The 69506-nt window shown below is 51.8% G+C and overlaps 4 protein-coding genes across 7 annotated transcripts; all 4 read left to right on the top strand.

The window, feature by feature from the left end:
- Positions 1-3784: 3784 nt before the first annotated feature.
- On the top strand, positions 3785-6082 carry LOC119520485 (translation initiation factor IF-2, mitochondrial-like). Its single transcript, XM_037818383.1, is given in 2 exon segments — positions 3785-5583; positions 5585-6082. Coding segments are annotated over 2 exon segments (1734 nt in total). The 5' UTR covers positions 3785-4347.
- Positions 6083-12840: 6758 nt separating this feature from the next.
- LOC119520506 (olfactory receptor 1361-like) lies at positions 12841-13782 on the top strand. The gene has a single exon (XM_037818411.1). It carries the CDS (start codon positions 12841-12843, stop codon positions 13780-13782), a length of 942 nt encoding a protein of 313 aa, XP_037674339.1.
- Positions 13783-27319: 13537 nt separating this feature from the next.
- Positions 27320-48315, top strand: TPM4 (tropomyosin 4). 4 transcript variants are annotated; one of them, XM_037818241.1, is made up of 9 exons: positions 27320-27486; positions 32380-32505; positions 35873-36006; positions 38080-38197; positions 38732-38802; positions 39610-39685; positions 42708-42770; positions 42853-42922; positions 43899-45868. In XM_037818241.1, the coding sequence occupies exons 1-9, from the start codon at positions 27373-27375 to the stop codon at positions 43979-43981; spliced, it is 855 nt and encodes a 284-aa protein (XP_037674169.1). In that variant the 5' UTR covers positions 27320-27372; the 3' UTR covers positions 43982-45868. The 4 variants fall into 4 exon arrangements, with proteins under 4 accessions (XP_037674169.1, XP_037674167.1, XP_037674170.1 ...); XM_037818239.1 differs by lacking the exon at positions 43899-45868 and adding an exon at positions 46926-48315 and having other exon boundaries at positions 27339-27486; XM_037818242.1 differs by lacking the exons at positions 27320-27486; positions 32380-32505 and adding an exon at positions 32779-33009 and having other exon boundaries at positions 43899-43996.
- A 2896-nt stretch (positions 48316-51211) lies between these two features.
- Positions 51212-67888, top strand: RAB8A (RAB8A, member RAS oncogene family). Its single transcript, XM_037818394.1, has 8 exons — positions 51212-51362; positions 55183-55243; positions 56968-57028; positions 58826-58903; positions 59777-59866; positions 59994-60059; positions 62097-62147; positions 66626-67888. Exons 1-8 carry the CDS (start codon positions 51239-51241, stop codon positions 66713-66715), a joined length of 621 nt encoding a protein of 206 aa, XP_037674322.1. The 5' UTR covers positions 51212-51238; the 3' UTR covers positions 66716-67888.
- Positions 67889-69506: the final 1618 nt, after the last annotated feature.

The following is a 69506-nucleotide window of genomic DNA, read 5'->3' as shown; positions in this document are numbered from 1 at the left end:
TAGGCACAATTACAAGTAGGCTTAGCCTCTCCTTTGCAGCAACAGGCTTCACAAAGCCCCAAGATCGAGGGCTCATCCCACCAAACTGTCAGTCTTCAACATGTGCAAGAACAGATAATGGTGTATAATCTCTTAATGTGCTGTTAGATTCAATTTGCTAGTGTTTTGTGAGGATTTTTGCATGTCTATCCATCAGGTGTATTGGTTCATAATTTTCTTTTCCTGTGATGATTTTATCTGGCTTTAGTATCACAGTAATGCTGGCCTTAAAAAACAAGTTAGGTAGTGTTTCTCTCCCTTCAATTTTTTTGCAAGAGTATAAGCAGTATTGGCATTGATTTTTCTTGCAGTATTTGGTAAAATTCTCCAGTGAAGCCATCTGGTCCTGGACTTTTCTTTGTTGGGAGGTTTTTGATGACTGATTCAATCTCTTTATTTTTTTTTATTTGTCTGTTGATGTTTTCTACTTCTTGAGACAGTTTAAGTAATTTGTGTGTTTCTAGGAATTCTTCAGTTCTATAGGTGATCTAATTAGTTGATGCATAGTTGTTCAAAGTATTCTCTCATAACCCTTTTTATCTGTAATATCTGTAGTAATATCCACCCTCCTAATTTTAGTTATTTGCATCCTTTCTCTTTTTTTTCTTAGGCATGCTAAAGGTTAGTCAAGTTTATAATCTTTTCAAATAACCAACTTTTGGTTTTGTTGATTATCGCTATTATTTTTTTTTAATTATTTATGTCATGTATCAATGTTCTAATCTTTATTACTTGCTATCTTTCTGCTCACTTTGGGTTTAGTTTGCTCTTCTTTTTCTAGTTCCTTAAGGTGTGAAGTTAGATTTTCAATTTGAGATCTTTTCTTTTTTAATGTAAATGTTTACAGCAATAAATCTCCCTCTGGAGCTGAAAAGCACAATAACTGAAATTTAAAATTCACTAGAGGGGTTCAACAGCAGATTTGAACTGACAGAAAAAGAATCTGTGGAATTAAAGATAAGATAGTTGAAGTCCTACAGTAGGTAGCCCTCCCTACCTCAGAATATGAACTTACTGTAAATAGGGTCATTGGGGTTGAACTGGTTAAATTAAGATGAGGTCATTCTGAAGTAGCACAGGCTCCTGGTATTTCTCTTGTCCATATAAGAAGAGGAGAAGAGACAGGCACAGAGAGAAGGAGGCAACACAGTGAGAGAGCCTGAGATTGAAGAGCTGCAGCAGCAAGACAAGGAAAACCAAGGATGACGGCAAACACTGGAAGCTGGAGAAAGCAAGGAAGGATCCTTCCCTACAGATTCCAAAGCGAATGTGGCCCTACTGAGCCCTCGATTTCAGTTTTCTAATCTCCAGAACTGGGATGCAATAAAATTCTGTTGTTTCAGACCATCTAGTTTCTGGTACTTTGTTGCAGCATCTGCAGGAAACTAATACATATTCCAAACTCACACTTATTCATTTTGACAATGGCCCTTTTCCTCCTGCCAGCCCCCTGCTCCCAATCCTGCACTGAACATCATTGGGGTAGCAAAGAAGGCTCAGCTGCCCCCTGCTCTTGAGAAGCTCCAGTCTGGGGGCAGGAGCTCAGAGCTGGACTCAGACACTCCCAGCCTGTGTGTTTAAAGCTGGACTGGAGCAAGGACCCTGGGGCTGGGGGCCATGAAGGGGGAATGTCCTGGAAAAGAGGCTAGGACCTGGAATGGAGAGCAGAGTATGAGGGACATGGGGGCATTCCAAGAAGAGGGACCACATATGCATAGCACCTGAGGCTGGAGAAAGCATGGACTGTTAGCACAATTTTGTGATTAAGTGGGAATGGGAAGTGTTGATAGAGAAGAGTGGTAAGGTCAACTGGAATCTGGCTGTGAGGACTTGAATTCCAGGTAGAAGAGGTTGGACTTCAACCACAGCAAAGGAAGAGAGCCAGCACCAGCTGTTGTCGGAGTAGGGTAGGCAAGATGTGCCAGCGAGAATCAGACAGGGCTGCTAGGAACAGTGGAGCAGGTTGTGTACTGCTATAACTTGAGGGGGCACCATTCATGCAGACTGTGATGAGACTGGGGTGTGCAAACACACACACACCAGGGAATTATTTAATACAGTCAGACTGGCTGTAGGGAGAAAACAAAAGAACTTTCATTCACTTTCATGTTTATCTTACAAGAATTCAACAAATAATAATTTATAAATGAGCAAAAGACTTATCAGACATTTTCCAAATAATCACATAAAAATATGTTCAACATCATGAACCATTAGAAAATGTGAATTAAGGCCATAGGGAGATACCACCACACACCTATTAGAGGGGCTAAAATAAAAAATCCTGACAATACCAAGTGTTGACAAGGGTGCAGAGCAACCAGAATTCTCATCCATTACTGGTGGAATGCAAAATGGCTGCCACTCTGGAAAATTGTTCGGCAGTTTCTTGTGAAGTTAAACTTATTTATGACCCAGTAAACTCATTCCTGGGTATTTACCCTGGAGAAATGAAAACGCACATATATGAACTATTCATAGCCGCCTTCATTTGCAGTACCCAAATACTGGAAATAACCCAAACAACTTTAACTGATGGATGGGTAAACCACTGTTGTCCATCCATATGATGGGAATATAGCAATACAATTGAATTAATTAATGACACACACAACAACTCGGGTGCACCTCAGTGGTATTATGCTGAGTAAAAGAAAACAATTCCATAGGGTGACATACTCTATAATTATATTTACATAGCACACTTCAAGTGGCCAGATTATGGGGATCAAAAACAGTTCAGAGGTTGCAGGGGTTAGGGAAGCAGGGTGAGCATGAGGGAGCTTTTGGGGGTGATGGAACCCATCCATGCAAGTGATAAAATTATTTCAAAATAAAAAGAGTTTTAAAAAGAAAGTGGGTTTTACTAATTACATTTTGTGAGATTGACTCTTTAATCAGTCAAGAACGTGTAATACAGTTTCCATGTGCCAAAATGAGTTGATTTACAGGATATATTATCCAGCTTTATCTTACCACCCATCAAAAATGAACCTATGTGTTAAAAAAAAAAAAACAGACAATAATGAGTGTTGTCAAGGATGTGGAGAGAGAGAAACCTTTGCTCATTGCTAATGGAAATGGAAAATTGTGCAGCCACTATGGAAAAAGGTCTAAACATAGAATTACCGTATGACCCGGCAATCCCTACTTCCAAGTATAAACCCCCAAAATTGAAAACAGGGACTCAAACAGATACTTGTACACACATTTTTCATAGCTATTATATATTCACCATAGCCAAAGTATGGAAATAAACCAAGTGTCCATCAACAGATGAAGGATAAACATAACATGCTAGATCCATGCTATGGGATATTATTCCACTATAAAAAGAAAGGAAATTCTGATACATGCTACAGCATGGGTGAACCTTGAAACCATTAGGCCAGTGAGAGAAGCCAGACACGAAAGGACAAATATTGCATGACTCCACTTATATAAGGTATTTGAAATAAGCAAATTCATGGAGGCAGAAAGTAGATCAGAGGTTACCAGGGGATGGAGTGAGGGGCGATGGGTAGTTATTACTTCATGGGTGGAGCTTCTGTTTGTGGGGATAAAAATGTGCTGGAAAGAGGAAGTTGGGGGAGACTATTAGAGGGATGGACCTGCAGTGCTCCTGGGTCTGGAAGGTGATTGCCCCCCTGCTTCGGACTCCAGACTCTTGGGGCCTTATGTAGGAGCTAAGTGAGTAGGGTTTCTCAGCCAGGGTCGTCTTGGGTGGTGTACATTATTTGTCCTAAAATGGTTTTGGAGAGGGTAAAGAGTTCAGGCTTGAAAGGCATTCCAGGCAGAGGGAACACATGCCACGTTTCAAAAATTAGATGAAAAATCATCGTTGACGGCAGTTTTTTTAAAAATGAGAAACATGAACCAGAAGATACTAAAGTTGGAGAACCTTCTACGATTTCACACTCTTTGTAGACAGCTGCACAGCCTGGGTTAAAGAAGAACATTAGCACACTGGAGGCATGTGTTTTCATCTCCTTACCCAGTGTGGACAGCTCAGTTGTATATCCAGCCCTCGCAAACAGATACACTCATCAGGACTGCTTTTTCTCAATATAGACTTCTAGTAACAAAGAAGGAAGAAAGACCACGGAAATCTCAGGTATCTGTGACAAAATCTAGAAAGGAGGTGGAGGTATGGATTGGAATGACAGTTGAGGAGCTTGCCAGAGCAATGGAAAAAGACATAGATTATGTATATGAAGCTTTATTGAACACTGCTATTGACATAGATTCACTAGAAGCAAACTCATGTTTAGATGATGTCTGATCAAAGAAGTAGTAAAGAAGGCAGGGATGAAGTTAAAATGGAGCAAATTAAAACAGGACAAAATCAAAGAAAATAAAGATGCTGTAAGAAGGCCCCATGCAGATCCAGCTTTATTAACCCCAAGGTCCCCAGTTGTTACTATAATGGGCCATGTTGATCATGGGAAAACGACGTTACTTGACAAACTGCGAAAAACTCAAGTGGCAACAATGGAAGCTGGAGGCATCACTCAGCACATTGGTGCCTTTCTTGTCTCTCTGCCTTCTGGAGAAAAGATAACCTTTCTTGATACTCCAGGCCATGCTGCCTTCTCAGCAATGAGAGCCAGAGGTGCTCAGGTCACTGACATTGTTATATTGGTTGTAGCAGCACATGATGGAGTGATGAAACAAACTGTGGAATCAATTCAGCATGCCAAAGATGCTCAAGTTCCTATTGTCCTTGCCATAAACAAATGTGACAAAGCTGAGGCTGATCCTGAGAAAGTGAAAAAAGAGCTGCTGGCCTATAATGTGGTGTGTGAGGATTATGGAGGTGATGTTCAAGCAGTGCATGTCTCTGCACTTACGGGCGATAATCTGATGGCTTTGGCAGAGGCAACAATTGCTCTAGCAGAAATGTTAGAATTGAAAGCTGATCCCACTGGTCCAGTGGAAGGAACAGTGATTGAGTCTTTCACAGACAAAGGAAAAGGTCCTGTTACTACAGCTATAATTCAAAGAGGAACTTTAAGAAAAGGCTCAGTTTTGGTTGCTGGAAAGAGCTGGGCAAAAGTACGCTTAATGTTTGATGAAAATGGAAAAACAGTCAATGAGGCCTGTCCCAGCATGCCAGTGGGTATTATAGGCCGGAGAGACATTCCTTCTGCTGGAGATGAAATTCTTGAAGTAGAATCTGAGCCAAGGGCACGTGAAGTTGTTAACTGGAGGAAGTACGAACAAGAACAGGAGAAAAACAAAGACGATCTGAAAATACTAGAAGAAAAACGAAGGGAGCACCAAGAAGCACATTGGAAAGCCCATGAGAAGTATGGCAGTTTACACTGGAGGAAGAGATCATTTAAAAAGTACCAAGAAAAAAAAGGACAGAATCTTTTAAAGCCAAAAGAGAAAACAGAAAGAGATTCAAATGTACTTCCTATAATTATTAAAGGAGATGTTGATGGTTCTGTTGAAGCCATTTTGAACATTATGGATACCTATGATGCTTCACATGAGTGTGAACTAGAATTAGTACATTTTGGAGTGGGTGACATTAGTGGAAAATGATGTTGACCTTGCTGAAACATTTGGTGGTGTTATATATGGTTTCAAAGTGAATGTAGGCAATGTTCTCCAAAAGTCAGCTGCAAAAAAAGGAGTAAAAATTAAACTTCATAAAATCATTTACCGACTTATTGAAGATTTGCAGGAAGAACTGAGCAGCAGACTGCCCGGCATTGTGGAAGGTAAGGCTTCTGTACCAGCTACCTTCTCTGTGACAGAAGGGAAGAAAAAAGTTCCTGTGGCAGGCTGCAGAGTCCAAAAGGGACAGTTAGAAAGAAAACAGAAATTTAAATTAATCCGTAATGGACAAGTTATCTGGAAGGGTTCATTAACCTCTCTGAAACACCATAAAGATGATGTTTCAATCATCAAAACTGGTATGGATTGTGGTCTCAGTTTGGATGAACAAAAGATAGAATGTCAAGTGGGAGATGAAATTGTTTCTTATGAAGAAAAGGAAGTTCTAGCCAAGACTTCTTGGGATCCAGGATTTTAAAATTACATTAAAAAATCAAAATGAAAAAAAAAAAAAATGTGCCGGAAATAAATAGTGATGATGGTTACATAACACTGGGAATGTAATTAATGCCACAGAATAGTGCACATAAAAGTGTTTAAAATGGCAAATTTTGTTTGTCTATTTTACCACTATAAAAATGAAAAATATTTTAAAATTTTAAAAAACAAAAGTTGGTACCACTGAAAATCAACAAATAAATAATAAAACACGATATGAAACTCTCCCTCATTTTTGAAGGACAGTTTTGCTGGATATAGGACTTTTTGCAAAGAAACCACAGGTTGACTGACCCCAATGCCAACCTAAAATGCCAGTGGAGACACTTCCAGCCCTAAAATGGACTCTGTATCAGCCCCATTGGGAAGGGAAAGGGCACTAATAATGTATAATAATAATGTGATGGGAAACACCCAAAACAATTTTAAATGATCAAAAAGGCTTTTTGTGATGAAAGCTTCCATCCGTGACCCTTACCCATGAACTTTGACCCAAGGGTGACTCCAATTAGTGCCTGGAAGCATTAGCCAAGGATGGTTTGAAACTCAGAGGGCTGGGGGGAGATCCCAGAAGGTGCTGGGTCCCTTGTTCCCCAGAGTCAGACCCAGCAGGGACAGAGCATGGAGGTGGCGATTGGGGGGCGGGCCTGGCACCCTAACAAGACACGAGAGACCCAGCCCAGGGTGTGGGGACAGAGAGGTAAATTGGGCTCTGCCAGCCCCACACTCCCTCCTCTGTATCTTCAGACCTGCCTCCACATTGTGCACTGTTCGAGACCCTCTCCCAGCAAGAGCTGGCTCACCTCTCCCCAGCTGGGCATCCTGGCAGCCAGAGGGAACATTTCCCATAGGTGAGTGGGAGAGAGGACCCAGGAGCAGGGGCCGGGCTGCTGTCACAGCTGCTGTGGGACATAGGGCAAGTGGCTCTGCCTCTCTGGGCTTCAACCAACTCGTTTGCACAATGAAAACCAAATGAAACAGGCAGACATTGTTGAGATTCTCAGCTCTTGGGTCCTGCAGGGCAAAGTTTGGAACGAGAGGGACCGTGAGATACTGGGTCATTGATGGCTGTCTCCATGCCTGCTCATCCTTTACATGGGGATAAATGTGTCTACCTTCAATGATTAAAGAAGATAAAGCATGTTGAACCACTTTTCATGGCGTCTGGTACACAGTGAGCACGTAATAAAATTAGCTATTGGTAGTAGGGCACTGGGGAGCCAGTGCAAGATTTTAAGCAAGGGAGAGGCAGGTCATCTGCTCTGGTGGTGGTCATGGTGGAGAGGGAACTAGAGGAGCAAGCCTGGTGGCACAGAGAACTGGAAAGGGGCAAGTTTGAGGGTCTAAGAGTGACAAGATAGGAAAATGGTGGTTGCCAGGAAGGAGAGAGGGAGTCAGGAAGAAGAGATTGGGGGGGGGGGCAGGAAAATCATCAGGATGCAGAGAGGGGAGCAGAGGGGAGCCCCAGCAGATGCCTGCCACTGACCAGCACTAAGCTGGGGTTCAGAGGAGTAAGCAGATTTGGGGATTGACGCAGACATGGAGACTTGGGGCCAGGAAAGGCCCAGTGGGGTGGAGGTGGGGGGCAATCAAGAGGATTGTGGACCTTTGGGAAGGGAGCTCAAAGGTCCTAGTGGCCTTGACCAGAGGACAATGGGGTCCCCTCACTGACATGCCCACCCATCAGCCCTTTCCCAATGAATCCCTTGAGGATGGGGACCACCTTGAGTGTCTGTGTGTAACAGTTCAGGCATTCAAAAAAGGATGATGATACAAGCTGGAACATAGCTTGTATCCATCTTCCAATTTAAGTGAAACTTTTCAGATACAACTAATGTCCCAAGTTTACTTCTCAATACTCCCACTTCTTTCTCCCTCTCCCTCCCTCCCTCCTTCTCTCTCTCTCTCCATCTTTCTTTCCCTCTCTCCCTCCCTTTCTCTCCCTCTCCCTCTCTCTTTGTCTCTCTCTTACACACACACACACTCTCAGAAGTAACCCACATCCTAAATTTAGTGCCTACCAGTAAGTTCCATGCACTTTTTCTCTTACTTCATGGGCATATATCCATGAACAATATATAGAATTGTGTCGCCTTTTTGTAAACTTCATATTAAAAGCATTATTCTCTGCTCATCCTTCTTTGATTCTTTTTCTTTCGCCCAGCATGATGTTTTCGAGATTCTTCGAGGTGGATGCAGATAGTCCCACACATCTTTCATTTCTATGACTCTGTAAACACCTGTGAGGTAGCCGTGTCACAGTCAATTTATGTGTCCCTCTGCGGCTGGGCGTGTTTCCTTTGTCAACATTCTCGTGCACCTGCACGATCACTCCTCTGGGGTGCACGGCTGGCTCATATCTAACAAAGACTTCAGCTTTGTTAGATATTGACTAATTGCTCTCTAAAGTGTTGGTTGCAACCAGAAGTCTCTCTGCTGGATGTGAGATTTCCTGTTGCCCCATAGCCAGGCCGTTGTTTGGTGGTGTTAGCTACCTTCATTTTGGCCAGGCTGGTGAGTGTGCAAGGCCATCTCATTGTGACTTCCGGTTCCTGGTTATGGGCAAAGTGGACCATCGTTAAGTTCCTTGATGGGCCATCTGGAGTGAGGGGTGTGAGGATCTTCTGGGCTTTGTTTGTTCAAAGCTGTCTGTCTTAGGCGCTGTCTTGAAATCCCTGGACATGGGGCTGGGGCATGCCCCAGTGAAGATGCCCTATAAGTGGCTGAAGAATGAACAAGGAACTGAGGTGGAAGTACAGACTTGCTAGGCAGGAGCGGGGAGAAAAGGGGGGCAGCAGGCTGAGAGCCCCAGGGGAAGGTCCATCTCCAGATAATGCTAGGAGGGCAGAGGAGGGAGCTCCAAGAGAAGGAAGGATTGGAGGTGGGTCTTGGAAGCTGTTTTGAGGGAAAAAAAAAAAAAAAAAAGACATTCCAGGCAGAAGAAACCAGTGCAAATGCCCAGAAGCCAAACCAGGCTGCCTTATTCAAGAAGCAGCAGACACCAGAGTGAGTGGGGGGAGGAGGAAGGGGCCATGAGATCCTGCCTGGTACGATCTTGTAGACAAAGGGAAGGAATTTGGATTTTTCCCCACTGGAAGCCTTTGAGCGGAGGACTAATGAGAAGCCATCTAGATTTCAAAAGGATTTCCCCAACTGCCCTTTGAAGACCCTGTGTTGGGGGCAAGGGAGGCAGCAGGCAGAGAGAGCAGTTAGGTGACTTTTGCAAGATCCAGGTGGTGAAAACAGTGACAAGACTGGTTTGCATACTGGAACTACTTTGAAGGTGGCATCAGTAGGATTTGCTGAAGGCTCAGATGTGGGGTATAAGAGAAGGAGAGCCCTCAGGGTGAGTCTAGGTTTGGAGTAGGAATGACGAGCAGATAGGGCTGCCCTTTACTGGGATGGGAAAAGGGGAGGAGGGTTGGGTTCAAATTGACACCCATTGGGTCTCGCGTGGCCTCAAAAAGTGGAGATTTTCTTTTAGCATCAGTATATCCTTGTTCACGACGCTGAGTCTTCTCTCGGCTTCTGCTGAGCTAACAGAGTGAAAATTAAAGCAAAATCTTTGCCATCCGAGGGATGTTTATGCATTCAATACCTCTCCCATTGGTGTAGTCACAGCAATTATTTGTCATATTTATTTGGTTGGATTAATTATATTAATATTTGTTCCTACGAGCTTCTGGGACATCCTTTGACTTAATTCTAGGACTCCATCAATTTAATTATATTTTATCATTCTTGCCATCAAACAACAAATTCAGTTTATAAAATTTAGTAGACCAACCTCCCCCCCCCCCAAAAAAAAGTTTTTTTCTGGCATTGATAATTATTTTGTTCGTTTTCGAATAGGATCTCACAGTTCCTCAGTTTTCATTAGTATCTTATACTTCTGTTTCATGGCTCTCTACTTAACTTTTTATGTCCAATCACTTTTTAAAAACTTTTTATTGTAGTAACATAAATACAACTCAAAGTTTACCATTTTAAATACTTTCAAATGTACATCTCATTGGTATTAATTACATCGACAATATTGTGTTACCTTCGCAAACATCCATTAACCCAAATTTTCATCACCTCAAACAAAAACTCAGCACCCATAAAGTAATAACATCCTCTTTAATGTGTCAAATTATTGTCAGCTTTAATAACCAATAACTTTCTTGTAAAGCCAAATAAAGTATTGATATCCCTATTAGAATACGAATTATTATAGCTGAATCTAAAAACAAAAACAAACAGACTTTATTTTCTGAAATTGTACCTCTTCCTTTCTCAGCTTTTATTGAGAAGAATTTATAAGATTCTGCATTCCTGCTTTTGCAGCCACAGCCCCTCAAATTGATTGGCATTTTGAGTCCAAACTCTTCCAATTTGCACTATTTTAATCCTCAGTCCTTTAGTTATGTTGACTTTTTTTCTCTGTGTGTTTTTGGATGCTTGCTGGCAAATATAAAGTGTCAAGAATAAGGTTCACAGTGATTCATTTGAGTTACATCTTTTTTGAAATGCCCCAAGATGACCAAACAAAAAAGAACTTGAAATTAAGCCCCAGAAAGCTTTGTGAATTATGTGTAAACTCCAGACTTTCTCCCCTAGCATTATACCACATCTGAACGAAATCAAAGATGGTTTTCATGTAGATATTTTTCATTGAAATGACTTTATTAAAACACGGTAAAAATGTTGCAAACTTCATTTGACCATGTTTTAGCCCCAATGAATTTAATTATATATTTTTTACTTTTGTCAGACTTTATTTCAGATGTTCTAATCAGCCTCGTGTGATCAACTACAACAACAACAAAATCCTTTAAAAAGTCTTGAATTTCACTTTTGAATAAATTACGGAAACAATTTTAATGACTCCTCAAAATGAAGCTACCTCGAAATGGTTGAAATTTCATTGACTTGACGTAGTTTTCCACAAAGCTGTCTTCTCTTTCCAATAGATGGGTTTTGCCACAAGCAAAAGTCTAAATGAAAATGTTGTGCTCATATCCACGTTAATTTCTTTGAAGTTCTAAATATTTCACATTTGAAATCATGCAATTGATGTTTAACAAACTGTAGTTAAAAGTAATTGATTCTTGACTTCCTAAATGCATTCTGTCTATTTCATCAACATTCTTTGACATAAAACCAATTCTTCCGGAACATTTTATTATTGAAAAGCTTTATGGTGCACAACTGATTAAACTTTATAGTATGAACTGAATTAAACTCTCATTTTTCTTCATTGGCTATTGAAAATTTTCCTTATTGGAGCCAAAAACCAACAAACATGATTACGATTCAGAAAAAGACTTAAGTAGTAACATTTTCAACTTTTAATAAACATCTCCTGGGCAGGATTTGCATCTAATAATTATGTCACTAGTTAACCTAAGCTAAACATATTTTTGTTTAAACATTTTGTATTTCATTACAAAATTACAGATTGGTGGTTGTATTTTACACTCAGCCTTACACAGGAGCAAAAATTGCTCCAGGCTGCTCTGATCTGCTTTTGGGAGAACCAAAATATCATTTCTTCTCCCACAAATACAGCAGAGTCTTGTTCATGGTATTTCACAGGAACATGAAGAAACATACAAATTTTGTGACCTTTTCATTCTGGATCTTTGCCTTTCATGTTTTATCATAAACTCTTGAATTTACAATTATCAAAACATTGCATGCTTACAACTTACACCCCCCAAAAAGTACAATGCATGGACATAAAAAAAGTAAGCATTAACTATATGAAGCCAGAACCAATCTCAAAATTAGCAGAAAGACTTGCAAATGTTTCTTAGTTGTCACCCATTGTTCAAAAGATCCTGATGACATTCTACAGCAATTAGCCAGAAATAGAGTTTATATGGCAATTTGTATTGCTGACTAATTTTGCTGATCTTTGGGGTTATATTAAGGTATTTGCCACACCATGCCAAACATTTCTGGATTTAGCAGTGGAATAATCGTACTTGTGCACATTGACTCAAAATGAGCTGTGGATTAGAACACGGAGGTCACGTTGACCTTTTTTGAGATGTGTCAAGGTCAAGTGAACATTAAAATGGTGCAGGAACTGGAGGAGTATTTGGAATTCAGAAGGCATTCTTTCAAAGATGAATAAAACTTTAGAATCCTTGTGTCTTCGTTTGGGTTCTCCCAAAAGCAGATTCTACACTCAGGACTTGAGTGCAAGTGGTTTATTTAGTTGGTTATCTCAAGTGGCCCAGTGAGCATTTGGGAAGGAAGCCAGGAAGGCAGAGTGCTGGTGAGCTCCCAAAGGAAGCTTGATTTCTAGTGATCTGTATCAGACGCACCCCAGAACTGCCCCAGCAGGGAGTGAGGAGGCTGGAGGATTCACCCACCAAGCCCTGTCCCTGGCTGGTCAACAGTCCCTCCTGGGGGTGTCCAGTCCCCAGCATGCCACACAACCCTGTGTGCAGGACAAATGTGCTCCTGCAGCAAGAGAAAGCCAGCTGCTTGAGGTAGGAAGCTGTAGCATGCTTGGTAGCTGGCCACCAAGCTACAGTTGAATCTGGGGTGGGCTGGGGGAATGAATGGTGTGTGCCACCATTTGTCCACAAATGGGGGGAAATCATGATATAGGAGACAGTGGGGAGAATCGCTGAATGTCTGAACCAACTAGAAGGGATGGCACTCAGGTGCTGTGGAGGTGCTGCTTTGGACCAGCACCACGGACAGCTCCTCTGGTTCCTCTCTCCTTTATCCAGGATGGTCATGGAAGGCCCCAACATCACAGGCATCTATGAGTTTCTCCTCCTGGGCTTCTCCGAAGACCCCAAGCAACAGCAGCTGCTCTTCCTCCTCTTCCTGACCATGTACCTGACCGCAGTGCTCGGGAACTTGCTCATCATGCTGGCCATCACCACCGACACCCGGCTCCACACCCCCATGTACTTCTTCCTCGCCAACCTGGCCTTGGTGGATGTTTGCTTCACCTCCACCACCATCCCCAAGATGCTGGCCAACCACGTGTCTGGACGCAGAGGGATCCCCTATGCTGGCTGCCTGATCCAGGTGTTCTTCTTCATTTGGTTTGCCGGCATTGACAGCTTTCTGCTGACTGCCATGGCCTATGACCGCTACGCGGCCATCTGCCACCCCCTGCATTACACCACGTCCGTGACGCCACGACTCTGTGGCCTCCTGGTGGCTACATCCTGGACCACAGCCTTCAGCAACGCCCTCACCCATGCAGTGCTCTTGACCCGCCTCTCCTTCTGCACCCACAACCGCATCCCCCATTTCTTCTGCGACCTCAGCCCACTGCTGAAGCTGGCTTGCTCTGACACCTTTCTCAACAACGTGATGGTTTACACTGTGGGCGCCCTGCCCATCATCACCCCCTTCGCGGGCATCTTGGTCTCCTACACGCACATCTTTGCCGCTGTGCTGAGGATTCCATCTGCAGGAGGGAAGCGGAAGGTATTCTCCACTTGTGGCTCCCACCTCTCTGTGGTATTCCTGTTCTATGGGACACTCATTGGGGTTTATTTCAACCCCATGTCCTCCCACACGGCCCAGAAGGACACAGTTGCGGCAGTGATGTACACCATGGTCACCCCCATGCTGAACCCCTTCATCTACAGTCTACGGAATAAAGACATGAAGGGGGCCCTGGGGGCTGTCCTCAGCAGGAAGCTGGTTTTCATTCGGTGACATGGGGCTGGGGGTCCAGACATCCAAACACACTGTCCATCTGTTCTACATTTCCCACATGTTCCCAATCTTAGATATTTCCTTTGTATTGCATTCAGTGCATTTGTTTATTCCTTCATTCTCCCAACAACTATTTTTCAAGCACCTATTATTACATTTTAGGCACTATTTTAGGGCAGAGTGTATGGCAAGAGCAAACAAAATCCCTGACATTGGAGGGCTCACATGCCAGCCTGAAGAACATGTAACAGTTAAAAGAAAGTGCTTGGGAGACCAGACAGACCTGAATTCAAAGGTTCGGGTTAAGCCACTATAATAAAGACACCCAAAATGAGAAGACCCAAGGGTCATTGGTGTTTGGAGACTGGACTCTGTTTCTTTAGCAACATAGTTCCATAAAAACAACTTGATAGGCATCTGGTCAATTAGCTTCTCGTTGGTTCCATTGCTAGGGACCACATCCAAAGTTCTTTTCTAGTCAGAGTTCTTATGCACGTGTATGTTACAGTATTGGCTTTCTTGACACATCCATGTCTTTCTCATTCTCAGTTAATGGATGTTACCTAGAGGCCATTGAAAAAATAGCCTTGGGCAGAATGCTAGAACCCTAGTTTTAATTGTATCAGGGACAAAAAAAAAATGTTGTCTCCACTCTGGATCTGTTCCTTCCCACCACTTCATGAAAATAAGCCAATTGTTACTAAAATCATTTTGTTCTTGCAATTCTTTGCTGAAATCAGTAAGAAGCAGCCAATTCACAGTGACATTCTAGCTCTTTCCAATCCCATCTTCTAGAGATACAGGCTCAGTAGACACACAGTCTACCTTTCAAGTTATCACAGGTGGTCTTATCAAAAGTTGTTCCTCAGCATTAAAAGGGTCTCCAGCTTTCCAGACTGCAACACTTATTTCTGCACCACCAACCAGTAACCTAATGCAACCAGTTTTTGTGTTTGTAATGGCAGAACCCCACTTCTGGTACAAATGTCTGAATTATTTAGGATGAAAGGCTTGTTTGCTTTAAAAAAAAAAAAAGAAAGAAAGAAAGAAAGAAAAGATCCCAGAGGAGCAAAGTAGAAATTTATTTCTCTCTCATGTAACAGAGTTCTAGGTCAGTGAATGGCTTTGCTCCTTTCAATCCTTTATAGACCCAGTTTTCTTATGTCTTGTTTCTCCCCCATTTCCCAGGACATTATTCTTACCCATAAGATCGAAGCTGTGGACTCCAAATTAAAATAGGAGGGTCAGATAGCACAGACATTTCACCTCTCATTCCATGCTGGGTACATCCAATTGCAATAGAAGCTGGCAAGGGTGGTATTGGTGACCAGCCAGGTAGCCAGGCTGTGACTCTGTTATTATAGAAAAAGGAGGTGATGGCTTTTGATGGATGACTAGCAACCCACATTCTACCCTGAATAGCCACCAAATACCTGAACGCATGCCTCTTCCTACCCAAGGAATACATGTAATACTCTCCCTGAAGAAGACAACCTAAGTTCCATCCAACTGCTACATCCAGCTCAAAACCAAAAATATCTGGGTGGTACATTCTCTTCATCAGGTACAAATGTCCAATGATTCAGTAATTTGTAAATCAGAAATTAATTTATCTAATCCCCTTCTCACCAATATATGATATTGGACTAGAAACTAGTCCATAGTAATGACCAAATCTTGCTGGGGCAGGATCTATTTAAAAATTCCCTGCTTATGAAGTGGAATACATTTTTTGGTTAGATCTGGTTGACTTTCTGGGTCTCTGTTTTTTTCCATCTGGAGTATTCCTCCTATCCATAGCCATTGTGCCAGTTCGATGTATTACGTCCTCCAAAACACTATTATCTTTGACGTAATCTTGTGTGAGCAGATGTATCAGTGTTGAATAGAGTGTTTCCATGGAGATGTGACCCAGCCAACAGTAGGTCATAACTCTTATTGGATAATTTCCATGGAGGTGTTGGCCCGCCCATTCAGGGTGGGTCTGAATTAAATTACTGGGGCACTATATAAACTCAGACAGAAGGAGCGAGCTTGCCACAGCCAAGAGCGACACTTTGAAGAATGCACAGGAGCTGAGAGAGGAACTGCAGATGAGACAGTTTGAAGATGGCCACTGAAAACAGACTCTTGCTCAAGAGAAGCTAAGAGATGACAAACACCCTAAGAGGAACTAAGAGTGACATTTTGAAGAGGAGCTGCGGCCTAGAGAGGAATGTCCTGGGAGAAAGCCATTTTGAAACCAGAACTTGGAGGAGACGCCAGCCACATGCCTTCCCAGCTAACAGAGGTTTTCCGGACACCACTGGCCATCTTCCAGTGAAGGTACCCAATTGTTGATGCCTTACCTTGGACATTTTATGGCCTTAAGACTGTAACTGTGTAACCAAATAAACCCCCTTTATAAAATCCAATCCATTTCTGGTGTTTTGTGTTCTGGCAGCATTAGCAAACTAGAACAGATTTTGGTACCAAAGAAGTGGGGTGCTGGTGCTGCTGTGTTTGCAAATACCAAACATGTTGGAAAGACTTTTTAAATGGATTAGGGGCAGATTCTGGAAGAATTGTGAGGAGCTTGATAGAAAAGGCCTAAACTGCTTTAAAGAGACTGTGGAAATATGGACTCTAAAGATACTTCTGATGAGGCCTTGAGCAGAAATTATGAATGTGTTGTTGCGACTGGAAGGAAGGCAATCCTTGTTTTAAAGTGGCAGAGAATTTGGCAAAATTGAGTCCTGGTGTTGGACGGAAGGAAGAATTTGAAAGTGATGACCTAGAGTATTTAGCTGATGAGATCTCCAAGCAAAATATAAAAGAAGTAGCCTGGCTTCTACTTGCAGCTTATAGTAAAATGCGACAGGACAGAGATAAACTTAGAACTGAACTCTTGGGTTCAAAGAAACCAGAAACTGATGGTTTGGAAAATTCCAGGCTTCCAGGGAGTGGAACTCCAGAAGCTATAGCCCAACGTGAGGATTTAACCAAACCTGGAACCCAACCACCATTTCAGTACAAGCCAAGATTGGAGACAGAGTTATCCAGAAAGGATTTGTGGAAAGTCCTATTGTCTGACGGCTTTGACCCCTGTGTGCTTCATGTGAAGCCAACAGAATTTTTGCGAGATCTTTATAGACAGAGATGCTGCTGGTCTGGACTGGAGGAGACAGACAAGGAACAAATGGAAGGAAAAATTTCTTTAAAGACAGAGCCATGGAGGTTGAGGTCTGGAATCAAGAGACCTTGGGCTAGGAGAGTGGAGTGGCCCACACGCATGGAAAGGGTGAGTTTGCCCCAGAGACTGAGGATGGGCATTCTGCCTCTACGCTCTGGAAGAGTTTTGCCACCCCAAGTCCCAAAGAGGGTGGAGCACATTCCCAGGGAATTGGGGAGAGCCTGGCTGCCACCACACTGTTCTGAAGGGGTTGAGCGTGTGCCCCGGAGATGGAAGGGAATCCGGGAGTTGCCCCGATGTTTGAGGAGAGTGGGGCCAAGAAGGTGGTCTCCCGATGTGTGGATATGTTGGAGCACTCACCCCAGCATTTGGAGATGAAAGGGCTGCTGAAAAGGCCCTTAGGAAGGGTTAGATTCCCACTCTCTCAAGCCCCAAGGATGTTAATGACTCTCAGACTTTGAAATCTAATGGAGTTTGTCCTGTGGGTTTTAGGAACAGTTTTGGTCCTGTTAAACCTGTTTTCTTTACTGTTTCTCCTTATGGCAATGAGAATGTTTATCCTATGAATGTCCCCTCTTTGTATATTGGAAGCACATAACTTGTTCTAAGTTCACAGATCTACAGCTAAAGGAGATTTATGCGTTAGGACTGACCACACCTATATTTGATTTTGATGGGATCTTATTGTTACTGAAATGATTTAAGTTTCTGTGACATTTTTGTGGGATGAATGTATTTTGTATATGGAAAGATAATGTCATTTTGGGGTCCAGGGGGTGGAATGTGCCAGTTTGATGTATTATGTCCCTGAAAACGCCATTATCTTTGATGTAATCTTGTGTTGGCAGATGTATCAGTGTTGATTAGATTGTAATACTTTGAGTGTTTCCATGGAGATGCACCTCATCCAACTGTGGGTGATGATTTTGGTTGGATAATATCCATGAAGGTGTTGCCCCACCCATTCAGGGTGGGTCTGAATTAAATTACTGGAGCACTATATAAACTCAGACAGAAGGAGCAAGCTTGCTACAGCCAAGAGGGACACTTTGAAGAATGCACAGGAGCTGAGTGAGTAGCTGCAGATGAGACAGTTTGAAGACAGCCGTTGAAAGCAGATAGAGAAGCTGAGAGAGGACAAACACCCTAAGAGCAACTAAGAGTGACATTCTGAAGAGGAGCTGTGGCCTAGAGAGGAATGTCCTGGGAGAAAGCCATTTTGAAACCAGAACTTTGGAGCAGATGCCAGCCACGTGCCTTCCCAGCTAACTGGTTTTCCAGACACCACTGGCCATCCTCCAGTGAAGGTACCTGATTGTTGATGCCTTACCTTGGACATTTTATGGTCTTAAGACTGTAACTGTGTAACCAAATAAACCCCCTTTATAAAAGCCGATCCATTTCTGGTGTTTTGCATTCTGGCGGCATTGGCAAACTGGAACACCATATATGAAATGGATATTGAGGGGTATGCTATTCTTGAGAACTCTACGATTGTCACAGCTTGAGTCCACTTGTGTAAACTCGGGACCTCAGTGTTGTTTTAAAGCTCAAGTAAGCATAGGTGGGACACAGGTTTCAAGATCATTGTCTAAAATTATTGAATAGGCTATTGCTACTAAGTAATGATGCATAGATGCAGGTTATACATACTTTAATTTACCCTGGTCTTTCTATCATGTTTGGCCAAGAAGCAATAGCCTTACTCATCACTGTCTTAGAGATTGGAGTCTGTTGGCTTCTCTGACTTTATGAAGACCCTAATCTGTGGACCCTTTCATTCCATCTGTTTGCAAATTGGCTAATGCATGCCAAAGTTCATATCTTTATTGTAATACTTTGATGAAATCAGCAGGAAGCAGCCAACTCACAATGATATTCTTGCATTTTCCAATCACTTCCTCTAGAGATTCAGGCTCAATGATCACCTGCACTATCTGCCAAATTCTCAGAGATTATAGTTTTACAAAATGTTTCCCTTGATCTAAGGAGGGTAACCCGTTTTTCAGGCTAACAGTTCTCTGCTTTTGCAACTCAACCATAAGCAGCGTATTTTTAGGGTAGCACCCCACTTCTGGAACCAGTTACTGTATGTATGTAACTGGTTCCAACTTGTTCATGGAGCTTAGACTTTTGTCCTGTCACATACAGTAACTGGTTCCAGAATACTGAATCTCTGTATAATTTTCTTTTCTTAATTTTTGGGGTATTGGAATAACTAGAAGGAAAGAACTGAAATGGTGGAACTGTAACCCATAGCATTCTTTGAAATTTGCTCTATAGTACTTGTTAAATTGTAATTTGCAAGTTATCACCTTTTTGTATGTATGTTATATCTCACAATAAGGAAATAACTGAAACTGTGGAACTGCAACCTGTAACATTCTTTGAAATTTTCTCTCTAACTACTTGTTAAATTGCACTTAGAAAGTTATCACTTCTATGTATATATGTTTTATTCCAAAATTTAAAAATATGATTATTAAAAAAAACAATCACAAAGCTACAGTAATCAAAACAGCATGGTACTGCCACAAGGACGGACATATAGACCAATGGAATCAAACTGAGAGTTCAGAGATAAAACCTCACATCTATGATCAATTGATCTTTGACAGCAGAGCAAACTCCACTAAAAAAAAAAAAAAAAAGTCTAAGCTCCAGTAAAAAGAAGAAAGAGACCTCCAATGCAATATTTCACACAGGATTGTTTTTTCCTCTTGAGTTTCAGGTTAGCAGGCAGCTCTATTTCATGCAGTCTTTTACGGTGCCAAGTCCTTTCCAACTCATTTCTCCAGCAATCCCTAAGACTTGGCTTTGTTAGTTTATCTAGGGCTTCCAAAACAGAACAGCACAAACTGGGTGGTGTAAAGCAATACAAATGTATGGCCTCTCACTTGTGGAAGGTAGAAGTCTGAAGTCAAGGCATCAGCAAATCTCCTTCTGAAACCCGTAGGGGAGGGTCCTTCTTACCTCTTCTGTCTTCCAGTGGCTTGTGGCTGCATCACTCCATCCTCTATCTCCTCTACCATCACGTAACCACACAGAAAACAGTTCTGACGCACATCGGCATCTTCCATAGCATACTTTTGCCATTTTCTCCCTGTGTGTCCTTGGCCAAGTCGTTTCACCCCTCTGAACCTCCTTTCAGCTTTCCCATATGTAAAATAAAGATAATAACACCTAGAACACGGGGGTGTTGGGATGCTAAATGGGAAAATGCAGAAAGTATTAAACTGTGGAGCATCATGACCAAAAACTAGATGATTTTAGCGGTGGGATGGATAATCATATTTTATTCAAAGCTGCATCAAGATATGGTTGCTGATGTGCTCACAGACATAGGGGACTGGTGGTTTGATGGGCTGAGCCCTCTAGCACGGGACTTGCCCTTGGGAGGACTGTTGCTGCAAAGGAGAGGCTAAACCTGCTTATAATTGTGCCTAAGAGCCTCCTCCCGAATGCCTCTTTGTTGCTCAGATGTGGCCCTCTCTCTCTAGCTAAGCCAACTTGAAAGGTGAAATCACTGCCCTCCCCGCTACGTGGGATCAGACACCCAGGGGAGTGAATCTCCCTGGCAACGTGGAATATGACTCCCAGGGAGGAATCTGGACCCGGCATCATGGGGTGGAGAACATCATCTTGACCAAAAGGGGGATGTGAAATGAAATGAGATTCCAAAAGGAGCTGAGAGGTCACTCTGGTGGGCACTCTTACGCACAATATAGAGAACCCTTTTTAGGTTCTAATGAATTGGAATAGCTAGCAGTAAATACCTGAAACTATCAAACTACAACCCAGAACCCTTGAATCTTGAAGATGATTGTATAAAAATGTAGCTTTTGAGGGGTGACAATGTGATTGGGAAAGCCCTATGGACCACACTCCCCTTTGTCCAGTACATGGATGGATGTGAGGAAAAACAGGGGCAAAAAAAAAAAAAAAAACTCACCCAGCTTTCTTTTTTACTTCAATTGTTCTTTTTCACTTTAATTTTTACTCTTATTACTTTTGTGTGTGTGGTAATGAAAATGTTCAAAAATTAATTTTGGTGATGGACGCACAACTATATGGTGGTACCGAGAACAATTGATTGTACGCTTTGTGTGACTGCATGGTATGTGAATATATCTCAATAAAATTGAATTATTAAAAAAAAAGGTGAATCAAGATAAAACACAACTAGCACCTCAAACCTGCACTTAGGCTGATGCTGAAGGAGCCATTTGAGATTTCTTTTGATTTGGGAAATTTAAAGAAAAATATCAAGTAAATGAAAGCATCTTTGGCACACAGATTGGTTGGTCCTAGGAGATGCAATTGGGACCCCCTCCCCATATCCCTTCTGCCCATCCCATCACCTGCCCAGTTTCCATACACCCCAACAGCTTCCAACAGGGTGAGATCTTGGCCACACACAGAGTAGGGCAGAGGCAACAGGTTGATAACACCTGTCTTAGTTTACCTGGGCTGCTATCACAAACACCACCCAAGGTGTTGGCTTAAACCACAAGCATTTATTGACTCACGATTTCAGAGGCCAGAAGTCCAACCTGAAGATACAAGGCTTATTTTCTCCTCAAAGACTGCAGAGCTCTGGCTCTGGCCACTGGCTATCTTTGGGGATCCTTGGCTTTCCCATCACATGGAGATGTCTTCTCCCTGCTTCTGCTCCTCTGATTTTTTTTTTTTTTCTGCTGTTTTCTGGCTTTTTATGAGGCCCCAGTCATCCGGATTTAGGGCCAGCCTCACTCAGTTTGGCCACACCCTAAATAAAAGTCACATCTTAAGAGGTCTGATTTATATGGGGTTCACTCCCACAGGAACAGATGGAGACTAAAAACACACGCAAATCGGGGTACCAAATTCAACCCACCACACTGCTGAAGAGGCAACCGTCAACCAACATGCCAATTTTGAAATGAGGGTGTTTTAAAAAATGATTTCCACCTAATTTGGCAATGTAGATGGATTTCTCAGGAAATCAGACACCCTAAGCTGAAGAGGGCAGCTTTTGCCAGCTGCCCAAGGTCTAGATCTTTCCTTAAAACTGCACTTCTCAACAAGTTAGGGGAGCTGGAGAGTGACTTGCCCCCAGGAGATTCTGGCAATATCTGGAAATATTTTTGGTTGTCACAACTCGGAGGTGGGAGGGAGGGGTATCAGCTGCGTGGAGGTCAGGGATGTGCTCAACATCCTACAGAAAAAAAAAAAAAAACACAAATAAATGGATCAGAGATGCTTTCCTACTCCAAGCTGACAGTTCAGCCTGTCACAGTTTCACAGATGCTGGAGGATAACCAGGGTCAGAGATGAGGGACTTACTACCCGTGGTACAGCCTGAGTTTCATGTTTGTGCCAAATCCCATCCATGCCCAACGGGGACAGGTGGAGGCTGAGTGCACGGTGGGTTTGCCTCGCAGTTGAGAAACCCCACCCTTAGGAAACCCAATCTTTTAGAGCGAACTGCAGGAGAGCTGCCCAGCCTTTATCGCAGAGGGACACGTTATCTTTATGGTCTGGACAGCAAACAACACTGCTCTCTGCTCCACAAGAAGAAACGCCCTCTATCTTCCAAGGCTGTTTGCTACACAGACATCCTTGAACAGAAGCTTCACAGAATGTACCAAAATGCAAGACACCCAGGGAGAGTTGTCTCCTGGACGGGCAGTGGCAGTCATCGGTGAGAGTAACTGGGGCTGGAGACAGTCGCAGATGACTGATAGTTCTCTCAATTCAGGAGTCAGATGACCTGGATTCAAACTTCTGCTACTTCTTGGCTGTGTGGTCTTGGGCAAGTTACTTAACCTCTCTGTCCCTCGGTGTCTCCTAAGCAAAATGAGAATAAACATCCCTGCTTTGTGAGGTTATTCTGGAAAACAAGTGAGCTTATGCCTGCAAGGATCTTAGAACAGTGTAGGCAGACAGAGAGCCATGTCAGCGTTAACTATAATTATTATTAATTACCATGACGATGACGCAAACTTGTGGTCATGCCTGTTTTTCAGCATTTGTGAGCAGATGCTGTAACCCACACAGTAACCTCACAGTCTGGCTAGGAGAGTCCCAGAGCACATGGGACCCTTTGCTCCCTGCCCCCAACTCCGAATTGCCCCTCCCCCTGTGCCCCTTAGAAAAATGTGGCATCGGGGATGGGCAGTGGCAGTTTTAGGGTGTCCAGAAATCAGACAGACACAGGGTCCAGAGCTGGCTTTGCTGTGTGATCTCCGCGGCTGCAGGACTCCATGTACACAATGCACAAGGTTTTGGGGAAGGGTCAGCGAGTGCCCTTCCTCGCCAACCTCCCGGCACGTGGCGCTGTGTGAATCACCCTCTGCCAATGCCATTTTATCATCATCACGGTCATATTAGTATTAAACGAGCAAGACTCCACAGGGTGCAACTGAGAACATCTTTTCTTCTTTCCCACCTCTCTTCAGTAAATTCACCTTATCCCTGTTCTGGGGTGAACTGTGCCCCCCAAAAGATTTGCTCAAGTCCTAACGCCTGGTCCCCTAATGTGACACTATTTGAAAATAGGGTCTTTGGAGTATGATTAGATGCGTTAAGACGAGGTTAAATTGGAGTAGAGTGCACCCAAATCTAACACGGCTGCTGTCCTTATAAGAAGAGGAAATTTGGGGTGATGGACAAGCCAAGGGACGGCAAGGATGGTGGGGGGGGCCACCAGGAGCTGACAGAGGCCAGGAAGGACTCTCTCCTACAGGTTTTAGAGTGGGGTGCACTGTCCTGCCGGCATCTCAATAATAAATTCCTGTTGTTTTAAGCCTCTGGTTTGGGGTACATTGTTCCTGCGGTCCCAGAGAATGAAGCCTGTCACCTTATTCTCTCTGCATGCCTCGAACTCCAGGAGGTATATTTGGGGGTGAGGGATGGGTAGGAGGGGTCACCCCCTTACTCTCCTCTGTCTCTGATCCCTGCACCCCGTCACCCCCACACTCCCCCTTTCTCTCAAGCCTCCTCTACCGCCTGCAGTCCCTCCCCACCGCAGTCTGGGCATATGTTTTTCCCTCTGCTTGCAGCACTGGCTCCACCTCAATTGCCACCTCCTCTGGGAAGCCCTCCCTGATTTCTGCCCACGATTACTCAGTCCCCGCATTATATATCCCATTGACAGCTTTAGGGGTCACTGTCAGCGCCCTGTCCCCATTCTGGTGGCTCGATGTCCCAGCTCGCTTGCCCCTCGGGTGGGTAAACCCGGAGGTGCGTGTTCTCCACTGCCTCCCAGAGGGCGCTGGAGAGACAGATCCCCGGTTGCCCCCGGCAGGCACTTTCTTGAAAATGCACCCCTCTTTGCCTGCCCTTCCCGGCCTCACCTCCCCACTGCCCTGCTCGTGGCTCTTGGGGCCACCTCCCAAATAAACAACTCGCTCTCGAAGACCGTCTCGGGGTCTGCTTCTGGGGCAGCCCTGAGCCCATAATTCTCTGCAGGTCTTTGCTGTCTCTCTCCACCAGGCTGGGTTTCTCCACCACCACATCCCCAAAGCCAGCAAGCACCTGGCGTGAAACAGACACTCTGCCCACGTCCACTCACAAGTGACCCTGAGAGTCTGACTTCTGAGCTATAAATGGCAGCCGCCATCCACCTCGAGTCCCAGACAGCTGGGCCAGACCCCCAGGGGCCCGGAACCCCAGATGCCCTCCCGGCCGCCCAGCTACAGCTCCTGGGGTGTTCCGTGGGCAACTACGCAGAGGGGACGTCACCCCGGCCCCAAGTGGCTTGAAATCCACTGCTTGTCCCCTTCTCCCTCTTCGGCATCAGATTCCACCTTGGGGGGCCCCCTAAGCAGGAGACCCACCCTACAAGGCCACGGAGAGAATGGGCAGCTCCTGCAGGAGGGATCCCTTTTCCAAGACGGTGGCATCAGGCCCAGAATTAGCCACACCACCTGCGTGGGGACAGCCCTGGAGTCCCCGGGGACAGCAGGGGTGGGGGGCTGACCGCTGCTGACCCGGCTGGAGATGGGCAGGGAGGCAGAGGGCACCGGGCAGGATCAGGTCCCACCTCTGTGCCTCCCAAGCGGGGCCACCACTGGGCAAGCTGTTCCGGGCCTTGGTTTCCCCATCTGTAAAATGAGGAGGGGCTGATAGCCGTGGCCAGTTTCTAGAGCTGCACCTGGCTGGCCGTGGGTTATGGTCAGCCGTGCGCCCTAGAGGACAAAACCTCAGCTTCCTCCTCTGCCAAAGGGGGAGAGAAACAAGCCTCTCCCTGAGCCCTCGATAAACGGTTCTTTATTATCAACCTCATGTGCTTTCATCTTCACCGGCATTCTTTGAGATGCCATCATTATGCTCTCCTTTTGTTGCAAGGGGAAATAATAGACTCTTCACAGTCAGGATGTGGGGTGGGGGGCAGGGGGATGAGGGACGGATGGAGAGCAGAGCTGGGGAGGGTTCTGAGCTGTGGAGAAGCTAATGTCCCTAGAATGAGATAGAGGTTCCAGAACATTCTGTTTGCTGCTTTTTCGGCCCCCACGCCATGCAGGTGAATTCTCAGAGTGATAAAGAGGAAGGAGCTGGCTTGGGGGCAGCAAAGGAACAGGGCAGGGCAGAGGGGAGTTGGGTTTCTGCATCTTGACCTGACCCCCAAGTTCCCCACCCTGATCCCACTCCTTCCACAGTTTCGGCAGGAGATGATGAGGCCTGTCCCCCTCACCCCATCCCACATCAAAGCCCACTGCCTTGAGACTGGGGTCCAGGGCTCTGTCTGGGCATCCAGGAAAGCTTCCTAGAGAAGGGGCCATCTGATGTGGGCCTTGAGGGGTGAATAGAAGTTCCCTAGGCAGAGAAGCGTGTGTGTGCATGTGTATGTGTGTGTAAGGGGAGCTTCTAATTTTCTTTAACAAGTATTTTCTGATCTTCTCTCTGCTTGATACTGAGGGGACCACAGACAAGTCTGCAGCACAGGCCTGTCCCAAAGCATGTGACAGCCCAAGAGTGATGAGCAAATCATAATAGCAATAACAGAGCCCACATTCTACGTATGCACTAGGACTCAGCACATGGGAGCACTGTGTGTTTGTTGAGTGAATAAATGAGCGATTACATCTGCCTGAACTCAGCTCACACTGCCTGTGAGAGCTAGAGAAGAGGGGGCTGCTCGGGTACATGGGAGGAGGTGGGACATGGCAGCTGTGTCTGGGAGGCAGTGGGAGGATCTCTAGGCTCGGAGGGAGGGGAGACTTGGGGGGGGGTGGGCAGGAGTCTTGAGTGAGAAGCCGAGGAGCTGGGGCTGGCTCCAGGGGATGCTGGGGAGCCACTGCTGGGTCCTGAGCAAGGGAGGGTATCGGGGAATTGAGTCTTTGGCCTCCAAGTGTTTCTGAGGGACACTGTGATCAATCGATTGATTGGCTTTCTCACCCTTGTGAGCCAAATGCAGTGGACACCCAAAAGGGACCAAAGGACAGAGGGAGATGAAGTGGGAGAAATCCAGGAGGGCTCCCTGGAGGCAGTGGCAGGACTAGCCTAACTGTAGAGCCCAGTCCTTGGAGATGAGACCCAGAGGGGTGGGGAGAAAGAGAGAGAGAGAGAGATGGTGAGAGATGAAGAGGGTCCAAGAGAGAAAAGACCAAAAGTGACCAAAGGAGAGAGGGAAATGAAGTGGGAGAAATACAGGAGGGCTCCCTGGAGGCAGTGGCAGGATTAGCCTAACTGTAGAGCCCCAGTCCTTGGAGGTGAGACCCAGAGGGGTGGAGAGAGAGAGAGAGAGAGAGACAGAGAGAGAGAGAGAGAGAGAGAGAGAGAGAGAGAGATGGTGAGAGACAAAGAGGGTCCAAGAGAGAAAAGACCAAAAGAGACCGAAGGACAGAGGAAATGAACTGGGAGAAATCTGGGCAGGCTCCCTGGAGGCAGTGGCAGGCTTAGCTTGACTGTACAGCCCCAGTCCCTGGAGGCGAGACCCAGAAGGGAAGAGAAGGGCGGCCAGGAACCCCTCAACCCCTCCACACCCCCACTCTGCTGCCACCCACAGGCCCCCTTCAGGCCTCCAACAGCAGATGGGGAAACTGAGGCTGCCGGGACATCCCACCCCAGGCCCGGCCGTGGTGGGTTCTCCGGGGCCGGCCCTGCACTCACCACCTGTGCCCACACGGGGTCTGTGTCACCAGGTTAAAAATGGAAACGGTTTGGATCTTTCTTTCTTTTTTTTTTCCTTGAAGAAAATCCCAGGCCCAAATAAGGCGCGGGCTGCGGGAGGCGGGGAGCGGGCCCGGCCAAGTCACCCCGAGCGAGTGGCGGCTGGCCCGGGCGGCAGGGCTTGGGCCTCCTCCAAGCCTCCCCGGGACCGCAGGGCGGCCGCACCCCGGAGGTTTAAAGGCCGGGCCCCCGCCCTCGGCCGCACACTCGGCCCCGCAGCAGCCCCGGCCGCAGCTCCCGGTGCCCCCCGCCGTCGCCCAGCCATGGAGGCCATCAAGAAGAAGATGCAGATGCTGAAGCTGGACAAGGAGAACGCCATCGACAGGGCAGAGCAGGCCGAGGCGGACAAGAAGGCCTCCGACGACAAGTGCAAGCAGGTAAGGGCCGCGCTGGGCCGCGCCAGGCTGCCCAGCACCCTCTCTGCGCTGGCTCCCAGGGCTGGGCCAGGGAGCATGGTGGGGTGGGGGACCCTGGTGCTCCAGTAGAGAGAGACGGGGGCCATGGACTTCTCTAGAAGGGGTCCCTGGGCCTGGAGGGGAGGGGCGGCTGGACCGGGCCCCACTGGACCAGTTGGGGCAAAGTGGGTGTGAGCGAGAGAGAGGCGGGGGGGCATGAGGATGAGTGTGTGAGAAGGAAGGGGCCTGGGATTGGGGGTGATGCCATGTCCTCAGGTGTGTTTGTGTGAAAGCGGATATAAAACTGCTTTATGTGAGCATTTCTGTGTGTGCATTTGTGTGTTTCAGCTAGAGAGACAGGATAAGGCGGGGAGCAGATGTCTGTGTACGTGTGTGTGTGTGTACGAAAAGAGGTGTGAGTGGGTGGGACCCTTACGTGTTGGAAAGTGGGTGTGGAAGGATGTGGAGGTGTCTGTGTGTGAGTGTGTAGCTGGGGGACATCACTGAGGGTCTGTGTGTCCCAGAGAGAGGCTGGCTCTGTGTGTGTGTGCCTGTGCAAAAGTTGGCATGAGAGTAACTGGGCGTGTGTTTGTGTTGGAGTGTATGTGTCAGCCTGTGTGTGTCTGTTGAAACACGTACGTGTGTGCACGTGTTGGGGTGAGTGTGTTTCCATGCATTTAGGGTGACTGCTTCAATAGGTGTGTGTATGTACTGTGTGTGTGTGTGTGTTTGTCGGGATGACTTTTTCTATTGGTGTGCAAGTCAGGGTGAGGGCGGCAGTGTGGGGCTGGGTGCAATGCAGGGGACCCTGTCCCCATGTGTCAGGAGTGCCCAGGCCTGCGTGTGAGCTGTGTCACACCAGTAACACTGCCCCCTTCTCTGCCCAGGAGGGTGGCCGGGTGGGGATCTGGGGACCTGGGAGGAGCCTGAGAATCTGTATCTCTGCCTATCTGGGGTGCCCCGTCCATCCCCAGTGGGGAGGTGGGTGCTCAGAGCAGGCAGAGGGCAGGGGGTTGGATCCCACCCCCCAGCTGGCCCAGGAACCCACCCAAGCTTGGACCCAGAATGAGAATCTCAGGGGCCTGACAGGGCACCCCAGAGAGCTAATAGGGGGGGCAGTGGGCAGGGGCCTGGGGAGCAGCCGGTGTGGGGGGGGGCTCAGCCCGAGTGCCCAGCCCTGCCCGGCGGGTCAAAGCCCAGGCTGGGCTCAGACAGGCCCCATTCCAATCACAGCCCCACCACTGGGCAACTGGGAGCAAGTGCCATCCCTCTCTGTTCTTGCATGGCCACATGGGTGAGCAGGGAAGGGAAGCAGCTGGTGCCTTCCTCGCCCAACCCCGGGGGGCAGCTAGGGGTGGCTGTGCAGGTGGAGCCCTTGGCCAGGTGCCGGGCGCAGAGTAAGCACTTGATAAATGCGACGTTTCCTGCCCCTCCCTACTTCCCCTTTGGGTCCCGGGGCTTCCCTGAGTGCCCGTGACACATTCGCTTAGAGCAGCCCCACCTCTTCCCTCCCTGTGCCCCTCCCGGGCAAACACAGACACCCATCCTGGGCTGGGCACCAGGCTGCCGGCTTTCCATTCATTTAGAGCTCACCAAGAAGGAATTGGCCGGGGATTCGGGGAAAGCACGTTTATGGCTCTAATTCTCGCTAGGGTGTGAGTGGTTGATACAGCGGACTCTCCCAAGGCGGCTGGCCACAAGTCCGTAAGGCAAGCTGGGTAGCAAAGGAGGTGGTGGCAGGTCCTTGGACCTCCAGCTGGATTTTCATTCTGTTCCCTTTTCCACAAAGCAGCCTGCTGCTGCGGACTCGGGTTCAAATCCGCGCTGCGATGTCTTACAGCTTTGTGACTTAGGGTATTTTCCTGCACCTCTCTGTGCCGTTGGCTTTCTTATCTGGGAAATGGGGGACAATGATGCCTTCTGAGGGAACCCGTGGGGCCAGATAATCAGGAAACAAGTCCAGAGGCAGTGAGGGGCTCGACTTACCCAGTGGCTTACACTGCGAGAGGCTAGCTAGCGTGGGTCTCCGGGCCGGCCTGACCCCGGGGGACCCTGCAGAAAAGTGCCGATTCCAGGCCCCGCTTGTCCAGCGTGGGAACGGGGCGGGAAGTGCAGCCCAACTGCTTCCTGTCCACTCTCCGCCCAGGGCAGTGACATCCGCTATGGCTGGCCTTTGGCCCCTCATCCTGCTGGGCCCTGTTTGCAGGGACTGAGGCGTGCAATCTGTCCCCCCAGCCCGGGCCTTTTACAAATGGGGAAACTGAGGCCCAAAGAAGGAAGGCGACTTGCCGGAGACCCTACAAAGCCAGGGCAAGGCTCAGACTCGCCAGCAGGGCTCTCCCCACCAGCACGTGCCCTGACCGTGCAATAGAGACAGACAGAGAGAGGGCTCTGATTCAAGTTGGCCATCTTTATTTTACTTTTCACCTGGCCTCCTTCCAATGAAAGATTTGGGGTGGTGTCACTGATTCACGCCCCAGACAACCCCCCACAAGTTGTTCCGCTGTGAGCCCCATGCAGGGACAACAACCTTGGCCCCCAGGCCTGACCCCCAAGGAGTCCCCAGGGTGAAGGAGACAGGCCAGACACAGATGTCTCCAGTCTCAGTAATCAAGGCTGGACTGGAGGGAGGGATTGGGGTTAGGGGAGCCCCGAAAGGTGGTGAGGATCGAGGGCATTGGAGCTGGGGTGTGGAGGGGTCAATAGGAGTCCAACCAGCAACGATGGGCATGTGAAGCCCTGGGCACAGGAAGGCACCGGCTTTGGAGTCAGTCTGATGAAGTTTCCAATCTCCCATCCGAATGGCCCTGGGCAGGCCCCTTTTCCCCTTTCGGGGGCTCGGGTGACCCCTCTGTAACATGGAGGTTCAGCAAAACAGTATTTGAAAAGGGCCTGGCGCACTCAAAATGCCTGGCAGACCCCTGCCCACCCCAGCCTACTTCCCCACCTCCTCTCACCCAGACATTTCTAGAATGGGGTCTTCCAAACCCCAAATCGTCTTTGTGCCCCAACACTGTAAAACTGGCTCTTGCTCTTACGTATCAAGAGAGCATTGTGTCGGGCACACAGTCAGCGCCAACTAAATGCCACGCCCCACAGAGCTGGAAGGAAGTTAGAGCAAGAACGGGTCAGGGCTAGTTGTTACTGTACAACCCGAAGGAAATGGGCACCTGCTCCCAGTCAAGGTAGAAATTCGAAAGCAGTGGCTGGGGAGTTCAGAGACCAAGGCCTCAGAGGCAGAGGAAGAAACTGAGGCCAGGAAAGGGGATGGAGGACACATGGCCGGGATTGGAGTCAGGCTTCTCGGCTCCCCAGCTGGAGAACAGGTCAGGCCCTGCCACCCGCCCCCACTGCCCGTGGATAACCTGGGTGCCCCTGGGATTCTCCACTGCAGGTTACCTCAGTGACTTTAGCCAAACCCCCCCGCTAGGCTGCCAATCCCACCCTTTGGGTCCCCGGACCCCACATCCCGAGCTCCCCAGCAGGCCCAGAGACGGGAAGCCTGGGCCGGTGGCCCTTTTAAGACTCTGCACGGGTGCACACGAACCTCACACAGCACCTGGAAAATTCTGCACAGCATCTTGGGGTAACACCGTCACCCAGACCCTGAGTTTGGTCCAGCGGCCATGGCCACAGTGGCAGTTGTGACACACCTCCTCTGGGAAGGGAGGGACGAAAAGCAAGTCTGGGAGGAAGGCAGGAGAGCAGGTGGGGCTATGTACAGAACCGGGTTCAAATCCCATGCTGTGTGACCTGGGGAAAGCCACTGTACCCCTCTGGGCCTCCTGCTATGATCAGGAAACAGGAAAATGCAGCAGCAGGGAGTGGGGGCTCAGCAGGGGCTGCCTGCCCACCCTGGGAGCATGGACAGGGGGTGAAGCCTTGTTTGGGGACCAGGGGTCATGTGGTCAGAGCAGGGCGTGAGCAGACCCGGAGCCGGACATCAGCTCCCCAGCCCAGAGTCAGGGTGGACAAGAGGAGCGGGGTGTGGCCTGGGAGTGGCAGCTGAGAGGTGATGACAGACGGAGAAGGCATGGGGACAGTGGTCTGTGCCCATCAAATAAAGGGTGAAATGGCGGGGAGCAGACCTCAGGATGAGCAGACAGATCTGAAAATCGGGGACAGGGAGGGGGGCATTTTCATGAAACAAACTTTGGCCAAATGTGCAAGAATCTACATATTTAAATGAAAAATTTATGTGCTATTTAAATGAAGAATTAAATGAGACTTCAAAAAAAGTTGTCTTTGAGGGGTGGCCTCTCCAAGCCAAGTCCCTAACATTCAGTAGTTGGGGAGCTTTGACCCCCATAACCCTTTGGAGCATTTTGGTTGAGAATGTCTAAGAATCACTGTCTCAGACACTGGGGAGCCATGGAAGGTTCTAAGGAAGGACAGAGATGGAAGGTTTAGAAAGTTTGGGTCTGTGCCCCATATTGGCAGCTCCTTAGAGAGTTTCAGGCTGCCCGTGTGTGGGGGGCAGATCTAAAAGAGGGGGGTAGCTCCAGACCCAGAAACAGAGACCCCTCTTTGGGAGGCAGCACCCCCCTGAAAGCGGGACACCAAATTGAATGTGTGTGTTGGCGGGAAACGTGCTTGGACTTCCACCGCTCTCTCCAAAGCGGGAACCGATTCCGCTAGATTTGGGGGATCCCCGGAAAGGATAAGAGGAGCCGGTCCCCAGTTCAGAGCTGAGGGTGGTACTAACTGGGGGGCGCTGATGGAGTGGTGCATGCTAATGCGAACCCCACTTTGCAGATCAGGAAACTGAGGCCCAGAGCGCGCGCGCAAGGGAGACGGGGGGGGGGGGGGGGGGGGGCGCGTGAATATGGAGGGGGGAGCGCCCCGAGGCTGACGCGCGCCCCGATCTGTCCTCAGGTGGAGGAGGAGCTGACACACCTCCAGAAGAAGCTGAAGGGGACGGAGGACGAGCTGGACAAATACTCGGAGGAGCTGAAGGATGCGCAGGAGAAGCTGGAGCTGACGGAGAAGAAAGCCTCCGACGTACGTGCGCGCTAACGGGGTCCCCGCGGCCAGAGGAAGAGGAGGAGGAGGAGGAGAGGAAGGCGGCGCCTCGCGGGCTTTCTCCAAATAAGTCGCGAAAAGGGGGCCCCCGAGCCGGCGGCGGCGGCCAGCGGTGGCTACGTCAGGGCCCTGCCCCCGCGGCGCTGACGTCGGGCCCGGGCTCCGCCGACCTCACCGCCCCCCGCGGGCGGCCGGGGCCGGGGCCGGGGCGGGCCGGGGAGGGCCAGGGGGCGGGGAGGGGCGGGGGCGGCCCCGCGCCGCCCAGGATCGGGGGGCCCCCGGGGCGCGGCCGCGCAGCCAGAGCGCCCTCGCCGCGCTCCCGCCGCCTGCGCCCGCCGCGCCCCCCGCGCCATGGCCGGCCTCAACTCCCTGGAGGCGGTGAAGCGCAAGATCCAGGCCCTGCAGCAGCAGGCGGACGAGGCCGAGGAGCGCGCGCAGGGCCTGCAGCGGGAGCTGGACGGCGAGCGCGAGCGGCGCGAGAAAGTGAGAGCCCCCCGCGGCCCCCCGGTGCCCTGCGATCGCCGGCCTCCGGCTGCGCGCCCCGGGGCCCTGAGCGGGCGGGAAGTGGGGGGTGGAGGGAGCCGGGGGAGAGGAGGCAGGCTGAGCGCGGACGGGCCCCCCCCCGCGAATGGCCCTGGGGGGCTGGGGTGGAAGCGTGGGGCTCTCTCCATTGTCTGGGACAGGGACGGGCCGGCAGTGGCGGGGTGCGTGGGGGGCTGCGTCGGGCCTTCTTGCCCCTTGTGCGGCCTCCCCGGCGCGCGCCGGACTCTCCCAGTCGGTCCCAGGGGCGCGGCAGCGGCGACGTGTCTGCTCCAGGCGGGGCGGAAGTGCTTTCCCTCCCCAGCCGCGCCCTGCGGGATCCGAGGGCCGGGGGACCCCGCTTTTCCCCTGAAAGCCCCGGGAATATTAGCGGGGGGGGTGGGGCGTTGGAGCGCCTACAAGCGCCTGCGCCGCGTGCCAAGGGGCCGGGGACAGAACGAGTTGGGGTTCAGTCCCCTCTCACCATCCCTTACCGTCCCTGGAGTGGGGAGAGACCTCGATTCCAGTACCGTCTGGTATCGCTTGGTGACCTCTGGGAGCCTGTCTGCCTGTTTGTAAAACAGGGGTGACACAGGCCTTATCCCCTCGGGAGTTGGGGAGGGTCCCCCCAGGAGTCAAAGCCTTCAACATCTGGCAAACAGTAGGTGCTCAACGTTTCCTCCTCCCACTCTACCCCGGGAAGGGCTCACAGTCTAACGAGGAGGTGGTGGGGATGGGTAGCCACGCTACAAGGGTTTTCTCTGTCCCCTTATGCCCCCCACCGTGGGAGACAGACGAGGTTTCAAGATGGAGGTCGCGCAGGGTCTTAAAGAATGGAAGGGAGTTGCTGGGACAAGAGATTGGGTGTGTCCGGGCTCAGAGGCAAGAAAGATGGGGAGAGGGGGTGAACAGCGGGGATGTTGGGGCTCCAGAAATGGAGAAGACACCCAGCCACATGGATTTGGGGTGCGTATCCGAAGTTTTGGACTAAACCTAGGGAAGAACCCGGCTGGGTTTCCCCTCTCCAAGACGGCTTCCTTCTTGGCGCCGGGGCCTCTCTGGCCTGAGGGGGACTTAGCAAGCCCGGGGCGAGCCTCAGACAGTAGCCGGTTTGGCCTCTTTCACCCACGGAACCAGAGGAACCCTCCCTCTGATCCCGTTCCAAGTCATCTCGCTGGAGGACAATTACTTCTGCTCAAAAATGGCCTTCGGGGCGACGGCCAAGACTCAGGAATGGGACAGACCAGTCTGGAGGAGAAAGGTTTTTGGAAAGTTTTAGGACTTCTGAAGAACTTCACTTTATAAAACACACTGCTCCTGCCTGGAAGAGGGAAAGCTGGAGGAAATTCCAAGGCAAAGGAACTGAGCCCAGAAGGGGGGAAAAAAAAATTTCTGTCCCTCTCTCTCTCTCTGTGTCTCTCTTTTTCTCTCTCTCAGCTTTTGGCCTGGGGCCAGACCCCTGGATCTGCCTCCAGACAGCTGGTTTCATTTAGATTTTTGTGTGATTGACTGACGTCTTCCTGTTCATGTGCCACATGTATCTAGCAAGGCTCTTTTACCTTATAAGGGAAATCCTTTGTAGCCTGTGGAAGGCTTTGATTGTAGGAAGGGGTGGAGCCCAAAATGACTGAGCAGTGACTAGCTGTTTTTCAAAAATACATATATATATACGAACGTACCTATATGTGCATGTACAAAAATGCGTGTGTCTATGAATGTGCACACATAGGGTGCTTTCTATTTCAGATGGTTGGAAATGAGCCCCAAAGCACATTTGCCAGGATTCAGTTTCCCACATAAGGGGTGACCTCCCCCTGCTTTTCTTTTCTTAAAGAAATCCCAAATTAAGCTCCTCAGTGCTGGATCTTAAACTTAATTCCTTCACTGCTAATGGACCTGGGGTTTCTTTTGGGGGTGATGGAAACAGCCTGGAATTAGATAGAGATGTTGGCTGCACAACTTGGTTGAATGTACTAAAAAGCCTTTGGGGGGAGGGGGAAGGACAAAAAATCAGTTCTTACCCCAGTTGCTGAGGGTGGGTGAGAGAACTTAGGGTTCATGCAACTAAAAAGGAAGAAAAAGGCAGCCACTCATTGGAAGGAGTTGGTGATATTTCTTAAAATCGTCAGTTTTAGTGGGTTCCCCAAATCGGTGTTTCAGGGGAATCTGTGGCCAGAAATGTCTGTGGGTGTCACCCCTCTCTGCTTCTGGGGCTGAGAAGCTTTCAGATTCTCCTATTTTTTTAGCAGCTCTGGCTTCCTTCTAGTATAAGGGTTTTGTTCTTGGTTTTGTTTTGCTCTTTGCTGAATAAACTCATGGATCAGGAGTGGGGGGCATTTTTGCACTGTGTTTTGTATAGTGTCCCCCAATTCAGAGATTCTCCATTTGTCCCGATAGGAAGACACTAAGGTGGCTCCCCTCAGCTGAGCCCCGTTTGATGAGCAATCACTGTCCCTTCCTACTTGTGGCCATCCCTGGATAACTTGTCTGAACCCCAAGCCTCCCGCAGGACTTAGGGTGCAAGTTCATAAAGGGAAGTCCCCTGGGCTGGACGTCCAGCGGCCATCCCTTTCAGCTCTGTGGTGGGAAGTAAGCAGGTGTTGCAAGACTGAGGCTCGGAGGGGCGCACATTGGCAAAGCTAGCAAGATTCTGTTTGCATTCTCTTCCCCAGCATGGAAGTGAATTCTTTACATCTGGCTCCCTGGGTGGGCTTTGGCAGGGGGAGAGAGTGTGAGCGGAGGGAAGGGTGTGGTGGGAGATGGGGGGTCCTCCTGCCAGCTGGCCTGGCACCCCTCCTTAACCCGGCTGCACTTCTGACCTCCCCAGGCCGAGGGTGACGTGGCGGCCCTCAATCGCCGCATCCAGCTCGTGGAGGAGGAGTTGGACAGGGCCCAAGAGCGCCTGGCCACAGCCCTGCAGAAGCTGGAGGAGGCCGAAAAGGCTGCCGATGAGAGCGAGAGGTAAGAAGCTTAGAGCCAGGGGGCATTGGCGTTGGCTTCTGAGAATCGGGGGTCCAGCTGCTGACCCCCCAGAGCTGGAGTGAAAGCACGTGGGATAGTGCAGGCTCATGCCTCTGTTCGTGTCCGTGCTCATCAGCCATCATGCTGTGTGCATGGATGCTTATTTTTACGGCAGTTACGCAGGTAAAATTCTCATGGGCAGAGGCAGGCAAAGAAGGGGCAGATCCTCTCGTGAGACTGGCGTGGGCGGTTTGCAGAGCCCTCTGAAGCCACTGTGTGTCTTCTGGAAGCTTCAGGCAACTGGATCCTTTGTGCTACCCCGGGGCTGCCCTCAGCTGCCACCATCTCCCCGAGGAGGAGGGGTTTCCCACAGAGCCCCCTGCCAAGTCCACCTCTGAGATCCCCCCGGGACCTAGTCAGTTTCCCGTGTGATGTGAGCGAGGAGAGAAATGAAAACTTGGAACGGGCCATTGACATAGGGCAGGGCTGTGGGCTACCGGGTACAGACACCTGTCCCCCAATAGCACAACACCCCACCCCCCAACTCCGTGGCATTTGAGCCGTGCTCGTGCCTGAAAGTGGGGTTTTCTGTCCTCCCGAGCTGGATCATTCCCTGGCAGGCCCTGGCACAGCTCTGAAAACCGAGGGCAGATTGTGTAATTTGCAGAAGCAGAGATCTCTGTGGGCTGGGAAAAGGGTCCCTTGTGTGGAACCACCTTGCTTTTCTAGTGTAAGTTCCCCCAAAGGAGAGATGGTGCCGCCTTGCCCATAGAAGGGAAGAGAAGAGCCAAGGAGTGGGTCTTGGGGGTGACCTTGGCCGGGCGCTCCTGTGGGAAACTTCTCCCACCCCAGTGCAGACGCAGCCGCAGCCACATCCCCGGGGCAGGTGGAGGAGGCTCAGGGCTGCCCCGGATCAGCTGCCTCCCTCACCCAGCAGCAGACCAGCCCGGCCGGATGTCTCACTCCGAGGACCTCCCCGACGGCCAACGGAGAGGGCCCGGGAAGGCCACTCGCTTGTTTGCGTAATGTCACTGGAGGCCTCGGGCGGCGCCCTTGCTGGAGACTGCTGGGTTTCGGTGGGAAGAAAGCTAGACTTGGAGCTGGGGTTCGGTTCCTGCCACTTCCTCCCCAGCCGTGGGCAAGCCCGGTGGTCTCTCTGGAACTGTGGGAGGGTTTCCCGTGCTTGCTCCTGGGCTGAAACAAGGCCTCTCACTGATATGGAGTGTGTCCTGCCATCAGGCTGAATGGATGCAGTAGCAGCCAGAAGGACATGTCCTCTGCTCTGAGCCAACCCCACTGATAGATCATCCCGAACTGGCTTCCTGGGGTGTCTCTAGCCTTATCTCACCAACTCCAAGCAGCAGAAGGCACAGGAAACCCATTTCGCGGTCAGCAAGCCGAGTTGTAGAAGGTTCCGGCTGTCCCCCAGGACACTGTGCTTCCCAGAACCGATGTGTCCACTTTTGTCCAGACCCTCCCCATCCCCCACCTGGTCAGTACCTGCCTCTCAGCTGGTCATCCCACTGACATCCATCCATCATTCACGTCCCTATTTCAGAAACCATCCGGTGGGTTTCCATCAGTCATTCTGGGTCATTCTGGCCTCAAGCCCATGGCCCAGGCACCCTGAATGTTCTTTCATGCCTCAAGGGCTTCTTGTACAGCTCTTTCTGGCTTCCAAACCCCACATTTCCCCCCCTTGTTCACTTGGCTCTCCTCCTGCCCTTCGATGCCTAACAGAAACATCACCTCTTCCAGGAAGCCTTCTGTGACCACCCCAGCCCGCCACACCCCGCAGCCCAATCCTGGCTGCCCCCCTCAGCAGTCCCACGGCCCTCTGATCCCATCGTGGAAACCGTTGACTTACAAGCCCGCCTTATTACTAGTTACCGGGAGGAAGTAGAGGCTGGGGGTGGAGGTTCCAGCTCTGCCAACTTGCTAGATAAATATAAACTTGAGCAAGTGGCTGAACCACTCAGTTTCTTCATTTGCCAACTTTCCGGCACCTGACAATCTGTCGAGCAGATAGACGCACAAGTGGGTGGCAGGTAACGACTAGGTTGTCCCTTGCAGGGGAATGAAAGTGATAGAGAACCGGGCCATGAAGGATGAGGAGAAGATGGAGATCCAGGAGATGCAGCTCAAGGAGGCCAAACACATTGCCGAGGAAGCCGACCGCAAGTATGAGGAGGTGAGTGGGCCAGCCAACGGCGGCCACAGGAAGTGGGGAGGACATGGCCCTGTTGATAGGGAGGCTTGGCTGTCCCTTGCAGAAACATCTGTTTTTCCAGAGACAGCCATTGGGCTAAGAAACTGGTATCTCCCACAATGTCAAAAAAAATAAAACGCTCCCGGGAAATCCTGGGACACGCGTCTGCCTCGGCAGGAAAAGTCACCCACCAGGTCACTTTGGCAGCTGGGTGTGTGGGGAGTGTGGCTAAAATTGAGGATCGTGGCTCTGCAGCCTTTGAAAGCTCAGTCCCTCTTCTGCCTGCTTCCATGCCCAGCTCTCGCCTCCCCAGGCCTGGTGCCCGAAGGGAGAGCATTTGGGATTTTCTCCATTTGTGAGCCAATCCACCAGCAGAAAGCCCCATGAGGCAGACGGCCTGGGTGGGCATTGCTGTCTACACCGGGTGGAAGGATGCTACTGGGCTGTCCGGGGTGGACCTCCTGCTAGACCTGGGAGCTGGGGACGGGTCTCAGTCGCACCTGTGTGTCCCTGTAGGTGGCCCGGAAGTTGGTCATTCTGGAGGGCGAGCTGGAGAGGGCCGAGGAGCGGGCGGAGGTGTCTGAACTGTGAGTGGCACTGAAGGGGGCTGGGGGTGGGGGTGGGGGTGTGGGGGCTTCGTGTTGGGAATTGACTCTGAAGCAGACAGGCATCCGGGGCTGGCTGCTCAGACCCCGCTCAGAGCCTCCGGGGGTGACGTGGAGAAATGGTGCCCATTTGTTCTCACCGGCCTGTGTGTTGACTCTTCCCACAGGGAGGGTGGGGAAATGGGACAGAGAGAGGGGGTCCAAGAGAACCCCAGATATCCCCTGGTTCCGGAACGGATCTCTCTGGAGGCTGTGGCCTGTGAAAGGCAGCTCACCCCAGCAGTGTTGAAATGCTTTTGTTCCCGATGTCACTGTACAGCCGTGACATGTTCCTGGGGGAAAGGTGAAAGGCTTGACCCGAATCCAGCAAGCTTCAGAAAAAAATACAGTCCCATCCCCACCACTGCCCGCCTCGGGCCCTAAATGTGGAACCAAGCTCTCCTGATCCGTTCTCACCAGTGCATTCCGAGTTTGCCTCCTGGGGTGGCCAGTGTAGGCTCTTTGCTGTCTTCCCCGACTTCACACACTCGATCCCATTTTTACACCTTGTGGAGTCTGCTCCGCCTTGCCTCACCCTTGGCAGGAGCCCAGGAGCACTTTACAAACCTTCCAAATGCTCCTGAGACCGGCAAGCCTCAGCCTGGCACAATGGCGTTTTGATAAGCACGCAGCGTCGGGTCTTGGAAGAGTCCACTGAAAATTTGTCAATACATTCCCACCCCAGGCCAGTGTGGGTTTACGGCCAGCTGCAGGGGCAGGGAGAACACAAACTCCTTTGTCTTTGTGCAGAAAATGCAGTGACCTGGAGGAGGAGCTCAAGAATGTCACCAACAATCTCAAGTCGCTCGAGGCTGCCTCGGAGAAGGTTGGTGGTTGGCCTGGGCTGGGGGGCGACTTCCGAACCTTATTTCCTCACCCTAGGGTGCAAGGGGATATGCCAGGGCATCAGGACTCTACCTGGATTTGTGAACAGAGGCTCTGGTGCCCTGCAGCCAAGTTTTGTTTTGTTTTGTTTTTTTTTTTTTTTTTGGTCTGTGCAGATGTCCAGTGGCTTGGTTTGTCAGGCAGGCTCTTGGATCCTCTTTGGTGGGGTCTCGGCACTGTCTTCCATCTCCACCTTATAGCAAGATGGAGATGGAATTTGAGCTTGGGAGCTGATAAGGCTCCTCTTGGGAAAACAGGAGCATAATCATAGAAATACAGTCTCACTCTTGCCCAAATCCCAGAAACGCCTTCTTCCAGAAGGTCGAGCAGACATTGCCAGACTCAGAAGCCAAGTACAGGCTCTTCCCCTGAGCCAACGCCTGTCTCTTCCTTGCTACATCCCCGTCTGCATTTGAGCTTCAGTTTTGCAGACGTTCTGTGCTCTCCCAGGTCCTCCGGTTCTTTCAACCTGCTGATCCATCAGCCCTTTCCTCTTTGCCTGATAAGTTCCTGCTTGTCTTTTGGGGTTCTGCTTAAGCCCCACTCCTGAGGGGCCTTCCCTCAGTTAGCCGTTTCTCTGCTGTGTGGCTCCGTCTTCTTTTCCTGTTGTCCTGGGATGATGCATTTCTTGTAATTTTTCAATTAATTGCACGCCTTCCTTGCTGAATGGTAACTTTAAAAGTCAAGGAACATGCCTTGTTCAGCGCGGTCTCCCAACTTATTATGACGTATTTTTTTCTCTGATTTTTTAAAATTTATTTATTAGAGAAGTTGTAGGTTGATAGAGAAATCATGCAGAATATACATAGTTCTACGTACCCACCCCCATTTTTTAATGCAATTCTATTGAGATATACTCACATACCATACAGTCATCCGAAGTGTAAAACAATTATTCACGGTATCATCATATAGTTGTGCATTCATCACTACAATCAACTCTTGAACATTTTCATTACTCCAAAAAATAAAAATAAAAGTAAAAAAGAACACCCAAAACATCCCATACCCCTCCTCCCCACCATCCCATCCTATTTTTCATTTAATTTTTGTTCCCATTTTTCCACTCATCTGTCCATACACTGAATAAAGGGAGTGTGAGCCACAGGGTTTGACAATCACACAGTCACACCATATAAGCTGTATAGTTATATGATTGTCTTCAAGAATCAAGGCTTGCAGTTCAAGTTTCAGGTATTTCCTTTTAGCTATTCTAATAAACTAAAAACTAAAAAGGGATATCTATATAATGCATAAGAGTTCTCTCCAGAATGACCTCTCATCTCCATTTGAAATCTCTCAGGCACTGAAACTTTATTTTGTTTCATTTTTCTTTTCCTTTTTGGTCCAACCACCCCGTTTTTAACAGTTTGCCTCCATGTAGTACCTTTATGACAAATGATAAAAAAAAATTAATATAATTGTACTATTAACTATAGCCCATAGCTTACTTTTGGGTTTACTGTTTGTGTTATGCAGTCCTGTTTTCGTTTTAACTTTTATTCTAGTGACATATATACAACTGAAAAGTTCCCCTTTTAACCATATTCAAATATATAATTCCGTGGCGTTAATTACATTCACAATGTTATGCTATCGTCACTACCACCTATTACCAAAACTTCTCCATTGCCCCAGACAGAAATTCTTTACGAATTAAACAGTAACTCCCCATTCCCTACCCCCAAACTGGCCCCTGGTAACCTGCATTCTAGTTTCTGACTATAAATTTGCTTCCTCTAATTATTTCATATCATATGTTCATCGTACATTCTTACACTGATCCTTTGTGTCTGGTTGATTTCACTCAACACGATGTCGAGGTTCATCCACTTTGTCGCCTGCCTCAGAACTTCGTTCCTTTTCAAGGTTGAATGATATTCCATTGTAGGGACGGATGACCTTTTGTTTATCCATCTTCGGTGGATGGACGCTTGGTGGCTTCCATCTTTCGGCAATTGTGAATAAAGCCGCTGTGAACCTTGGTGTGCAAACATCCGTTCGAGTCCCAGCTTTCAGATCTTTTGGGTCTATACCTAGAGGTGGGATTGTGGGGTCACATGGTAGGTCTGTGCTTAGCTTTCTGAGGAACTCCTTGGCAAGTATTTGGAACTCAGGTATTTAATGAATAACTGCAGTGCACGCATGTATGCCAGAAATCGCCCCAGGACATGGGGACAGATATGACAGAGATAGATCCGGCTTCTAACCTTGAAGCACTCTGGAGTGAAACAGACTGACATAGAGAGTCACGGGGTGCTTTTGGGGTACAGCAGGGGGATCTTGGAAGGTTGGGAAAAGTGACCCACGGAGGCACTGTCAGAAAAGGCCGGAGAACACAATGGTCGGGAGCACAGATTCCAGAGTCAGGTTTCAATCCTGGCTTTGTCCCTGGACAAATGGCCTAAATGCTCTGTGACTCTGTTTCCCTCATCTGTAAAATGGAATTAAGGCTGTCTCGCAACCTAGCAAGCACTTGACAAATGTTAGCTACGATTAATCTGAGTTGAGCCTTGGAGGACGAATGCACTTTTTGACAGGTCAGTGATGGGGAAGGGGCATTCCAGGCTGGTGGACACATTCATCAGCAAAGAACAGAGACAGGAGAGGACACAGAACGTGTTCAGTTGCAGCCAGTACCCTGAGGCAGCTGGCCAAGGGTCCGGAGTGACAAGTCTTTCTAGTTAATTATCTGTCCCATCTTTAGGACACTTTGATCTCAAAACGTCATCTCGGGTCTTCAGATCACCCCCAGCCTAGGGGGCTGTTACACAGATTTTCTGCATTTCACACACGTTTCTTTTGCCAGGAAAGGGTCTTGCCTCTACTTTGCTTCTTAGGGGCTCTCGGCACGATGGCAGTGCTTTAGGGACACGCTCTTGTCCAGAGAACATGGGAAACTGCATTCTTTTATGTCTTTTCCTCCTACTGTCTAAAAAGGACTGCTTTGATTTCTCCCCCAGTATTCCGAAAAGGAGGATAAATATGAAGAAGAGATCAAACTTCTGTCTGACAAGCTGAAAGAGGTTAGTGAGGTCACGCCCAGCTAGTTTGAGTTTCCCCGGGGGCTGGTCTTGAGACGGTAACGGCGACTCCTTCGTTTTCTAGGCGGAGACCCGTGCCGAATTCGCAGAGAGAACGGTTGCAAAACTGGAAAAGACGATCGATGATCTGGAAGGTAGGAAGTGACTGAGTAAATATGCTTGCCATGCCTCTCCATAGACGATGCATCCGTAGCCAGCTGGAGCAGGCCTGGGAGGGCTGGGCTGGGGTTTGTGGCCTTTGGGAAAGGGGCAGAGTGAGAGCACATCTGGAAGTCTGGGGCACTGGAGCAAGATGGAGCAAAAGAAACTCAGGCTAGAGTTGCTATTTCTGAGAAGTAAAAGCTCTCTGCTTAATAAGTTCCACATGTGAGTCCAGCAATCTCAATAGGGCTCTCTGATCTTAAAAAATAAGTGGGGGGAGGGTGTTAGGATTTCCTTCAGTTGCTCATTTCTGAAAGATGCCTTGTGGTTTCAGAAGCTCTCCCCCAGAGAGCTCAGAGCTTATCACTTGAGAAGACAGAGTATATAGAATGTCGAGCTCTGCAAGTCTGGTGCCCACAAAAGAGTTCCAATATTGCAAATTCTGTCCTGTGGTTATGAAACAGCCCGGAAATTCCAGAATCTTGGGGTTCCAGTGGAATCTCCCAAACTGCCTGTCTCACCCAGAAAGAGCATAAAAAAAAATTCGTCATGTGTCCCAGTGTTTGGTTTTGGACATGAGGTTTTCCATATAAGGGAAAATGCCCCATTCCAAAGGATAACCCTTGACCTTGGGTGACATCATTGGATGTCAAAAATAATCTGGTGGGTTGGGGGAGAGGGGTCTCTGCCAGTTTCTAGTCACCCGCTTTTAAAGGTGCGATTGCCGTATCGTTACTGCTAATCCCCTGCTGAACCTCAAACCCTAGAGAACCCACTCCACACACTTTTTTTGTATTTTCTTTTGCTTGAATAGGACCCAACTCTTTCCCCCAGTTCATGCTGTGTCTTCTCACCTATTTTTTTTTGTTTCCTTCTTGTCACTCTCATCCGTGGTACTCCATTCCGACCTCGCGTTCTGTCCTCTACCTCTTCTTCCGAACTCTCTCCATGGGGGCCTCTGTCCTCTAGATGAACTGTACACTCAGAAGCTCAAGTACAAGGCCATCAGCGAGGAGCTGGACCATGCTCTCAATGACATGACCTCTCTCTGAGGGGCAGCGTCCTCTGTCCTTGCTGTCCAGAAGCCTGTCCTCTCTCTGCCGTGTCTCCACTCCTGTGGGCTTCTCCCACCTTGTGGTTTGGCCTTTCAAGCCTCCTTCTGTTGTGTCTGCGGTTGTGTGCCTGAAATAAAGGCAGGCCGTTCTCCATCCCCGTGCCCTCTCACTTTCATGTCCTCCACTGGCCACTTTTGAGCCATAGCTGTGATGCCCTTGACCTTGGCTGGAACAAAACGCGGGTCGTCCGCCGACTCTCGTCCACAAACCAAGAGCTCCTTTGCAAAAATGACTCTGAAAAGGAAATTATGCCCACGTGGTATGCTTTTGAAAACGTGCAAACACGGTCAACCTGGCATGAGCCCCCAAGCACGATGTTTTGCCTGACTGCATCTGCAAGCCCACAGCGGTTTGTCCGCAAATAAAAATGGTTTTGGATGGAGACTCATCCCTTTAAACCTCTTAGGCGGCTTAATAGAGCCGGCAGAACTTCAAAAACCAGCAGGCCCATGTCTAAAATGTGGTTGTCCTTGAATGAGGTTTGAACTATGAATTCAAACAGTGGCAGTGGCAACTTTGTGCTCCTTATGCCTCAGTTTCTCATTTGTCTTTTCTGTGTTACACAAAAGTTCACCTCTGTACCCTACCCTTAGAGAAAGATGAGCACAAGGAATTCAGGAACAGCCCATTAGCAGGGAAAGGCGTGGGAGTAGCTGGGGATGCCAGAGAAAGGAAATGAGGCGATTCTTCTTTCCCATGTCCCACGCAAAGTTGGCAGAGGGGCTAACTTCTACCTTCCCTCATATTTGAGTTATCGATTACCAGGAATCTTGCTTTGGTTTACTAAGAACTCATCAAACTGGCCTGTGGGAATTAAAAGTTAATGCTTATGGTGACCCAAAGCTCACGTTTTCCCAAGATAATCCAAATTTCCAATGTGCCATCCAGTTTGTCCCTGCCTGTCTCCATCACCACCCCAGAACGTCCCAGAAACACTGATATTTCATTGTCCAAGCCACATCTTGCAGACTTGCCCTTGTACCTCAAAAAAGCATGAAACTCTAAATTACATCATCGGTTTGGGCCCCTCTAGCTTTTTATTCTTCATCGTGTAATTTCTTTATTCAGGTGGGACCCTCTAGTCCAATTCTATTCATTCCTCCAAAAAACAACTCCCTGAAACTACCCATCTCCTCCCACCCCCAACCTCTCCAGACTCTCACTCTCCCCTCACCCACTGCTATGCACAGGTCCTTGGAGAGAGGATACATTGTATGCAGTGGGTAGCTTTTGTTTGCCGGTTCTCTCTACACATTTGTTCCTGGGATTTTTCCAGATACCTCTAGCTATGTCCTTTGAAATAGCTAACGAGTCATTCTGCCACTCTACTCACCCGGGTGGAACTTCATTCTTTAAGATTAGAGCTATGGGGTTCCACCACGACCCGATGACGGTCTGTGGACGTTGTCCAACACAATTCATATGGGCAAGAAAAGCTTTAAGGGAGAGTGGTTTTATCTCAGGCCTAATGACAAAGCAGTGCCCGGGGACTCCACCTGGCCAGGTGAGGTGAGGTCAGCATTTGTAGTCAGATTTCAGTTGGCTCGAATCCTAGCTCTGAGCCTGCTCGTTGGCTATGAGATCTTAAACATTCATTTGCTGAGCTCTTCTGCTAAATCAAGGCGATATATCTCAGTTGTCGGGACGATCCAATGAGATAACGGAGAAATCCGCTTGGACACAGTAGACTCTTGAGGAACATTTGTTCATCCAGAATATAGACATCCGGGCCAGGGTGTTCTCTGATGGAATCCCACCCCCCAGATCAGTCACTTGATTTTTTGGGGACGCCTTGTCAAATGAAAGGTTCAACAGTTGTCATGGAGGTTGCCATCCTCTGCATGCATGCCTTTTTTTTTTCCCTTCTGGAAATTTCCAGGATGATCATATCATATTTTAAGAGATATTTTGCTTTCCACCAATATTTTAGTCAGTCTTGGCCCAGTCCCCTATCGGTCATCACTCATTTATAAACCAGTCCTCTTAGACTTTGTCACACATTTAGTACTACTAAGTTTTTTTGTTTTTTTTTTAACAAAATGTGTCTCATCAGCTCAGTCACTTAATAACATGCCCACAGTCTGATTTAAATCTCAGTCATGCAGCATTTACCTGGGATTTGCCTCCACTACTCTGCATACACAAACATGGTAACACAATTATGACTGGAATTTAAATAGCCATTCCCAGATGCTCCAGAGGAGACACACATTATAGGATTGTATTTTCCTTTCAAAGGCTTTTTACACCAAAGGCTTGGGGACTAAATGACTGGCTCTAGGGGGAAAAGCCAAGAAGTCACCCATACCTAGGACTAAAAGCCTAGGTTTGTGTACCACTACATAGGTTCTGGAGCATTTCTCATTTGTTCCTCATAGTAACTCCCATGCCACAGATTGGTGCTAGCCCCATGTGACAGATGGGGAAACTGAGACCTAAAACAGTTAAATGGCTTCCCTCAGTGGCTGCAGTGAGGCTTAAACCCAGGTGTTCTGACACTAGGGTTGCTAGATAGAGCAAATAAAAATGCAGGACACCCAGTCAAATTTGAATTCCAGACAGACAATGAGTAATATTCGAATATAAGTATGTCTCATGCAATATTTGGGGTATACTTACACTAAAAAATTACTTGCTGTTGATCTGAAATTCAAATTTAACTGGGTGTCCCATATTTTGTCCGGCAACCCTGAAATTTGGAGACTGAAATTTGGTCCCTCTTATACCATGATGTTCTGCTGTAATTAAAAGGCAAAGTAACTTCTCCGCTATTACTTTCACTTTGGCATTTGGGGATTTAGGAATCTTTTATTTTTCCTTCTTCTTTTACAAAGATGTATATTAATTTCATTTTTCCCCCCCTGCTTTTATTCCTCACCAGAAAAACTTGCACAGGCCAAAGAAGAGAACGTGGGCTTACATCAGACACTGGACCAGACGCTAAACGAACTCAACTGTATATAACCAAACCAGAAGTCTCGTTCAGAGCTCCGTGTCTTTCCCTTGTCTTGTAAGAAGTTTCTTTTGTTATCGCATCCTTCTCTTTGCTGGAAATGTCGCACAAACCATGAATCCGTGACCAAAAATTTTGTATCAGAGAAGCTTTGAGCACCAGTTAAGTTTACTTCCTTCCTTTTTTTCCAGGGCACTGGCTTTTTTAGCTCTATCTTTATCCTTAAGTAGCTTTTATTCCTTAGGCAGGGTATTTGGTTCCTGGGAGAACAGACAACCCCACACTTTCAAGAACACAGGCTCCAATATCTAGTCATGGGTGGACTTACAAGGCTGAAAAACAGAACCTTCCGGGCCCACCTTTGGTCACACTACAGGAGGCCAAGGACCATCACGTTAACATGGATGGGGATTTTCCATCCAGAGCAAGAAAGGAAAAAAAAAAAAAGGATTATTGTGGAAAGTCATAAACCACATGCAGATTAGCCTAATCGTCAGGCTGTTCTCCACACTCCACTGTGCTCGGCAAACATCCTCTGGGCAGTCGGCATGAGCATACCTGGGAAATAGTCATGAAAATAACCCATGTTTTCTGCATAGATCCTTGATATTTGTTTCTTTCATTTTAAAGCCAGTCTCTGGGGAGCAGATGGCTTATTCCATAATGACCCTTGGCAGTCTGCTTTGATGAGGCCATCCGATCCCCTCAGCAGGAATGAATATGGTGAAGTTTGGTACAATTCAGGGTTGGCGTATCAATGAGAATGCCAGCCATCAACAAATTGGGCAAAAGGCGCTTTTTTTTATTTTTTTTAATTTACAAATACCAGGCAGAAAGGGTCTCTCTGGCAGCAAAGTAGAAATGAAAAAGTAACTGGCCCAACTTCATCTCCATAGTTCAGAGAATGGCAAATTGAAGATTTTCTGATTTAGGACTTTAGTTCCTTCTCTGGGACCAAGTGAATAAAAGACCAAGAAACTCCTGATCAAACTGGATGTGGAGCATTGTGTAGACAGGGCTGCACAGTTTGGCTTTGTTATAGTTCTGCTTTCTCAGTTAACATCTCAGAGCTGAAACATTCCAAGTTCCCCAGAAGTATGGGGGCCAACTCAAGTTTACAATTCTGGCTAACGTCACCCTGCTTCTAGTTTATCCAAATCCCCTGCCCCTCACTCCTATTTATTAAGCGTCACACTACCCAGGAGATACACTAGCAAATCAAGCAACTGAATAAAACCCACACTTTTCTTGCAACTGTATCATATGTAATAGTGTCACTTTTTCTACAGTTTGGCCAAATAAATTTTTACATAAACTAGTGTGTGTTGAGTTATAGAATGTGTGGGGATATACAAGGAGCTCTAGTTCTCGAGATCCAACAAAGGTTAACGGGATGGAAAGGGAAGATAACTGTGCCAGGAACTTGGTAAATGTTATTCATCTGCTTTAAACCATGATTTCATGATACAAGGATAGTGAGCTCCATATGACATATGAGTATACTTTGCCTCATAAGTCAAATGTTTCTGTCCTTTGTCATTCCCAGTCCTGCCCGAGGTGGGCTGTGAAGATTGAATAGGATGTTACGGATGTTACTACATGGAAAGAGGAGCAGAGACGATAGTCTCTGTTGCCTAAGTTGGGAAAGCATACGGCCTGCTGGGGTGAGGCTTTCTGTGTGTTGCACTTCCAAAGGAAAGCAAAAGTGGGAGAGCCGGGAGGCAGGCTGGGTCCAGACTGACGAGAACCTGAACTTAATTTGGTCAGGAGTGGAGAGCCACTGAAGACTTGAGTCATCAAAGCAACATGTTACAAAAATCCGTTTAGTGTTCATTTTCAGGAAGGACAGGAGTGGAGGTGAACGAGAGGTGGGAAAATCAATTAGGAAGATGTTTCAATAATCCAGAATAGTGGTTGCCAGGGAATAGCAGGGAAGAGATGACCTGGTGGAAACAGCCTTAAGACTAAGCTGACTGGAAGCAGGGAGCTTGGAGAAGAGGGTGTCAGGACCAGTGCAGTTTCACTACCTCAATCGGTTTGGCTTTCTACCTCGAGGTCTCAACTGGGGGTGGGGAGGAGGGAAAGTGGATCAAAAAGAGAAGTGAAAGCCTTTTAAAAAATTAAATGCAGGATGCCGACAGTTTTCCGTTATCAAGTACAATGAAAACCATTTCCTTCGTATTAACTCAACATTTTCCTGACGCCGTGTGTGAGCCTGTTTAGTGGGTGAAGGCTCCACGGATCAGGTATAATGTATAATCCCCTCCCCTAAGTGCTGTACCATTACTAGATTGACGTTTTCTCTTTATGTGTCTGTCCTCTGCCTCCACCCACCCCCTTATCTCTGGAAAGCGTTTTAGTCAGTCCTGGGCCTCTGCACTTTGCCTACGGGGTCAATGTTCGTATGGCTGAATCACAAGGTGAGGTGAGGACCAGGTGGTGTGCGTTGGGTTAGATTATGGACTTCATCCTGCTGCACAATGATGACTGAAGGATTTTAAGCAAGGCATGGCCAGGAGTAGAGAAATGTGTTTGGGAATGAACTCCGTAGGATGGGGACCGGGAGGGAGGTGTGAGGACCCACCTGGGGTGCTGGAAACGGGGGAGCAAGATTCGGGAGCTATTCTGGACCTCCCAAAGAACCAGCATGTGAGGGATGAAAGAAAGGTGTCAACAAAGATGGGTGTCACTCAAGGTAACTCAGGACAAGCAAGTCTGAGTGGAAGACGACGACTTCAGCTGCGGACCTGCTGAGTTTGAAGCATCTTCGATGAATACAGAAGGCAGGGATGGCTGCGCCACGTTTGGAGAACCAAGAACCATCAGTGGGAAGTATCAGAAGTCACAGGAGTGAATGAGACGGCCCCGAAACAGAGACCAGAGCGTTGACAGAAAGAACCATGAGGAACACCAACATTTAAGGCACGGGTGGAGACCCCCAAAAAAGATGGCTATGAAATCTAATGCAGCACCCAGAGAGAAGCAGAAGTGGGTGGTAGAGCAGGTGAGTCACGTGAGAGAGTGCCACAAAAAAGAGTCTTTCCAGTGGGAAAATGATCAATAGTCTCAAAACACCAGAGGCTGAAGCTTTCTTTGACCAGAGATAGATGAGCAAAGCATGAGAGGCAGTGAGGCCGAGTCTTCTGGAATCTTCCGGAATCTTCTAGAAGATTCTTGGGTGAGTCCTGAAACCTCTCTGTAGCGCCTCCAGGGTGACTTGAGACACTGAGGCCAGGCAGGCGCTGGCACTATCTCTGAGAAGCAGCTTGGATCTTCTCCGAGAAGCCGGAGCGATCCAGAGCTTGTCGTCTGAAGCTGTTCCTTCTTCGAGTCCAACATCCAACTGAACACACTTCCGTGCCTGGGACAGTGACTTGTCGCGGGCCTCGGTTTCCTCACCACAGAACGGGGATAAACAATCAACATCTACCTCTCTGGGGTAGCGTGAGGGTTAAATGTTGAGCACACTGCCCATACTTAAGATTTTCCTTCACACCCTCGGCTCCCCTGGCCCCTCAGAGGGCGGCGGGGACGCTGGGACAAGGCTCGAGTGGGGCCCTGGAGTGGCCCGCACACCCTCTGTGGCGGAGGCCGGGGTATCACTAGGTCCGGAGTCCATCTCCAGCGGCCTCTCCTCCCCAGCAACGAACGCCCTTCGCCCGCTTTCCTCCTCAGCTCCCCGCGATCCGACGCCAAAGTCGCAGCCTCCACCCAGCCGCTCCTTCCCGCGCTCGCCCCGGCGTCGACTGCGGCTGCGCGGGCCCGGGGGGGGGCGAAACCCGGAAACACCCCCACGCGCGTGTGCCCTCTGCTGGCGCCAACGGTCTCCCCAGCGCGCGTGCGCACCTCGCAGGCCCCGCCCCCGGGTTGCGGGCGCGCGGGGCCGTTGGCGAAGCTCACCGCCCTCCGCCCCTCCCTAAGGGGGCGGGGCCGTTCCCAGAATCGCGGGTGGGAAGGCGTAGCCCTTGGAGGTCACGTCCCCGCCCCGTTCTGCATTTGAAGCCCGTCGATTACCCGCCGTTGGCCAATCGCAGTGCTCCCTGTCACGAGCGCCGGCCAATGGGAGGCGCGCTCGGGCCGCTTCCGGCTCCGCGCGACGGGCGGGGCACGGGGGCGGACGTCGGGCGCGGTGATGCGCGGCGGGCCGGCAGCCAATGGAGGGCGGGCTCAGCGCTGATGGACGGGACCGGCTGCCAGTGGCGAGGAGCGGGCCGCACTTCCCGTCCGAGACAGAGTGTAATATGGCGAAGACCTACGATTACCTGTTCAAGCTGCTGCTGATCGGGGACTCGGGGGTGGGGAAGACCTGTGTCCTGTTCCGCTTCTCCGAGGACGCCTTCAACTCCACCTTCATCTCCACCATAGGTAACGCGGCCGGGGGGCGACCGGGGTCGCTGGGGGAACCCCGGACTCGCCCCTAAGGAGCTGGGGTGGAGGGCGCCGGGGACCGAGGGGTCTGAGAGGGTCCAGCGGGCCTGAGGGGCGACAACCAGCCGCCTCCACCGCCGATCGGGGGCTTCCCGGGGCACAGAGGGGAGCACGAGGGACGGGGGGGGGGCGTGTGCCCATTTTGCAGATGGGAACACTGAGGCTCCCACCCTCAGCCGTCTGGTCAAGGAGTGTGTGTCCTGGGCTGGGGTCTCCGCGCCCGTCCTCTCGCTCTGTCCTCGCAGCAGATCTCCGGGCCGTTCTTTGGGGGGTCCCCGTCTTGCAGAAGTGGACACTGAGGCTTTGGAAGTTGGCCGTGGGAGCACGATGGTGGCAGGTGGCAGGCACTTTCTGTGCATTCTCACGCCCTGAGCAGAACTCTGCATCACAGAGGAGGAATTGGAGGCTGAGGGAAGGAAGAGGAAAGATCCACCCAAGATCACACAGTCTGCAGGGTGCGATTGGAACCCAGCTCTGCCTGACTCCAGAACCCCCAGGGCCACCATCACACAGGTGCCAGCTGGCCCACCTCGGAGCCAGGTCCCCAACCCACACCCTTCCGGCTCTTTCCTCTGGACAGTTCAAGGTTGAGCCCTCTCCTTAGTCCTGTTTTCCCTGTGGGTGAATTTTTTTCCGGAAGAAACAGTGAGAAGGAGTCAGGGACCTTCCGTCCCAGTCAAGGGCGACAGCACTGGCAGGTGACAGCTGCCCCCCCACCCCCACCCCGGGACCTGTCATCCCCAAGGAGTTGCCAGATTAAAAAAAAAAAGCCTTGGTGGGAAACTAAAACCAGCCTCCACCCCGGGCAGCCTTGACTTCCCTATCACGTAGCCCAGGACGCCGGCTGTCACTTTGCAAAAGGAGCCTTGCTCGCAGAGCCAGCCCACGTTGTGGCTGAGCAGAGTTGGCTTGGTACAGCTCAAGTTCCGACATCCACAAAGGTGGAGCTGACTTCGCTCTGCTTCCCAAAAGCCATCATTGCTCCCTTCAGAAAGTTGGACCTAGTAGTAACAGTGACTAAATGCAGTGGCCGGTGAGCCACGCAGCCTCGCTTGGGAGCGGGCAAGTGGGGAGACGGTTGCCAGAGCTGGGAGCTTATTCCAAATGGAGAAAACCTAACCTGTGTTTCATAAATCAAGTAGGGCGCCAGATGTAAAGTACGGAGCATTGGACCGGAAGCCATCGGACCTGGGCTTCAGTAGCCGTTTAGCCTTGAAGGAGCCCCCCTGCCTCTCTGATCTCCATTTTTTCCAAATTAAGGGTAGGGCTCTCTGCCTTGGCCAGTGCCTGGGGGTTGAGGATCAAAACTACCTGGATTAAGAGGTAGACACCACCTCGATGGAGCAGAATGGGCTCTTTGGGTGGCATCATCTCCCTGGGCACAAAATGTGTCAGAATCCCACCCCCTTCCAGCACCCCAAGGTCAGCCCTTGGGGTTACTCTTGCCTCTCCCCAGCAATCAGGAAGTGGCATTAACTCCTGGCCCATTCTAGCTTGAGCTCAGCCGCAGACCTCAGTTTTCCAGCCTCGGAAACAACTTGTTCCTCACGTGTGCTGGTGAGGCCCGTTTTGGACTTAACGTTTCTCGATTAGGTTTTAATCCTCAACCCCCAAACCCCATCCAGCCCTTTTAGGACCCCTAGAAGGAGGCATCAAATCTATTCCATTCACGGACAAGAACGCAGGTCACTCGAGGTCGTGCGGGAAGGTGGAGGTGGGGGTTGAACCCCGACTCCCCAGCACCACCCCGATATTCTTCCCGTCGCGTGTGTGGTTTCACCGCAGCTCTGTCCGCCCGGGGAAGTGTAGTACGCCGTTACTTTGAAGTCCTGGCCTCGTAAAGTTGATGCTTCCTCATTAAACCAGGAGTGCTAATAAAACCCGGGAGACGTGCAGAGCAGAGTGCTGTTGCGGGCTCTGCCGATAGAGCAGTGAGTTTTGATTTCCTGGATCCTTGTGTGTCTGGGTCAGGAGGTGGAGAAAGTTTTAGGAAGAGCCAACGCTGGGCCGCTAAGTCCCAAAATATGACTCACTGCCTAATAGGTGATTTCTGGATTGGCACTGCCCATACCCCTGGGCATATAGATCAGGCATTGAGTGGCTGTTCGTTTGCTGCCCAGGAGATGTTTTGCCAAAGCCTCTCCTCATCAGCTCCATCGATAACTTGTGACGTGAACTTGGCCCTGTGGCTCCTGGGGTCAGTTCTCGGCAGCCAGGCCCTGTCCCCCCACCGATGCCTGCTGCGTGCCAGGCGACCCCCTCAGGGCAGGGGCTGCAGAGGTGAATCGGAAGACAGACAGGTAATATTGCCTGTGCACAGGGCCGGGCCCCTGACAGGTGGTTTATTCAGCCCCTGTCGTTCTGAGCCCTGGGAGGTGGAGCAGTGATGGAGACGTGTTTATCGCCTGCCCTCAAAGAGCTTGTGTTCTAAAAGGGGGGATTAAGGTGCAGGTTTGTAGTCCCCTTGGTTCCCAGGATGACTCCTGCGGCAGGCAAGGATGGAATTCGCATCATTAGTTCCAAGCAGTCAAACGAGACCCAGGCTGCCTGGAACAAGCCCTTGCTTGGGTGTCTCCCCTCCACAGCCCTTTCAGATCCATTACTCAGAGTTTCTGGGAACAAATGTATAACCTCAGGGCGTTATAAGGGCTCTGGTGAAACCAGGCAGGTAAGGGGACAGAGCACGAGGGTAGTCAGGGAGGGCTTCCCTGAGGAGACAACTTCACAGGGACCTGAGTGACGGGCGGAGGGAGACCCAGCGACAGAAGGAAAGAACATTCCAGAAGCGGGACGAGTACGGACAGAAGCCCCGCAGCAGGAACGTGCTTGCAATGTGGAGGGAGCAGCCCAGAGCACAGTTAGCTGGAGGGGAGGCAGCGAGGTCACCCATCAGGGCCTCAGAGCACCCAGCAGCACTGTGGACTCTTCTGCACGTTGGGGGAAGCTTCTGGAAGGCTGCTTTTTTTTGAACAGCTTTGTTGAGATATAATTCAGGTACCATTCAGTCCACCCACATCAAGCGTGCAATTCCCTGGCTTTTCGTATATTCACAGATTTACGCAGTCATTGCCGCTGTCAGTTTTAGAAGATTTTCTTTATGCCACACAGAAACCATGCACCCTTTAACCGTCCCCCATCTTAGTCCCTCCACCCCTCCCAACCCTAAGCAACTTCTCATCTGCTTTCCATCTCTCTGGATTTGCCTGTTCTTGCATTTCATCTGAACGGAATCACGCAAACGTGGCCTCTCGGGTCTGACTTCCTTCATTCAGTGTGATAGTTTTGAGGCTCACCCATGCCATAGCGTGAATCAGAGCTCCATTGCTTTTTATGGCTGAATAGTATTCCAGCGTGTGGCTGGACCCCGTTTTGTTTATCCGTGAGGTGATGAGACTCTACTAACGGGGGCCGGGACCCTCTGAGCCTGGAGGACGAGGCGCAGGGTGGCAGGACACGGGTAGGAGGAGGCTCGGGTGGCGGCTGGGGAAGGGACCAGACCCGAGCATCGGGGCTGCCTCGGTTTGACCACCGGCTCTGCCACTTGCCAGCTTTGCTCTGCGCCTCGGGTTCCCTTCCTAGGAGAGGGACTCGTATCCCCAAATGCCTTCAGACTCCTGCGGGTTCCGGGATCCCGCCCGGCAGTGCCTGTGGGGGCTCCAGGAGCCGTGACGGCTGCAAGCTGCCCGGATTGGCAAACCCCCCATCCTAAGAAATGGGCTTTTCACAACATGCCCTTTTTTTTTTCCTTTTCTTTCAGGAATTGACTTTAAAATCAGAACCATAGAACTTGATGGAAAGAGAATCAAACTGCAGATATGGTAAGTCTGCTTTTTTGGGGGGCCCCCTTCTGGTGTGTGCTTCCAGCCAGAGCCCCTGCTCCCCTCCCCGGGGCCGTGGCCCTGGTCCCTTGATGCCTCACACCTCGGGCTCTCTCACAGCCCACACCCAGCCCAGAGCGTGTGCCCTGCTGCCCACCGGGGCCCGGGCTCTGTGGTGGCATCTTCTGGGCAGCGTCCACTCCGCCTTCCCAAATCCCGGCCCATCCATGTGGGTTTGGGCTGCGGACCCGGTCTATCCCCGTGGAACTTGGGGTGAGCCCCTGCACCCGGCAGCGGTGCTCCTGAGGGCTGGAGGCCGGGAAGCGGCCGGCCCAGGAGTTCCCCTTTGATCCTGTGGGGTCCAGCGTGGCTTCCTCTTTCTTCTCCGGGGGAAGCCCAGAGCTGAAACAGCACCGAGGCTGGGCCCAGCGGTGAGCCCTGTCCCCTTCCTCAGACCTGGGGGGCGGCTTCCTGTGCCCTGATACAAGGAGGGCAGGGGTGAGCTCAGAGTCCCCATCAGTGACGCCGACTGGGGTCCCCACTGTGCTCGGAAGGCCGGGTTCTGATGGTCTATCTGCTGTGCAGAACCAGCAGCCTGGAGCAGCGTGCACTGGGGGTGTGGGATATGCCCCCTCGCAGGGGACACCCAGGGTGGGCACAGCGCATCGGTGGTGGAGCTTGGAGCCCCCTCCCTGCTGCTGGGCCCCTCCCTGCCAGGCCCAGTGGAGGCGTCACCCGCTGCTCTCAACTTGGGCCGACTTTGGCCCCTGAACCTGGGTGAGGCCGAACGCCTCGTCGATCTGCCACCCCGGGCAGGAAGTTTCTCACCACCTTGTAAACCCTCAGCCATGGAAGTTTCTCTGCTTCCTGACACGTCTGCTCCCTGGCAGCCCTTGTGCCCAAGTCCAAAGTGACACGCTGCGTGCAGGCGGCAGTTTCGCTTTCCCTTCCTCCTCTCAGCCCACTGGGCAGGGCTGAGACTTCTCTCGAAACTGTGAGATGAAGCAGGGAGGCAACATGCACGCTGGGGAGCAGCGAGCAGGACCATAGCGTTTGACGTCACCCGCTTGTGGCATCAGAAACGCCACTCGCCCCTGATGTGAGGCGCTTCTGGGTAGTGTAGACCCACGGGGGGCAGGCGGGTTGCAGAGGAAGTGCCCGAGCCAGAAACGCAGGACACGGGTTCTGGGCCTGGAATCTGCGGTTCAGTGGCTTCTGGTGTATTCCTGGGGTGTCCTGCATGCCAGGAGCTGAGCTGGCACAGCTGAGCCCCCCTCGCCGGCTTCAGTCCCCCAATTGCACCCAGAAGGAAGGCTTTGCACCCCCCCAAACCAAGATGGCACATGCCGAGCATTTCCTAGACCGTGGGGGGCTCCGCGGGGTCTCATCCTCCAGAGCAGGGGCCATGGGGGGCTCGGCGGGGCCTCATCCTCTAGAGCAGGGGCCGTGAGGGGCTCGGCGGGGCCTCGTCCTCTAGAGCAGGGGCCTTGGGGGGCTCGGCGGGGCCTCATCCTCTAGAGCAGGGGCCGCAAGGGGCTTCATGGGGCCTTGTCCTCTAGAGCAGGGGCCACAGGGGGCTCGGCGGGCCTCGTCCTTCTCTAGAGCAGGGGCCGTGGAGTCGAGGACCCGTGAGAAAGCCGGGTGCCAGGGCAGCACCCACTATGCACTCCTGGTAGTGAGCCCCCACACTCACTTCTCTAACGCCCTCTCCTTCTCGCATCTAGGGACACGGCCGGCCAGGAGCGCTTCCGGACCATCACAACGGCCTACTACCGGGGCGCCATGGTAGGAACCCGCCCTGTCCTGTCTCAGGGTCAGAGCGAGCATCCCGCCGTCCCCGGGGGGCTGCACGCCGGCTCCTGGGGGTCCTGATCCAGTTAGTCTCAGACGTGGGCCTGGCCCCTCCCCACGGACACACCGTCTTCTGGCTCGAGCACTGAGCGCCGTGCGGTTTAAGTCAAGTGGAAACCTGACTCTGGGAAGGAGGGGCCAGCCCGGGAAGCCGGTTCTTCCAGGCGAGGTTGGGGGAGCCCGGCACGCCCGTCAGCCGGCGAGGAATCTCGGGGTCTCCCCGGTGCTGCCTTGCCTGGAGGGTGCCGTCATCCCAGGGCCCAGGCCCAAGGAGGCTCCAGGTGGCCGGAGGCTCGTCCATCCGACACCATCGAGCACCTTCTCTGGGCCAGGCCTCAGCAAGGCACGAGGGCGGCGGGTCACAGACATGGGGTGTGTGCCCCGAGTTGGGCGTGGGGGACCCGGAGGGGGAGGAGGGAGTCCCGGTTCCCTGTCGATAAGACGGAACTGAGAACAGGGCGGCCTCCCAGCGGCCTGATGGACCGAGTGCCCGTCCCTCCCCTGACTCCAGCTCTCGCTGCACCCCGGCCTTTCCACAGACCCCCGTCCTTTAGGCCTTAAATATTTACAGCTTCCCACGTGGCGCCCGAACGTGGTGGGAACTCGGTCACATTGCGCAACCGTAATGCTTCCTCATGAAAACTTATCTCCTGGTTTTCCCCTCACCTCAGTGTGCACCAGAGGTGCATGGGGCAGGGGCCTCGGGAGCCAGCTGTGTGGCCTCGGACAGGCCCCAACCCTCTCTGTGCTGTCGTGGCCCCCCTGCTGTGGTGCTCGGAGGCCACGGGTCCAGTGACCCTGCGAGGGGCGAGGGGGACGCTGCAGAATCTCCCTTGGCCCCCGGGACGTCCTTCAGCAGTACATCTGCCTGTTAGTTTGCTCGGGCTCCCAGCAGCCCCGGGAGGTTCCTGGGGAGCTGCAGGTGCCCCCGAGATGGGGCCAAGTCGCCAGTTTGGTCAGAGTCAGGCTTGAACCTTAGAGATCAATCTCTGAGCCTCGGTTTCCTCTCGTATGTGATGGCCACTTACCATCCCTCTCAGGGTTGTCACCAGGATCAGAAAGATGCCAGCTGCCGGGCTCTCCTGCCCCATAAACAGCCCCCCTTGTCCACGGTGACCGAGCTGGGGCCACACTGCCGCCCTCTCGGGGCCCAATGGCTGCCCCCCCGGTCACTCACGCCTCACCTGGGGAGCCTCGGGGACCTCAGTGCAGCCCGGCCTGTGCCCCAAGCCGGTCCCACTTGGGCGGGTGCTGGGACCGGGCCACCCCGGGCTCTCACCCCAGTTGTGCTGCTCACTTCCTCGTGCACCCCTAGGCAGGGGTCTCATTCCCCCTGGGAGCCCCCACCACGGTCCCGGCACATGTAGCAGATGCTCAGATAACAGAGGCCCAGTAGTGGGCCGGGAAGCCAGACAAGGGGGCACCTGCCAGGCCTGAGAGGCGCCCATGGGCAACGCAGGAGGCCGAGCTCAGCAGAGGGGCCGACGGGGCCGGGAAGGGTGGACTGGGCGCCTCCTGCCAGCTGTGGGGGACCCAGGGGCCTGAGCAGGGAGGAGGGTCCCCTGGGGCCTGGGTGAGGGGTGGAGCGAACAGGGAGTGGGGCAGAGGCCTGGGTGCACCCTGGAGGTGGATGCTGGTTTCTGAGGTGGGCACCGATGGGGGCCAAGCCACTGGCTGGGTGGGGGACTGTCCAAGGTGGCGCAGCCCCCAGCCCGTGTCTCTCCCGCCCAGGGCATCATGCTGGTCTACGACATCACCAACGAGAAGTCGTTCGACAACATCCAGAACTGGATCCGGAACATTGAGGAGGTAAGGCCTCAGCTCGGCCCTCTCCCCTGGGTGGTCCCCGAGCTTCCATCAGGAACGCTGAGGCACTGGGACACATGAAGTGACTGGCCCGGAGCCCCACGGGCCGGCAGCCAGAGTTGGGGGGCGGCTCGAAGCCTGGAGGTCAGAGAGTGGACACCCCGTCGCTTCCAGGAGCCCAGGTCCCCACCAGGCTGTTGCGTCAGCCGAGCTCGCGGTCCCAAGAGGGTAGACACACACTGAGCGTCCGGTGCTTTCTGCAGGCAGGATTCCAGAACCCCTCGACCCCTTTGTTGGTGGGGGTGAGAAGGTGTGCCGGGCTGTACTTTGAGCTACAGCAGGGCAGGGCGTGAGCTGCTCGGAGTCGCCTGTGTTGGGGTGGCCTGGTCTCCCTGCTGCCCGTGGCCTCCCCTCTCCGGGCAGGCCCTCCTGGGCGGGGAAAGGAACCACCCACCTGGGTCCTCAGGGACCCCTTGTCTCCGGCCAGTCGGCGAGAGGAGCGAGACGGGGCAGCTGGAGCTCCCCAGGAAGGCAGTTGCTCCCCGAGGCCCGTCCTTGAGGACGTGTGGCAACGCCAGCGGGACCTGCGGGAAGGGTGGCGAAGAAGGCCTCTCGGGGGGTTCTGGAGCCCAGAGAGAGGTGGGGCAGGCAGGGGCGGCCCCAGAGGCTGGTGGCACCACCTGTAGCGAAGACACGCTAATGGCCAAAACGTTCCAGAAAGCGTGCCCAGACGGAGTCGCTCCCAGGAGCCCAGCCTTGGCTGTGGGCTCAGGCCCCCGGCCTCTCAGCGAAGGGCTGCAGCTCCAGTGGTGGGGCCTGCCCTGCGCCGGGGTCCAGCCACCCCGCCTGAGCCCCCCGCTCACCCTCTCCCCACAGCACGCCTCTGCTGACGTCGAAAAGATGATCCTCGGGAACAAGTGCGACGTCAACGAAAAGAGACAGGTGTCCAAGGAGCGGGGAGAAAAGGTGGGTGCCGCAGGGCGGGGTGGCGGGGTTCCCGAAAGGCCGAGAACCCAGGCAGCATCTGTCTGTCCGTCCGGCTCCCCCTCCCGCACCCTCCCTCGGCTGACTTGCGCCTCTTCCTCCCTCACAGCTGGCCCTGGACTACGGGATCAAGTTCATGGAGACCAGCGCCAAGGCCAACATCAACGTGGAGAACGTGAGTCCCGGGGCCGCCGGGGAGGGCCCTGGGTTAGGACCCCAGCAGCACAGGCCCCGGGCCGACCACCTGGGACACAGACACAGGGCTGCAGGCGGGGAAACCGAGGCTTAGAGCAGCACAGAGAGGCCCTGACGAGCCTGGGGACGAGGCTGCCTTGCAGCTGACCCGGCTTTCCCTCCGTTCTCTCCTGGTGCTCGTTGCAAAGTGACCTCACACATCACTCCCAACCTTCAACCCTCGCTGGCTCCCTATCGCTGACGCAGGATGAGGCCCCCCCCACCTGCAGGCCTTAGACACGTTCCGTGTTATTAGGGTTCTCTAGGGGAACAGAACCAACAGGAGACATCTGTAAATATGAGATTTTATAGAAGTGTCTCATGCAACTGTGGGGATGCACGAGTCCAAATTCCATAGGGCAGGCTGCGAGCTGGCAACTCCGATGAAGGTGTTCGCTGAACTCCCCGGGAGAGGCTGGCTGAAGGGGAGGTGGAAGTTCTCTCTCTTCTTCCTTGAAAGTCTTCAGCTGGTTGGGTTAAGTCCAGCTGATTGCATCCTCTAATTGCGGAAGACACTCCCTTCATTGATATAATCTGCCACAGATGCAATCAATTGATGATTTAATAAACCAGCCTTCTGGTTTGTTAACCAGCCACAAATGTCCTTGCAGTAATGGTTAGGCCAGTGCTTGCTTGACCAGACACCTGGGTGCCATCACCTGGTCGAGTTGATACATGAACCTAAACATCACGTTCCCTTCCCCTTTTGTGCCCATCAGACTCCTTTTTAATCGTTGGGGCCCAACCCAAATGGCCCCTGTCCCCCAGGGAACCTCCACCATCCCCCAGCCCCTGAGCCACCCTCCATGAGAGAACAGCATTCCTGTCACGTGGTTATTTGCTGAGGTTCTGCTTCTCCCACGAAACCAGGAGCCCTTGAGTGCAAAGCACAGGGCTGATCCATGTCTCTAACCCCTGCCCCAGGGGCAGGCAGGTGCATAGCGTGGGCTTCATAAACATCAACGAACGAGCAAAGGAAGGAAGGGAGGCCGTGGTTCAGAGCAGGCAGTGGAGGCCACAGTGGGGCCAGGCCAGCTTGAGTGCTCCGCTGTGCTCTGGGAGACGAACCATTCCCCGCCCCGGTTTGCCAGGGCTGCAGTGATGAGTAACGCACAGGGCGGCTTGAACGACAGGAACTCGTCTCCCAGTTGTGGAGGCCGAGGTCAAGGTGAAGGGGCTCTCTGGATCCGTAGCGTCCTGCAGCTGGCTCACGGCATCTGATCTGTGTCCCCCGTCACGCGGTCCTCTCTCCCCATCTGTCTCCTGCTCACCGTGTCCCAGCTTCCTCTGCTTGTGATTTCCTCTGAACCGTGACCCCTGATTCAGTTCAGCCTTGTCCTAACTGATCTCCTCTTCGAAGATGCTGTTTACAAGCACGTTCCTTCCCAGGCCTGGGGCTTAGGACTTGAACGTGTCTTTGTGGGGGTTAGGATTCAATCCATCGCACCCCATCCTGGCCCCCCGACTCCGCCCCACAGGCAGTGTGCACCGGCTCAGGGTGAGGGGCTGCCAGGCCTCCCCCACCAGGGCAGGACTCAAGATGAAACTTGTTTGGCCAAGCCCTCACCTCTGCCTGTGTTCAACCCCTGACAGACAGACAGAGTAGGGCCCTGGGGATGGGGCGGGGCCAGTTGTCCTGCCCTACTAGTCAGTTAACCCCTGGGGGCCTCAGGGGCTCTCTGAGCCTCAGTGTACTCTCTGGTGGGTCGAGCGCAGTTCCCACCCCCCAGGGGTTATTGGCTCAGGGGAGGGGACCCCTGTGAAAGTTCCTTGTCAGCCCTAAAGAGCTCTGCAGAGGTGAGGATTGGCGGGGATCTCGGGAGGGCTGGCTCCTGGCAGGTGGGAGCACAGCAGGGTCCACAGGGCACACTTGGGTCACCCTAAGAGCACATTGCACACACGTGTGTGACTGAGCACCCCAGGCCCCCCAAGAGCCCACTGTGCCCTGTAGACGCTCACTCCCTGCTTATTCTTACAGGCGTTTTTCACTCTCGCAAGGGACATCAAAGCAAAGATGGACAAAAAATTGGTGAGTGCGTGTTCTCCCCAGGCCCTGGCATGGCCCTGGTCGGGCCCAGCCAACCGCGGCTGCAGCGAGGAAGGTGTTCCGAGGTGGGGGAACCTGCTTTCAGGGCCAGCCAGGGCCCCCGTTAGGGCTTTGCAGGGACGGGGAAGGGTTTGCGGGGACAGGCCGCCCACTCCCCGCTCGGCTAGCCCTTGGGGGGCCGAGATCTCTCGGGAGCACAGCACTGGCTGGACAGACAGACAGGCCCTGGGAACACAGCACCACCCAGACAGACAGATGGGCCCGGAGCGTAGTGACAGGCCCCACCCGCCAAGCCCTGGGTAAGGGAAGGACACACAGCCCCCTCCTGTTGCACTCAGGAGCAGGGCGCTGGGGACCCATGACCACGTGTGAGGAGGGAACCCTTTTCCAAAGAGCAGCCTCCCCGATCACCCCCACAGCGCTAGCGCCAGGCACCTGTTCGCGGCAACGATTGCCTCAGCAGTGGTTGTTTCTTTTCTTGAATGGTAAACGTTACTTGCAGAGCAGTTTTAGCAAAATTGCACCGGAAATACCTGGAGTCCCTTATGCCCCCCCAGCCCACCGCGCACACACAGTTTCCCGTGACACTAGTATCTTGTGTTGGTGCTGCACACCTGCTGCAGTGGACGAGCCGGCAGCGAAGTGACATCGGTCATGGAAGTCCCAGCTGCCGCGCGGGGTCCCTGGGGGGGCGGTTCCCTGGAATGCCCTGTGTCCACCCTGAGGGAGCCGGGCAGGAGAACGTCACTGCCCTGGAAACGGCCTGTGCTCCCCCACTCGTCCCTTCATACACCCCCCAACTCGTGGCAGCTCTTCCTGTCGACTGTGGTAACACGTGCATAAGGAACGTAACACTCACCATCTCGATCCCTCGAGAGCTTGGAATCCAGGGGTTCCGGTACATTCACGGACGCTGCCCTGCCGTCCCCACCACCGGTACAGGCCTGCCCCAGCCCCCCCCCCAAAGCAGGAACTGCCCTCCTGGAGCCCGAGCTCCCCCACCCCCAGCCCCCGGGAACTTCTAATCTACCTTCCGTCTCTCTGAGTTCCCTTGTTCTAGATTTTTCATCTCCGTAAGGTCGTGCAACATTTCTTGTTCTGAGTCTGGCTTCTTTTAGCCACGTCGTGGCGGGCATTAGAGCTCCTTTCCTTTTCTCTACTGGGACACGTTACCTTGTACTGACAGCCTCACTTCATCTGTCCATTCACGTGCTGGTGGGCGCCCCAGCGTGTCTCGGGTCTAACAGCCGCTCTCCCGCTCTCCCCTTCTCCCAGCGAGTCCAGCAAGCCGGGGACCCCCTCTTCCTCCAGTTCTGAATGTGGCAACGGCTCTGCACCCCCAGTAGCCCCCATTCCCTCTGGCCTCCATGCTGTCCTGCCTGTGGGGCTCGGTCATCAGCGGCCCTTCCCTTTAATTTCTTACCATGTGGGAAATGGCATGTTCCACAGTACTCAGCATCAATAGATCCTTCTTGCCAAGAATCAGAACACTTTCTGGGCCTTTGGGGTACTCAGAGGTGCTAAACGCTGTCGGGAGTTCTCTTTCTTAGTTCCGGAAGCTGTTCTTTCCCTGGCCACGTCGTGTTCCTTCTCTGATCCCCTCCCTGCACTTGTAGCTTCCAAGGCCCAGTGAAATGAGAAGTTCCACAGAAAATACGAGACGTCCTGCAGGTAGTTCCAGCCAGATCAAAACAGATATATTTTCATAATTGCCAGGGGCTGTCAGTTGCCAGACACTGAGTAACGGCAGCTCTTTGGCCCAGACAGGAAACGTTCCATGTTAACCATCGTACTGACTGTTTTTCACGATGTTCTTCAGTGTGAAGACAAAAACTTGCTTCTCAGCCACCTTCCTGATGCACTTTTGCACTTGGGCAGTTAAGAGTTAACCCATTTCTTCACCCACGCTTTTTACACTCACCTGGTTACCTTCAGAACGCCCAGTAGCGTCTCCGGACACAGAACCTTCTAGTTTCTTTCTCTTGGTCAAATTGCAGATCCCTGGCAGTCACGAGCCCCGTTGCCAGCTCCCATTTACTCAGTTGTGCTCGGTGACATTGTCCTCTGGCTTTTGCGTCGGTCTTACCAGCTCCGCCTGCCCCATCTCTCCCAAGCACCCAGCTCAGCCAGTGCCCACCCCACTCCCCATGTCCCCCCTGCTGTCTGCCCTGGGCGCCCGGGCCTCAGCCCTCCCGGCCCACAGGCTCTGGCCAGCCCCCTCCCCACCTTGTCTGCGTCTTCCCTGCCATCCACCCCGCCAGCCCCAGCGCACACCAGGGCCCTTGCACCCCCTCCCCGCACCCCTTCCCCCTCCCAGAGTGCTCCCCCTGCCTTGATTTCCCGTGACCGTTGTAACAAGCTGCCACACGCTTAGTGGCTTAACACAGCACAGATCTGTCGCCTTGCAGTCTGGGCTGGCAGAGGTCCAGCGACTGGGCTCAAACCAAGGGGCCCCCAGGGCTGTGTCCCTTTTGGGGTTTCAGGGGACAATGTGTTTCCTGACCTGTCCCGCTTCTCCCTGCTGCTGCCTCCCGGCCCTGCCTTCATCTTCAAAGCCAGCAGCACAGCATCTCTTGATCCCCCTTGTGTCCTCTTTCCCTGGCCACACAGCAGGGACAGGCTTTTCTTGAAGGACCTGGGGGAGTGGATCAGCCCACCCAGAAAACTGCCCCATTCGGGGTCCTTAACTCGATCCGTCCGCAGAGCCTCTCTTATGTCTTCACGGGCTTCAGGATTAGCACATGGACTCCCCTGGGGGGGCTGTGAGTCTTCCCACCACACCCTGGACCGTCCCCACTGTCACTCCCTCACGTCACAGCGTCTGGTCAGCCGCTGCTGTCAAAACTCACCTCCCACCTCCACCTCCAGCCCCTCGCCCGTCTTCCTTTCCCTCTTATTACCCACCAGTGTGTGAAGTCGTACTGTTTACCTATTTACCCCGTACTTTCCATCTCCCCCACACAGCCTGAGCTCCCGGAGGCATTACTTGTTGAATAAAGTGAGGTTTTACCTGAGAGCTGAAAGATGAGAAGATAGGAACCAAAGAAAAGTGGGGAGAGCCTTTCAAACGGTGGGGGGCGGATAGGAGGGGAGTTGTAGGTAGGCAGGCCCATATCGCAGAGGCTTTGAACACGGGGCTACAGATTTGGGCAGTCCTCGGGAAACAGTGGGGCCCCCAGGGGCTTCTCAGGACAGAATGAGGTGACAGGTAGGCTCCAGCAGCCATGTGGGCGATGGTCAGTGAGACAGAGGGCACACCTGAGCCTCGGCACAGGGACAGAGCAGGCGGGGGTGGGAGGGACCTGTAACCCTTGGCTGGGTAGGTGGGTAGAAAGAAGGAAGGTGATCGGGAAGATGTTGGAGGAGTGGGAGGAAAAGGGGGATGGGAGGGTGAATGAATGGTTGAAAGAATGAGTGGTTGGAGGGGGTAGGTGGGTAATAGATGAAAAGTAGGTCTGTGGGTTTGTGAAGGAATGAGTGTTTGGTTAGGAGACAATTTGTTGGATGGTTGGTTGGTGGGAAGGGGAACGACTGGCAGATGAATGGATGGTTGGAAGGAGACTGATGGACAGAAAGATGGACAAATAGTTGGAAGAGGACCCATGGATGGTTGGTTGGAAGAGTACTAATGGGTGGATAAATGGATAGATAGGTAGATATGGATGGACAGAGCAGTGGACGGTTGGATACACAGATAGTTGGAAGGGAACCAGTGGGTGGGTGGTTGGAAGAGGACTGATGGATGGACAGATGGGTGGATAGATAAGTGATGGATGGATGGATGGCTAGATACAGGTGATGAATGGATGGGTAGATACAGATGATGGATGGATGAATGGATGGACAGACAGATAGATACACAATTGGAAGGGGACCCATGGATGGTTGGTTGGAAGAGTACTAATGGGTGGATAGATAGATAGATGATGGATGGATGGATAGAGAAATATGGATGGACAGACCAGTGGACGGATGGATACACAGATAGTTGGAAGGGAACCAGCGGATGGTGGTTGGAAGAGGACTGATGGATGGACAGATGGCTAGATAGATAAGTGACGGATGGATGGATAGATGGATAGATACAGGTGATGGATGGATGGTTGGGTAGATACAGATGATGGGTGGATGAATGGATGGACAGATAGATGGATAGATAGGTGATGGATGGATGGACGGACAGATGGACACACAGTTGGAAGGGGACCGATGGATGTGGATGGTTGGAAACTGACGGCCAGATGGATGGATAGCTAGGTAATGGATGGACGGGTAGACAGATGGCTGGAAGGAGACGACGGGTGGATGGTTGATTGGACAGCTGTTTGGACGTTGGTTGGTTGAAAGGGGGCCGACGGACGAGTGGATGGACAGACGGACGGAGGCGTGGCTGGACGGCAGCCTGAGGGGTGTGGGGCAGGGGCTCAGCCATAATCTCAGGAAACCTCTCGTGACCTCAGGAAGGCAACAGCCCCCAGGGCAGCAACCAGGGAGTCAAAATCACGCCCGACCAGCAGAAGAGGAGCTTCTTCCGGTGCGTCCTCCTGTGAGAGGCACCGCCGCCCTGAGCCCCGCTCACCGAGCTGACTGTGCCGCCCCCACGCGGGCCCCCGGCCCCCGGAACGCAATCGAGAAACCGTTTCATCCTGGTAACTGCCCGTCTCTTCCACCGCTGGAGATGGCGTCAGTGGAGAATCTGCTATTTTCCCCGTCACGTTGGCCCAACGGGCCCCCGCGCTGGGCCGCCAGGGAGAGACGGAGCCAGCGGGGCCGCCCACAGCCGCCAGCACGGCGGCCCTCGTCTCGGGGCTCCCATTCCTCATCCCGCCGGGAAGCCCCCCAAAGCCAGCAGAGGACCCAGGAGTGCCAGGGGCTCCAGCCGCCTTATGCCCCCACATCCCCGCCGCCGAGGCCCGGAAGCGCCTGCCCAGCCACCCCGCTCCCACCGTCGCCTCTTCCATTTCAGACAAGTACCTCTTCTGCCCCCCACCCTCCCGCCCCTTCTTTTTAACTGGCAAACCAAAGGGAAGCACAAATTCAGAAAATCCCGTGTGGCACTCAGAAGGGAGGAAGTGCGGCCAGGCCTTTCCTGTTCTCGACCAGGCTCTGGTCTCCAGGTCCTTCCGTGCCCTTCCATGCCCCTGCCACAGTGAGCAGGCGCACCCCGTGGTCCCTGGGCGAGCTTTGAGGGGATGCCGCCAGAGACCCTGAAAACAGGCCCCGTGGCCTGTCCCACGATCAGCCCCTCCTCCCCGTCCCCCCACGGTCTCCCAATCGGACTCTTCCTCGCGGAGGTCGTTTCTCCAGATCTGTAGTGCCACGAAGTGATTCCGGCTCTGCTTCCCAGCAGCAGGCCCAGCCGCCAGGACCAAGCACACGGCTCCAGCCGGGCGAGGCCCCAGGAGCGAGGCGGAATGTTCCAGAGGGCAGGCCGGTCACGGGGCAGGTGCTGCCCCGGCAGCTCCGCCTCCTCCTGAGAGACCGTGCCGTTGGGACCAGGTGCCCAGGGAGGGGGCCACCAATCACCGAGAGAGCCTTCGGTCCCTTTCCTTGCCCCCCACGCTGCATCATTCCAAGCCGTTGCGACGTAACGGCTCCAGTTTCCGAGTTAAAACCAACCTACCAGCAATAGTCTGCTCTCCCCTGGGATCTTTAACCTGCTCTGTTTACATCTATAAATGCACTTAAGGAATACAAACAAATTAAAGCTCATTTTAAAGTTAGTGGCTTTGAGGTCCCCTTTCTCCCCCTGGGCGCGTGGCCGTGGCCGGTGTGGACGGCGGGTTCGCAGGGAGTCTTAGGAAAACACGCAGCCCGGGCCAGCAGGGTCCTCGGGGCTGGTCAAGGTTGAAGTGTCCAGACTTGGGTCACCAGAAGCCTGAGGGCCGTCCCCGAAAAGATGACACCTCTCATGAAAAGAAGAACTTCAAGAAACATGTCCCTCCACAGCTGCACCCCCGGCTCTGCCCCGCTACACAGGACAATGGGGAGATGCCCAGACTCAGCTTCCACAAGTGCACGACCACTCAGACCACCACCGAGTCCCCACCGTGCCCCCAAGTCCTCTGGCCGGGGTCCCCACTGACACCCATCACCTGGTTGAGTCTTGGTTCTGGGCCACCCAGGAGGAGCCGGCACATGGGGCGCCCCTCCCCAGAACCTGGCTTCCCCTGGCCCCTGCCCCCCACCTCCCTGGCGCCCCCTCCCGGGGCCCTCCTCTCCACCCACACTGGCTCCCCCGGGGGCCCCCAAGTCCTCCCCTGTCTCCGTGATCCCCTAGGAGGCTCCGCAGGACTGGGCAGCCTGTCGTCGTCACAGCTAAGGTGTCACAATGCAATCAGTACAGGAAAAGGGCCCAAGCTTCTGCAGGCCTGTCCCCGCAGAGCCCAGCGGGACATGCTAAATCCCCCAGTGATGTGTCACAACAACACGTGCGAAATGCTGTCAACTAGGGAAGCTTATTAGGAACCCAGCTCTGGGGTTGTTTGTCAGGGCACATAGGTGCCTCTTGCTGGGCACAGACCAAAATTCCACACCCCAGACAGCGGGCTTTCAGCACACACCGCGATGCTTGCACAACTGAGGCACGGCGAACCCTTCCTTGCATTTAGGGGAAGTTTTGTATCTGCGTAGGAAACCGCCAGCCAAGGTTCCGGACGCCAGCAAAGAGCCAGCCTTGCCAGCAGGGCTTCCCTGGGGTGGCAGCCTCGGGCCAGCCGTGCGAACGCTTCTACACGTCCTCCCGAGGTTTGGGACGAGCCGGCCACCTCCCCACAGACTGCAAAGCCAGCCCCCGCATCCACCCACCTGCTTTCTCTTCTAACCCAGGGGTCTAATGGGCAAAGCTCTAGCTCAGCCTCCTTCCTCCGCTTCCCCAGTCCCTTCCACGCTGGAGCCCCTCACTGCTTCCCCAGGCTCCTCTCCAGCCTGCAGCCTGTTTTTCGACTGTCCTGAAGAAATAAAAATCAGCTGGTGGCCCCCCTGGAGTAAACACCCTGCCAGCGGCCCCTCGTCTTTGATTTACAGCTCCCCCTCCTTGCGGGGGTCCATGGCCCGGCCTGGGGTGGCCCTGTCCACCCACCCTGGCTCTCCGTCCTTCCTGCTGTCGAGTACCCCATGCTCTCGCTGCCTCAGGGCCTTTGCACTTGCCATGGCTTCCGTCCTGCAGGCCCCCGGAATCCTGCACAGCCTCATCCAGCAGGCAGTGACCCTCTAGAGCGGAGAAGCCCCCCAAACACTCGCCCCTCTCCTCCTACCTCCATCTCGCACTTGGCGTCACTTGGGCATTCCCCATTCGTATGTGTGATGCTGTCCCCTCCCTCAGTGTGTCACCTCCGAGGG

This window comes from Choloepus didactylus, chromosome 25 (assembly GCF_015220235.1).
Source record: "Choloepus didactylus isolate mChoDid1 chromosome 25, mChoDid1.pri, whole genome shotgun sequence".
NCBI classification, from domain to species: Eukaryota; Metazoa; Chordata; class Mammalia; order Pilosa; family Megalonychidae; genus Choloepus; species Choloepus didactylus.
Note: the sequence above shows the minus strand (reverse complement) of the source record. Positions and strands in the feature narration are given on the sequence as shown.

Coding starts and splice junctions, on each gene's coding strand:
- LOC119520506 (XM_037818411.1), top strand. CDS start 12,841: ATGGAAGGCCCCAACATCACAGGCATCTATGAGTTTCTCCTCCTGGGC.
- TPM4 (XM_037818239.1), top strand. CDS start 27,373: ATGGAGGCCATCAAGAAGAAGATGCAGATGCTGAAGCTGGACAAGGAG. Junction 32,506..35,872: donor CGGAGAAGAAAGCCTCCGAC/GTACGTGCGCGC, acceptor TGACCTCCCCAG/GCCGAGGGTGACGTGGCGGC. Junction 42,771..42,852: donor TGTCTGACAAGCTGAAAGAG/GTTAGTGAGGTC, acceptor TTCGTTTTCTAG/GCGGAGACCCGTGCCGAATT.
- RAB8A (XM_037818394.1), top strand. CDS start 51,239: ATGGCGAAGACCTACGATTACCTGTTCAAGCTGCTGCTGATCGGGGAC. Junction 55,244..56,967: donor AGAATCAAACTGCAGATATG/GTAAGTCTGCTT, acceptor TCTCGCATCTAG/GGACACGGCCGGCCAGGAGC. Junction 60,060..62,096: donor CCAACATCAACGTGGAGAAC/GTGAGTCCCGGG, acceptor TTATTCTTACAG/GCGTTTTTCACTCTCGCAAG.